Raw genomic sequence first — 69,866 nt, 5'->3', positions numbered from 1 at the left:
TGGCCGTGGGAAGATGTTTTGGGTGCTGTCGACAGTTGATTAGTATTTTTCTCGACACATACAGGAGTAATAAAGGCCTAGTGCACTAATTTGGTGTGATTGGTTTAATTGTATTATTTATTTGTTATATACAGTACCAGTCAAAAGATTGGACACCTACTTATTCACAGGTTTTTCTTTATTTTTACTATTTTCTACATTGTAGAATAACACATATGGAATCATGTAGTAACCAAAAAAGTGTTAAACAAATAAAAATAGATTTTATATTTTAGAATCTTCAAAGTAGCCACCCTTTGCCATGATGACAGCTTTGCATACTCTTGGAATTCTCTCAACCAGCTTCACCTGGAATGCTTTACCAACAGTCTTGAAGGAGTTCCCACATATGCTGAGCAAACCAGATAGGATGGTGTATCGCTGCAGAATGCTGTGGTAGACATGCTGGTTAAGTGTGCCTTGAATTCTAAATAAATCACAGACAGTGTCACCAGCAAAGCACCCCCACACCATCACACCTCTTCCTCCATGCATCACAGTGGGATCCACACATGTTGAGTTCATCCATTCACCTACTCTGTGTCTAACAAAGACACGGTGGATGGAACCAAAAATCTCCAACTTGGACTCATCAGACCAAAGGACAGATTTCCACCGGTCTAATGTAAATTGCTCGTGTTTCTTGGCCCAAGCAAGTCTCTTCTTATTTTTGGTGTCCTTTAGTAGTGATTTCTTTGCAACAATTCGACCATGAAGACCTGATTGATGCAGTCTCTGAACAGTTGATGTTGAGATGTGTCTGTTACTTGAACTCTATGAAGCATTTATTTGGGCTGCAATTTCTTCCCTTCCAGTGGTGGTCCTCATGAGAGCCTGTTTCATCATAGCGCTAGATGGTTTTTGTGACTGCACTTTCAAAGTTCTTGAAATTGTCCGGATTGACTGACCTTAATGTCTTAAAGTAATGATGGACTGTTGTTTCTCTTTGCTTATTTGAGCTGTTCTTGCCATGATATGGACTTGTTCTTTTACCAAATAGGCCTATCTTCTGTATACCACCCCTACCTTGTCACAACACAACTGATTGGCTCAAACACATTAAGAAGGAAAGAAATTCCACAAATTAACTTTTAAGAAGGCACACCTGTTTACTGAAATGAATTCCAGGTGACTACCTCATGAAGCTGGTTGAGAGAATGCCAAGAGTGTGCAAAGCTGTCATCAAGGCAAAGGGTGGCTACTTTGAAGAATCTCAAATATAAAATATATTTTGATTTGTTTAACACTTTTTTGGTTACTACATGATTCCATGTGTTATTTCAGAGTTTTGATGTCTTTACTATTATTCTACAATGTAGAAAATAGTAAAATAAAGAAAAACCCTGGAATGAGTAGGTGTGTCCAAACTTTTGACTGGTACTGTATATTAATTATATTTTAATTGTAATTTATCAGGGGGTGCTGCAGTAACCTCAGGTAAATAGATTGATTTCTGACTTGTCAGCTTTGAGCAAGGTTTAGCAAAATGCTGTCTCCTAGATGTGAGGAGTTGGGGGTTGTAATCTGCAAAGAATGAATCAAACATACACTTTAGTTTCCTGTTTTGTTTATTTACCATGCTGTCCCTAGGAGGGGTGCGTCACTTGAGTGGGTTGAGTCACTGACATGATCTTCCTGTCTGGGTTGGCGCCCCCCTCGGGTTCGTGCCGTGGTGGAGATCTTTGTGGGCTATACTCGGCCTTGTCTCAGGGTAGTAAGTTGGTGGTTTGAAGATATCCCTCTAGTGGTGTGGGGACTGTGCTTTGGCAAAGTGGGTGGGGTTATATCATGCCTGGTTGGCCCTGTCCGGGGGTATCGTCGGACGGGGCCAAAGTGTCTCCCGACCCCTCCTGTCTCAGCCTTCAGTATTATGCTGCAATAGTTTATGTGTCGGGGGGCTAGGGTCTATGTTTATGTGTTGGGGGGCTAGGGTCTATGTTTATGTGTCGGGGGCTAGGGTCTATGTTTATGTGTTGGGGGGCTAGGGTCTATGTTTATGTGTTGGGGGCTAGGGTCTATGTTTATGTGTCGGGGGCTAGGGTCTATGTTTATGTGTTGGGGGCTAGGGTCTATGTTTATGTGTCGGGGGCTAGGGTCTATGTTTATGTGTTGGGGGCTAGGGTCTATGTTTATGTGTCGGGGTTCTAGGGTCTATGTTTGTGTTGGGGGGCAAGGGTTTATGTTTATGTGTCGGGGGGCTAGGGTCTATGTTTATGTGTCGGGAGGCTAGGGTTTATGTTTATGTGTCGGGGGGCTAGGGTTTATGTTTATGTGTTGGGGGCTAGGGTCTATGTTTATGTGTCGGGGGGCTAGGGTCAATCTGTTATATCTGTATTTCTCCTGTCTTATCCGGTGTCCTGTGTGAATTTAAGTATGCTCCCTCTGATTCTCTCTCTTTCTCTCTTTCTCTCTTCTCTCAGAGGACCTGAGCCCTAGGACCATGCCTCAGGACTACCTGACCTGATGACTCCTTGCTGTCCCCAGTCCACCTGGTCGTGCTGCTGCTCCAGTTTCAACTGTTCTGACTGCAGCTATGGAACTCTGACCTGTTCAACAGATGTGCTACCTTGTCCCGGACCTGTTGTTTTCGACTCTCTCTCTCTACCGCACCTGCTGTCTCTAACTCTGAATGATCGGCTATGAAAAGCCAACTGAAATATACTCCTGAGGTGCTGAACTGTTACACCCTCTACAACCACTGTGAGTAGTATTATTTGACCCTGCTGGCCATCTATGACAATTTGAACATCTTGGCCATGTTCTGTTATAATCTCCACCCGGCACAGCCAGAAGAGAACTGGCCACCCCTCAGAGCCTGGTTCCTCTCTAGGTTTCTTCCTAGGTTTCTGCCTTTCTAGGGAGTTTTTCCTAGCCACCGTGCTTCTACATCTGCATTGCTTACTGTTTGGGGTTTTAGGCTGGGTTTCTGTATAGCACTTTGTGACATCGGCTGATGTAAAAAGGGCTTTATAAATACATTTGGTTGATTGATTGATTGATTGATTGATTGATTGATTGATTGATTGATTGACAATATAGACCACTATATGGATAAATGCCTCAGAAAAACAAAAGTAGTGACAGGTCTAGATAAATCCATAGCAAACTAGTAGAAACCCCTGCCTTTGGAACCCCTGTAACTCACCCTCTGACTCCCAGAGGTGTTGAGTAGAGTATGGGAGAGATGGCTGTTGTGCTCGACTGGGCTGGAGTGTTTTCTTGGGACAAGCTGAGTATTGCTGATGAAACTGGCTTCATTCTTTTTGAGGAAAGAGTTGAATAACAATTGAAGATACTGGTACATTATGTAGGTACTGTTTTTATCATTACACATACCTGCCAAGAGGAATGGAGTATCTGTTCAGTGTTTAATTCATAATGTCACGGATGTCACAATAACTACACTGAACAAAAATATAAATGCAACATGTTTTATGAGCAGAAATAAAAGATCCCAGAAATGTTCCATATGCACAAAAAGCTTATTTCTCTCAAATGTTGTGCAAAAATGTGTTTACATCCCTGTTAGTGAGCATTTCTCCTTTGCCAAGATAATCCATCCAGCTGACAGGTGTGGCATTAAACAGCATCATCATTACAGGTGCACCTTGTGCTGGGGACAATAAAAGGCCACTCTAAAATGTGCAGTTTTGTCACACAACACAATGCCACAGATGTGTCAAGTTGAGGGACCATTCAATTGGAATGCTGACTACAGAATGTCCATCAGAGGTGTAGCCAGAGAATTTGGCCTGGTACAATTGGGACAATCTGCCGTTTTTTTGTGGATAAAAGATGGGATGCCGAACCTTTTTTGTCCTCTGGTCCTTTTGCGAGTCACCCCTTCAGTTTTTCAGGTAGCTATCAGGTTTTTGAATTGTTTTTTTGTGGGCATGCAGCAAACCCCCAATTTGAGCTAGCATTATTCCCAATCTTTATCCTTGCAGTTCACAGCAGAAATGTTTTGTCGGTGTCTTACCTAATATTAGACCTCTGAATTAATCCGAGGTCCTATATTGGGCTATCCCATCTGGACAAGAGGAATATCTATGTAAGAATGCTGTTTATTGACTATAGCCCAGCATTCAACACCATAGTACCCTCCAAGCTCATCATTAAGCTCGAAGCCCTGGGTCTGAACCCCACCCTGTGCAACTGGGTCCTGGACTTCCTGATGGGCTGCCCCCAGGTGGTGAAGGTAGGAAACATCACCCACTCCGCTGATCCTCAACACTGGGGCCCCACAAGGGTGTGTGCTCAGCCCCCTCCTGTACTCCCTGTTCACCCATGACTTCGTGGTCAAGCATGCCTCCAACTCAATCATCAAGTTTGCAGACAACACAACAGTAGTAGGCTTGATTACCAATGATGACAAGACAGCCTACAGGGAGGAGGTGAGGGCTCTGGGAGTGTGGTGCCTGCAAAACAACCTCTCACTCAACGTCAACAAAATAAAAGAGATGATCGTGGACTTCAGGAAACAGCAGAGGGTGCACCCCCCTATCTACATCGATGGGACCGCAGTGGAGAAGGTGGAAAGCTTCAAGTTCCTTGGCGTACACATCACTGACAAACTGAAATGGACCACCCACACAGACAGTGTGGTGAAGAAGGTGCAACAGAGCCTCTTCAACCTCAGGAGGCTAAAGACATTTGGCTTGTCACCTAAAACCCTCACAAACTTTTACAGATGCACAATTGAAAGCATCCTGTCGGGCTGTATCACCGCCTGGTACGGCATCTGCACCGCCCGCAACCGCAATGCTCTCCAGAGGGTAGTGCACAACGCATTACCAGGGGCAAACTACCCGCCCTCCAGGATACCTACAGCACCCGATGTCACAGGAAGGCCAAAAGGATCATCAAGGGCATCAACCACCCGAGCCACTGCCTGTTCACCCTGCTATCATCCAGAAGGCGAGGTCAATACAGGTGCATCAAAGCTGGGATCGATAGACTGAAAAACAGCTTCTATATCAAGGCCATCAGACTGTTAAATAACTAGTACACTAGAGGCTGCTGCCTATAGGCATAGACTAGAAATAACTGGCCACTTTAAGGAATGGAACACTAGTCACTTTAATAATGTTTGCATATCTTGCATTACTCATCTCATATGTATATACTGTATTCTATACTATTCTAAGGTATCTTAGTCACTTAACGTTTACATATCTGGCATTACTCATCTCATATTTATATACTGTTTTCTGTACTATTCTACGGTATCTCATTCACTTAATGTTTACATATCTTGCATTACTCATCTCATATGTATATACTGTATTCTATACTATTCTACTGTATCTTAGTCCGTTCCGCTCTGACATCGCTCATCCATATGTATATAGTCTTAATTCATTCGTACATAGATTTGTGAATATTGGGTATATGTTGTGTAATTTGTTAGATATTACTTGTTAGATATTACTGCATTGTCGGAGTTAGAAGCACAAGAACTTCGCCACACCCGCAATAACATCTGCTAATCACGTGTATGTGACCAATAAAATAACATTTGATTTGATTTTATTTGTATCTCTTGTAGCAGGTCCAATCGCCATTGCCACCTAGTGCATGTTCCATTGCCACTGCCAACAACTCACGGTATTCGGTCTTGGGGGAATGGACGTTCTTATCAAGCAAGACAACCATCTCAGATGATGTTCTGGTTAGCCAGGACGTGAAGCCACAGAGGATTGGTACTCTGTCTGCCCAAACAATGTACATTAGACCTACATTCATTCGAATTAATAACAATTGCAAAAATGCCCATATAGTGCCTTGCAAAAGTATTCATCCCCTTGGCATTTTTCCTATTTTGTTGTATTACAACCTGTATTTTTAATTTATTTTTATTTGGATTTCATATAATGGGCATACACAAAATAGTCCAAATTGGTGAAGTGAAATCGAAAAAATAACTTAATAAAAAACAGACAAGTGGTGCGTACATATGTATTCACCCCCTTAAATAAGATCTGGTGCAACCAATTACCTTCAGAAGTCACATAATCAGTTAAATAAAGTCCACCTGTGAGCAATGTAAGTGTCACATTATCTCAGTATATATACACCTGTTCTGAAAGGCCCCAGAGTCTGCAACACCACTAAGCAAGCGGCACCATGAAGACCAAGGAGCGCTCCAAACAGGTCAGGGACAAAGTTGTGGAGAAGTACAGATCAGGGTTGGGTTATAAAAAAATATCCGAAACTTTGAACATCCCACGGAGCACCATTAAATCCATTATTACATTTTTTTAAGAATATGGCACCACAACAAACCTGTCCATAGGACCACTTTAAGCCGTACACTCCACAGAGCGGTGCTTATGGAAGAGTGGCCAGAAAAAAGCCATTGCTTAAAGAAAAAAATAAGCAAACAAGTTTGGTGTTCGCCCAAAGGCAGAGACCCCCCAAACATATGGAAGAGGGTACTCTGATCAGATGAGACTAAAAAACATTTTGATCATCAAGGAAAATGCTATGTCTGGCGCAAACCCAACACCTCTCATCAGCCCGAGAACACCATCCCCACAATGAAGCATGGTGGTGGCAACATCATGCTGTGGCGATGTTTTTCATCGGCAGGGACTGGGAAACTGGTCAGAATTGAAGGAATGATGGATGGCGCTAAATACAGGGAAGTTCTTGAGGGAAACCTGTTTCAGTCTTCCAGACATTTGAGACTGGGACGGAGGTTCACCTTCCAGCAAGACAATGACCCTAAGCATACTGCTAAAGCAACACTCGAGTGGTTTAAGGGGAAACATTTAAATGTCTTGGAATGGCCTAGTCAAAGCCCAGACCTCAATCAAGCTCCATTTTTATGGAATGGTCTGCCTACCAATGTGAGAGACGCAGACTCAGTCTCAACCTTTAAGTCTTTACTGAAGACTTATCTCTTCAGTAGGTCCTATGATTAAGTATAGTCTGGCCCGGGAGTGTGAAGGTGAACGGAAAGGCTGGAGCAACGAACCGCCCTTGCTGTCTCTGCCTTGCCGGTTCCCCTCTTTCCACTGGGATTCTCTGCCTCTAACCCTTTTACAGGGGCTGAGTCACTGGCTTACTGGTGTTCTTCCATGCCGTCCATGGGAGGGGTGCGTCACTTGAGTGGGTTGAGTCACTGACGTGGTCTTCCTGTCTGAGTTGGCGCCCCCCCCTTGGGTTGTGCCATGGCGGAGATCGCTGTGGGCTATACTCGGCCTTGTCTTAGGACGGTAAGTTGGTGGTTGGAGACATCCCTCTAGTGGTGTGGGGGCTGTGCTTTGGCAAAGTGGGTGGGGTTATATCCTGCCTGTTTGGCCCTGTCCGGGGTATCATCGGATGGGGCCACAGTGTCTTCTGATCCCTCCTGTCTCAGCCTCCAGTATTTATGCTGCAGTAGTTTATGTGTCGGGGGGGCTAGGGTCAGTCTGTTACATCTGGAGTATTTCTCTTGTCTTATCCGGTGTCCTGTGTGAATTTAAATATGCTCTCTCTAATTCTCTCTTCTCTCTTTCTGTCTTTCTCTCGGAGGACCTGAGCCCTAGGACCATGCCTCAGGACTACCTGGTATGATGACTCCTTGCTGTCCCCAGTCCACCTGGCCGTGCTGCTGCTCCAGTTTCAACTGTTCTGCCTGCGGCTATGGAACCCTGACCTGTTCACCGGACGTGCTTGTTGCACCCGCGACAACTACTATGATTATTATTATTTGACCATGCTGGTCATTTATGAACATTTTAACATCTTGACCATGTTCTGTTATAATATCCACCCTGCACAGCCAGAAGAGGACTGGCCACCCCTCATAGCCTGGTTCCTCTCTAGGTTTCTTCCTAGGTTTTTGGCTTTTCTAGGGAGTTTTTCCTAGGGAGTTTTTCCTAGCCACCGTGCTTCTTTCACATGCTTTGCTTGCTGTTTGGGGTTTTAGGCTGGGTTTCTGTACAGCACTTTGAGATATCAGCTGATGTACGAAGGGCTATATAAAAATAAATTTGATTTGATTTGAATCCAATTGAGAATCTGTGGTATGACTTAAAGATTGCTGTACACCAGCGGAACCCATCCAACTTGAAGGAGCTGTAGCAGTTTTAACTTGAAGGAGCTAGGGCAGTTTTGCCTTGAAGAATGGGTAAAAATCCCAGTGGCTAGATGTGCCAAGCTTATAGAGACATACCCCAAGAGACTTGCAGCTGTAATTGTTGCAAAAGGTGGCTCTACAAAGTATTGACTTTGGGGAGGGATGAATAGTTATGCATGCTCAAGTTCTCAGTTTTTTTGTCTTATTCCTTGTTTGTTTCACAATAAAACATATTTTGCATCTTCAAAGTGGTAGGCATGTTGTGTAAATCAAATGATACAAACCCCCCAAAAATCAATTTTAATTCCGGGTTGTAAGGCAACAAAATAGGAAAAATTCCAAGGGGGGTGAATACTTTTGCAAGCCACTGAATATAAGGTCTATATTGCCTGTTTTGAAGGTGCATTACTTGGGAGGGAGATTGGAATGCTGACCTTTTCCAAGAGGCAACAGAGAAATGGAGGAGAGGAGTGTATGGGAAGATTTTGCTCACTGTTTGTGAGGTATGGTCTCCAGCTTGTCATTCTATACATTTTCAATATATACTGAACAAAATAAAAGTAACATGCAACAATTTCAAAGATTTTACTGAGTCACAGTTCCTATGAGGAAAACAGAGAATTTAAATAAATTCATTAGGCCCTAATCTATGGATTTTGCATGACTGGGAATACAGATATGCATCCGTTGGTCACAGATACCTTTAAAAAAAATGGTCCTCACAATGGGCCTCAGGATCTCACCATGGTATTTCTGTGTATTCAAATTGCCTTTGATAAAATGCAATTGTGTTTATCTGTAGCTTATGCCTGCATGCTGACCATACCGCTCGCGTCGCAAAATAAATTTACACATAAATCATTGCACCCATACTGCTTGCGCGTTTCAATGAGGGTCTGGGTAGCCAGGTTCTAAAATAGAACTTGGGTCTATTTGTGACACATGATGTGCTGCAAGTCCTGCCTCTCCCATCTCCTCGTTGGTTTTGAAGAGCATATACCCATGTGGGTGATTGAAAGATGAACTGAGGTCCACACTCCACTCCAGTTGGCAGTGGTAATGCACCTTAACGTTAGTTGCCAACCTCCATATAAAGTCCAAAGCAGAAGCCTGAAGGTGAGGTTACTAGAAAGAAACTCAGTTTACACTTTTATCTGTGGATTAATTGTCAGAGTAGAGGACCTTGTGCATTTCAGGTAAAATAACAACCCAATGTTTATATCCCAGGACAAATTAGCTAGCAGCAGCAAGCTAGCTAGCAAAATTGCCATAAATGTTTAATGCTTTTCGACCTGTCCCCAAATGAATACAGTTGGTTCAGAGTTTGTTTTGATATTTCAACCTGCGTGTCCTGATCAAGTCTGGTGTGGGTGGACAAAATCAACATGCGCACGGTCTGGTCAGCATGTACACCGCTCGCGTCGCGTGCACGAGCGTTGCAAAATAAATGTACACATACATGTTATTCAATCATTGTACCCACACTGCTCGCACGCGTCAACGAGCATCTGCGTAGCCAGGCGCTAAAATAGAACTTTGTTCTATTTGTGATGCTCTCCCATCTCCTCGTTGGTTTTTAGGAGCGAGGTCCATACAGAAAGGGTTTGTCGAGATTGGTATGGAAGAACTTGACTGGCCTGCACAGAGCTATGACCTCAACCCAATCGAACACCTTTGGGATGAATTGGAACGCCGACTGCAAGCAAGGCCTAATCACCCAAAAATCAGTGCCCAACCTCACTAATGCTCTTGTGGCTGAATGGAAGCAAGTTCCCGCAGCAATGTTCCAACATCTAGTGGAAAGCCTTCACAGAAGAGTGGAGGTTGTTATAGCAGCAAAGGGGGGGGGACCAACTCCATATTAATGCCGATATTTTTGGAATGAGATGTCCGAAGAGTGGCCACATACTTTTGGTCATGTAGTGTATATGCTTTCAGTTCAGAGGGTTATGTTGCACTTAGGTTAACACCAATGCTTTCACATAGAGCCAGCCATTACTCTAACAAGCATATGCACCGCAAAAGCTTTGATCAAGATATTAATTGGCTGAGACCAAGCTCTCTATACTTGGCTACTTCATAGTACCATGACACAAATGAGGCAGAGCTGTAGAAATGTAACATACCGTAACGCAAATGAGACTCTTTATTGTGAAAACTTTTCAGGAAAGCTTATAACAAACAGAAATACATACTGTATAGTACAAAGCTGAAACTTATTTTCAGTTGCCTTATATTTTAGCAGCACAATTCATGATCTTTGGAAACATGCACAACACAGACGGATGAGGTACAAACATTTTTTGGAAATTACGTGTGGGCGGCTATAACCAAATATAGAACATGATTAGGTGCATATAGAGCTACAGAACACAGAAACGACACACACTCAAAATGATTTTCTCTCTCTTCTTTACAGAGATTGGTGCATAACATTTTACTTTAAAAAGGGACAATCCAAGTCACACATACTAACAGATTCAAAATATTTCTGTATCTACAATAGTCTCATGTGATTGTCCACCAAGGTCAACCCATCGCCTGACAACTAAATAGGGATTTGGAAATGTAAATATTGAACCGAATTTAAGATAATAAAGAGCTTTTTGTGCTAGGGATGGCTTTTATTTGTCAATAAGACAGGCGGTGACCATTTGCTTTAGGATTGGACTGAGAAACATCCAATACACTTTCATCAACATAATTACTCATTCCAATCACAATATGGAGAAAAATAATGGAGTTGTTGTACGGGAATATTGTTTAAGATACTGCATTGGGATCATCATAGAATTCAAGTTGACGTTTCCAAAAAAATATTTGGCAAAATAATTGACATACATGAAGTACACACAAACATTATATGATATCAAACAATGTGAAGACACAAAAAGAAAATCTCCCAGTTCTATGGAGCACCTCTCCTGTTTAAGCTTTTGACCAAGCAAATCATCTTTCTATCAGTGTTCCCTGATTGCTGCCACCACTGAAATTGTGTCTGAATACAATCTATACTATATATAGAATTATATATCTTGAAAATATGGGCAATTTGCCTTAACTCACTGCACAGAACTTTTAAACACACCAAAACATGGCACAAACACAAAGCTTCGTAAAATCTTGCTCTATAAACACAGTAAAACACATGAAAAAAAAAATAAAGAATTCGCTCCATAATTCTCTGGTCCTCTCACATTTTAAATGGAGCCTCAGAGCGAGTAACACCAGCTGATTGTGATAAAAAATATATGCACCTATAATTAACCCTAAATTATTCTATGGAATCAAAAATAGATATCATAATTATTTGAAGCGAAGTCATACATTCATTTGAAATAGTGGACTGGATCCTCAGGCACTGTAATACACCCTGTAGTACAGAGTCTTATTTCGCCATAGTGAGTAGGAGTTATCAAACTTCAGAAGGTAAGTGCCCTCGCCTGGATACTCATGACTGCCACCTTGCACTGCCATGTGACTGTCCTGACGATACACAGGTAAGATTTCTCCTAGGTTGGAGTTGGCCAATGATTTGGACCCCTTCTCAACATCCCCTGTGTTGACAGGTCCTGCAGGAGACAACAAATAGTCTTCAAGACAACAACCTCAACTAGATGAATACCAGATCTGAGATCAGTTATCAAAGACATTCCAAGCTTTAATCAAACCAAAAGAGATGCTTACTGACCTTCTAGCTCATCTTCCTCATCTTCATCATCACTGGATTCGCTGATGTGGACCGTGATGGCCCGGCTGGTAACAGGGGTCCAGTCAAAGTAGATTCCAAAGCCTATGTCATAGCTATCTGTGGCAAACTCCCAGCACACCCGCTTTCCCTCAGGCACAGTGGGCACATGTACTGTCATAATGTCTCCTCTGTACACAGCCACCACACTGTCCTTCTCCAGTCGCAGCTTGGCCTTGAGCTCCTTCATTGCCATGGACGTCCATGTGGAAGGAGGCTTTAGTGGGGGCATTTGGACTAGAGCACAACCATAGACTATATGTGAGGACAACATGGGAACCAAAACCTGAGCAGAGTGTTCAAAATGTGTGTGATAGTGGAGTATCACACAATTAGAGATGCTTTGTCAAATGTACATTTTCAGCATGAGCATTATTTTATCAGTAAGTTGCGATACAAACATCAGACTCCAGAACATGGATGAAAGATATGAGTTATCTTAAGTGTCAGGAGTTGTGAAACACTAGTCTGTCACCTTTTCTCTCTCCAGGGTTTTGACTATTCCCACTTCGGCTGTTCTCCTCAACATCTCCCCCCATGGCCTGCTGCCCACCAGGAGCCTCCTGATTAACATGAAAACACACACATGCAACAAGTCTATAGGTGCTTGCAGTATATTCATTATTGCCAATTAATTTTATTGCCATATAAAAAAAAATGTAGGCAGACATGATGTTTACCTCAGCTGGCTGGTTGGACCCCTCTGTGTCATTCCTTACATCCATATCAGGGTTGCTTATTGGGTGGTTGGAGTTATTTGAGAGATCTGTGCTCTGGAGCCTGTACACAGACAGATGACCATTCTAATCAAACTTTTAATCACAATTCAACATACAATGAAATTGTGCTTTGTGAGGCATACATTAAAAAAATAAACTGGCAATGCATTACAAATATTCAACATTTTTGTAATGTATTTAAATTGTATTTAGTTATATCACATGTTTTAGGAATGAAGTACAGTAGCTAAAAAGCTAAATATCAGAGTAGGTATATCAGCAACAGGTGAGTTACCTGTCTAGAGGATTGGTCTCCCAGTTTTTCGACGTTATCCCAGGGAAGGAGGAAACCGACAACGCTGTCAATCTGGATTGAAGCTCCGATGTAGCCTCTAATTTCTCCATCGCTAAAATGAATGCATAAACACTTTTCAGTCTCGCTCTAGGGGTGCATTCGTAAATTCACTCTGGCTATCTTCACTTTTCAGAGCACTCTCGTCTGTGTGCCAGAGCGCAGAATAACTGACGAATTTACGAATGCTCAACATCCGTTGAATATGTCCGGTGTCAGTAAACATTGGCAAAACATTTTTTTTAATTTTTTTTATTACATAGAATTTAGGAACGCACCCTAAATCGCGTACTGTATTCCCTCCTCCCTATTGCACATACCCGTCTTCGGCACTAAAATGCAGGTTACCATCATATTAAAGGAGAATGTCTGGAAGGCATTCAGATCATGCATCAAAGAAAAACAAATACAGAAGGATTTTTTTTTTTTAAATGCTGTATAGCATTGGAAACCAAGACTGTTCTCTGGGCGTGTCTGCCGGTTTTGACCAGCAGAAGTGACTTTTCATAACAGGATAGGATAACATACACAGCAGGTTATGATAATTAGGTTAAGGTTAGGAAAAGCGTTAGCTAAAATTGTCCCCGACGCGACTCGGAACATATAGCTACAACCAGCTCTGCCCTGAGAACGGGTTCCACTAATACGATGCTGCCTAGCTAACGTCAAAATCCGACTGATGCGCGCGCGGTTACAAAGTTACATTGCTAGCTATCTTTTTGGTCACATAATTTCAACATTTGTAACCAATTTGGTTGCTAGTAGCAAACTGCGGAGCAATGACTGCACCCTGCTGAGCTGGACGTATGCTAGCTAGCTAGTATAGCTTTCGTGAAAATTGCTAGCTAGCTGGTCGGATGATCTTCTGACATTCTTTGACACATTGTCACTTGTCAACAAGTTGTAAATGAAAAAAAATAAAAAACCTACCTCAGATAATCATGTGATAATGATTTGTTGGATTCCTGCTTGGCTAGTTTCAAGTTTTTCTCCGGAAATGTAGCTAACGTTATCTGTCAACTCCGTTCAGACTGCGCAGAAAAATCCCCGTAGGAAAAATAACAGATTTTGGTACTTCCGTAATTTAACGAGTGTGGGCGGAATTTGACGATGTTAATCACGTGATTAACATCATGTGATTAACATCGCACCTAAGGCTACAGTAATATTACCGTGACTGACACGTCAAAATGTTCATTACTGAATGAACACTGAATAAAGCAGTGGCGAAATGATTGCCTGGTGTTGGTTGATGATGGATGGATGGTCCCCATCCTTATTCCTATGCCCTGATGATAACCTGAGATTGTTATACATTTTGAAGGGTACATTAATTTCTCTGATAAAAAATATACTCAATCCCTTTATTTTATTCTGTTACAGTTTGAGAGTAAATCAACATCACACAAAATCAGATTTTTTACAATGACTTGGTGTTATGACAGACAGAGTTCCGTCTTTGGGTTTTCCAGTCTCTTTCTTTCCTTTCAGTGGATCCACCATTACTGAATTGTATAGAGCAGAGAGACAACCCTGCATACTGTTATTTCTTGATATGAAGCATGATAATGGTGTCTCCTTAGCCTGAACATCAACTAAATTAATCCAGGGGAAAGACCTTGACATGGGAGACAAATTAAAAAGTATGGTTAGTTAGCCTAATCATTCATTTGTGTTTTTTTTTTAAAGTATATGTTTGTCTTTCTATTCCTGTGTGTTTGAGTTTCAACACAGGTTACATTAAATATGCAAGTTAACTTTTCTCATAAGAAAAACCCTTTGTACAAAATGTGTGCAAAATGAAAACTCACTCATCTGGTGTCAGGGAAGATGCATAGGAGGAATTGACAAAATTATTCAGGATGAATGCCACAGTGCCTGGACCTTTTAACTGGAACAGCTCATTGATCAGCCCAAGAGCTTCAGTGGATCCCACATTTGCCGCGGTGCACATGTTCAAGAGACTGTACAACAACCCAAACAGCCACTTTGGATCCAGACAGAGGCCACCTAAATATGAAAATGTATCAGATATCCTATCTTGTATGTCTCAATATACCATCAGACATTTACATTTCATACAGTAAATATGCAGTAAGTGTTCACACCAATAATTATCTACCTCTCATGGCAAGAGGACAGGATGCATCTATAACTTTTGGGTCTTTCAAAGCCACGGTCACATGACCTCGGGAAAGCCACATGTTGACAGAGTCACAAGCCACAAACTCATACTGTGGTTTGAGAATGAAGCTGTGACCAAGGAGCTGTGCCAATCTTTAAAAAAACACAACATAATATAGAATCCAGCAGGTGTGGATGAAGTAATACAAAGATATGAGTTTTTGAGGACATTTTTTGGGGACAATGATTTGAACAGCAGGTAATATTTCTTGCCAATAACACAAGGGTTTTGGGGATTTTTAAAATGTGTTTTTACCTGTTTAAAGGTACGGCAGAGAGGAAGCTGTACACCAGGCAGTGCTTTGGTATGTGGGATTGGAGCTCTGCACACACCTTGGGTAGGTGAGAGGGAAGGCAACAGAGGAACAGCACATCTGCCCAGGCAACCAATCGCTGGTTGTCAAAGTAACACATGATACCCCTCTTCACAAATTCCTCTGTTATTTACAAAATGAAAATATATTACATTCACTACATTGTTATATTTGTAGTTCATGCCATTTGTTCCTTTCATTTTATTTTTCAATTACCTAGAGTTTCAGGCCTCCTTGAGGAAATGTTGATTTGTGACGGTTTTAGGCCATTCTTTTCAAGAAGCACTTGGACCAACTGTTTTCCAATGTGTCCCCCTCCAAGCACACCAACAGTCAGACCTTTTCCTTTTTTAGATACATTTGATGGCAGTAAAACCATATCTATATCTTCAATTTGTCTTGGTAGGCCAATGCTTTCTCAACAAAAAAGAAATTGTGTTTTACTGTTAGAATTTTTCATATATACAGTACCAGACAAAAGTTTGGACACACCTACTCATTCAAAGGTTTTTCTTCATTTTTACTATTTTCTACATTTAGAATAATAGTGAAGACATCAAAACTATGAAATTACACATATGGAATCAAGTAGTAACCAAAAAAGTGTTAAACTGATTTTTAGAAGTAGCCACCCTTTGTCTTGATGACAGCTTTACAAACTCTTCGCATTCTCTCAACCAGCTTCATGAGGAATGCTTTTCCAACAGTCTTGAAGGAATTCCCACATATGCTGAGCACTTGTTGGCTGCTTTTCCTTCACTCTGCGGTCCAACTCATCCCAAACCATCTCAATTGGGTTGAGGTCGGGTGATTGTGTATGCCAGGTCATCTGATGCAGCACTTCATCGCTCTCCTTCTTGGACAAATATCCCTTACATAGCCTGGGGGTGTGTTGGGTCATTATCCTGTTGAAAAACTAAAGATAGTCCCACTAAACGCAAAGCAGATGGGATGGCGTATTGCTGCAGAATTCTGTGGTAGCCATGCTGATTAAGTGTACCTTGAATTCTAAATAAATCACTGACAGTGTCACCAACAAAGCACCACCACAACATCACACCTCTTCCTCTATGCTTCATGGTGGGAACGACATATGTGGAGATCATCCGTTCACCTGCTCTGTCTCTCACGAAGACACAGCGGTTGGAATAAAAAATGTCCAATTTGGACTCATCAGAGCAAAGGACAGATTTCCACTGGTCTAATGTCCATTGCTTGGGTTTCTTGGCCCAAGCAAGTCTCTTCTTATTATTGGTGTCCTTTAGTAGTGATTTCTTTGCAGCAATTCGACCATGAAGGCCTGATTCACGCAGTCTCCTCTGAACAGTTGATGTTGAGGTGTGTCTATTACCTGAACTCTGTGAAGCATTTATTTGGGCTGCAATTTCTGAGGCTGGTAACTCTAATGAACTTATCCTCTGCAGTAGAGGTAACTCTGGGTCTTCCTTTCCTGTAGCGGTCTTCATGAGAGCCAGTTTCATCATTGCGCTTGATGGTTTTTGTGACTGCACTTGAAGAAACTTTAAAAGTTCTTGAAATTTTCCAGATTGACTGACCTTCATGTGTTAAAGTAATGATGGACTGTCATTTCGTTTTAATTATTTGAGGTTTTCTTGCCATAATATGGACTTGGTCTTTTACCAAATAGGGCTATCTTCTGTATACCACACATACCTTGTCACAATTCAACTGACTGGCTCAAAACACATTAAGGAAATAAATTCCACAAAATGAACTTTTAACAATGCACACTTGTTAATTGAAATGCATTCCAAGTGACTACCTCATGAAGCTGGTTGAGAATGCCAAGAGTGTGCAAAGCTGTCATCAAGGCAAAGGCTGGCTATTTGAAGAATCTCAAATATAAATATTTAGAATTGTTTAACACTTTTGCAGGTTTTCCTACTTACAAAGCATGTAAGAGGTCTGTAATTTTTTATCATAGGTACACTTCAACTGTGAGCGACGGAATCTAAAACAAAAATCCAGAAAATCACATTGAATGATTTTTAAGTAATTAATTTGCATTGTATTGCATGACATAAGTATTTGATACATCAGAAAAGCAGAACTTAATATTTGGTACAGAAACCTTTGTTTGCAATTACAGAGATCATACGTTTCCTGTAGTTCTTGACCAGATTTGCACACACTGCAGCAGGGATTTTGGCCCACTCCTCCATACAGACCTTCTCCAGATCCTTCAGGTTTCGGGGCTGTCGCTGGGCAATACGGACTTTCAGCTCCCTCCAAAGATTTTCAACTGGGTTCAGGTCTGGAGACTGGCTAGGCCACTCCAGGACCTTGAGATGCTTCTTACGGAGCCACTCCTTAGTTGCCCTGGTTGTGTGTTTCGGGTTGTTGTCATGCTGGAAGACCCAGCCACGACCCATCTTCAATGCTCTTACTGAGGGAAGGAGGTTGTTGACCAAGATCTCGCGATACATGGCCCCATCCATCCTCCCCTCAATATGGTGCAGTCGTCCTATCCCCTTTGCAGAAAAGCATCCCCAAAGAATGATGATGTTTCCACCTCCATGCTTGACGGTTGGGATGGTAATTCTTGGGGTTGTACTCATCCTTCTTCTTCCTGAAAACACGGCGAGTGGAGTTTAGACCAAAAAGCTCTATTTTTGTCTCATCAGACCACATGACCTTCTCCCATTTCTCCTCTGGATCATCCAGATGGTCATTGGCAAACTTCAGACGGGCCTGGACATGCGCTGGCTTGAGCAGGGGGACCTTGCGTGCACTGCAGGATTTTAATCCATGACGGCATAGTGTGTTACTAATGGTTTTCTTTGAGACTGTGGTCCCAGCTCTCTTCAGGTCATTGACCAGGTCCTGCCGTGTAGTTCTGGGCTGATCCCTCACCTTCCTCATGATCATTGATGCCCCACGAGGTGCGATCTTGCATGGAGCCCCAGACCGAGGGTGATTGACCGTCATCTTGAACTTCTTCAATTTTCTAATAATTGCGCCAACAGTTGTTGCCTTCTCACCAAGCTGCTTGCCTATTGTCCTGTAGCCCATCCCAGCCTTGTGCAGGTCTACAATTTTATCCCTGATGTCCTTACACAGCTCTCTGGTCTTGGCCATTGTGGGGAGGTTGGCGTCTGTTTGATTGAGTGTGTGGACAGGTGTCTTTTATACAGGTAACGAGTTCAAACAGGTGCAGTTAATGCAGGTAATGAGTGGAGAACAGGAGGGCTTCTTAAAGAAAAACTAACAGGTCTGTGAGAGCCGGAATTCTTACTGGTTGGTAGGTGATCAAATACTTATGTCATGCAATAAAATACAAATTAATTACTTAAAAATCATACAATGTGATTTTCTGGATTTCTGTTTTAGATTCCGTCTCTCACAGTTGAAGTGTACCTATGATAAAAATTACAGACCTCTACATGCTTTGTAAGTAGTAAAACCTGAAAAATCGGCAGTGTATCAAATACTTGTTCTCCCCACTGTATATATACTGTTGAAGTCGGAAGTTTACATACACCTTAGCCAAATACATTTAAACTCAGTTTTTCACAATTCCTGACATTTAATCCATGTAAAAATGTCCTGTCTTAGGTCAGTTAGAATCACCACTTTATTTTAAGAATGTGAAATGTCAGAATAATAGTAGAGAGAATGATTTATTTCAGCTTTTATTTCTGTCATCACATTCCCAGTGGGTCAGAAGTTTACATACACTCATTTAATATTTGGTAGTATTGCCTTTAAATTGTTTAACTTGGGTCAAACATTTCGGGTAGCCTTCCACAACCTTCCCACAGTAAGTTGGATAAATGTTGGCATATTCCTCCTGACAGAGCTGGTGTAACTGAGTCAGGTTTGTAGGCATCCTTGCTTGCACACACTTTTTCAGTTCTGCCCACACATTTTCTATAGGATTGAGGTCAGGGCTTTGTGATAGCCACTCCGATACCTTGACTTTGTTGTCCTTAAGCCATTTTGCCACAACTTTGAAAGTATGCTTGGGGTCATTGTCCATTTGGAAGACCCATTTGGGACCAAGCTTTAACTTCCTGACTGATGTCTTGAGATGTTGCTTCAATATATCCACATAATTTTCCACCCTCATGATGCCATCTATTTTGTGAAGTGCACCAGTCCCTCCTGCAGCAAAGCACCCCCAAAACATGATGCTGCCACCCCTGTGCTTCACGGTTGGGATGGTGTTCTTCGGCTAGCAAGCCTCCCCCTCTTTCCTCCAAACATAACGATGGTCATTATGGCCAAACAGTTCTATTTTTGTTTCATCAGACCAGAGGACATTTCTCCAAAATGTACAATTTTTGTCCCCATGTGCAGTTGCAAACCATAGCCTGGCTTTTTTATGGTGGTTTTGGAGCAGTGGCTTCTTCCTTGCTGAGCGGCCTTTCAGGTTATGTCGATATAGGACTCGTTTTACTGTTGATATAGATACTTTTATGCCTGTTTCCTCCAGCAGCTTCACAAGGTCCTTTGCTGTTGTTCTGGGATTGATTTGCACTTTTCACACCAAAGTATGTTCATCTCTAGGAGACAGAATGCATCTCCTTCCTGAGCGGTATGACGGCTGCGTGGTCCCATGGTGTTTATACTTGCGTACTATTGTTTGTACAGATGAACGTGGTACCTTCAGGCATTTGGAAATTGCTCCCAAGGATGAACCAGACTTGGTCTTGGCTGATTTCTTTTGATTTTCCCATGATGTCAAGCAAAGAGGCACTGAGTTTGAAGGTAGGCCTTGAAATACATCCACAGGTTCACCTCCAATTGACTCAGATGATGTCAATTAGCCTATCAGAAGCTTCTAAAGCCATGACATCATTTTCTGTAATTTTCCAAGCTGTTTAAAGGCACAGTCAACTTAATGTATGTAAACTTCTGACCCACTGGAATTGTGATACAGTGAATTATAAGTGATATAATCTGTCTGCAAACAATTGTTGGAAAAATGACTTGTGTCATGCACAAAGTAGATGTCCTAACCGACTTGCCAAAAATATAGTTTGTTAACAAGAAATTTGTGGAGTGGTAGAAAAACTAGTTTTAATGACTCCAACCTAAGTGTATGTAAACTTCCGACTTCAACTGTGTATATATATATATTTATATATATATATTATTATTATTTTTTAAGTAGGCCTAACAAAATGATTGCCTAGACATAGTGGTCGCCAACTTGTCGATCTTCAAGGCATTCATAGTCAATCGCCAAATATTTCTGTAGAAAAGCCAACGAACGATAAAGGCTTGCGCTCCTTTTTTTAAATCGTGCTGAGCTGTTGTGGTAGGTGCACTTGATTCAAAAGTCCTGCGCACCGGGTAGAAAAGTGTTCCCATGAAACAAACTCCACCTACCCGACAGACTAAATCGAGTGCACCTATGCACTGCCCAATCGGATAGCTCAAATCACAGTGGCCACAGAGCTTCCATGGCCCTGGCCACAGCGAAGTTTAATAGGCTACTAACCTACGTAAGATTGAATAACTTTTAAAACCATGACCACAGAGCGACTGTCAACGAATACAGCAAAGAGCTGCCGTTTTTATGAGTGAGTTCATATTCAGCACTGTCACTGTTTTTATTCAACACTATTACAAAACGCCATTCTCCGTACTTCCGCTCGGGCTGCAATGAATGAGTAGCCAAGTTTCTATAGCCCAGCGTTTTATTATTATTAGCAGCTCGTCGTGTCGATTTTAATATTAAGGAATATTTAACTTTCTCTGGTCATATGAACAACATGAATTTGTGCATGAGGCAGATGCGGTGTGACTCGAGTTTCACCATCAGGTGGAAGACGGTGTCCTCTCTCTCTGGTCAGTCTCACCGGAGGAAAGGAGAGAGCAGGGACGGTGAGAGGCGGTTGGGAAAAAAACGTTTTGAACGGTCATCCAACTCGGAATTCCAACTCGGACACCTTTCTAGAGCTCTGACTTTTCGACCTGAAGATCACTGACCTCGTGATTTGATGTCGTTGACTATCAGATGCAGGTACCATAAGTCCAGTAAAATTATAAAAGCTAATAATTTACATTCACGCTTCACAGTGCCTCACTGTGCTAAACTTATATATTTTGTTATCAAAGCTCGAGTTTTGAAATATAATATGGTCTGAATAACAATATTGGCAGGCCAATCATATAGCCAATATGCTGTGTTAATGTATTAGGCCTACTACCCAAACCTCATTCTTACAAAACTGTTTGTGTGAGGTTAATGTAAAAACAAAAATTAAAATCTGAGCAGTAGAGCTCAGTTTGCTTTTTGACTGCGAAGGTGATCTTGACTCAGACAAGGTTGGTGACCACTGGCCTAGAGTGTTGTACTGTATTGTGTGGGATATTGTGTTGTGAGTTTCCAAGCATACCTCAATGAATATGCAAGTTTGCATAAGAATGCTGCATGTACACATCCACATACAGTCAATCCAGTAGCGCGTGCACGAAGGAATATGAATTCTTTTTCATATTCACTTAATCCACACTCGAAGCCAAGGCTGTTAAGATTTACAGTGAAGTCCATCTGAAAAGTTCTGCAGAGTGGAGGATAAAATCAATGTTTCAGTGTTTACTTGACACATTGTATGACAGTGCAATGTTACAATATTGTATCATTATTTACATAAGAATGGTATGCGAGTGCAACAAACTTACCAACTCTGTCCCGTTTGTTGCTTCCCCACTGTTTCTATGGTAACCAACCTGTGGGTGTGTCCTATTTTTTTGCCTCCACTGATGACCATTATTATGAAGGGAATAACTTTGGCTTCTCAAGAGGCAAGATATTTCAGTGGACATTAAATAGTTTATTTCCCTTTTAAAGAATATATGATTTTAATACAACTTGTGAAGATCAACTGTACAATAAACAATATTATCTTATCACATACATTACAATTCCCATTACATTAACAGTTATTTACATTTTTGTATTGAACCGTTGTCCAAAACAACTCAGGGATGTAGAGCATATTTAAAGGCTGCATCACAATTATCATATCAGCCATCTCCAAAATAAGCATAGATGCCTACAAACAATATTGCAAACATGGGCATGATATTTAAGACTAAGTGGCAGACAGCACAAGACTAAGTAGCAGACAGCACAAAACTAAGTACCAGACAGCACAAGCGGATTTAGGGAAAAGTATAGTGACATTTAAGTGAAATGTGTAATCTAGATGGACACAGACTGCTTCTCAATTTCATATTTATAAAATGTCAATTTAAACATGACCACAAAAAAAAAATGCTACATAGACAATTGTACCACAAGACTGTAGCCTGCAATGCTCTTATAATGTATTTCAGAGTCACTAAACAGCCATAATCAGAAAAACATCTAGCACCCCCATTTTACTGGTCACAGTTACAACATCAGTTGTAATTGACAATGCTGATCTATACAACACACTACACAATGCTGAGAATGTCTTTTAGGATGCTGTCTGCAAGAAATGTTACATAGAATAGTTAGTTATAAAGCCCACACATATACATGGTACACAGCTTACAGCATCTCGTTGAGATATTAGTGTTATTTGACACAAATTAGGATAAGCGAATATTGAATATGACAAACTACAGACGTGCTGTACTCATCTCTTTCTGACACCACTCCTCATCTCTGTCCCATGTTAGGATATGATGCACTACTGTTACCATTATGGAAAGATTCTCAACATTCAAAACAAGCCAGTCCTATCCTATAGCAATCCTATAGCCAAGGTGATCAATTATGATCTACAGTATGGCACAGTGACCTCTGACTCTGCACACTAGCTGCTCTTCCAAGTCCCTCTGTCTAACATATGGTAGTACAACAGCATAATATTACCATGAAGGCACTGCAAGAGAAAATGTGATATAAAAGGTAACACAAGCTGATTCACACTAGTCCAACCGCCACAAGTCTAATTGTGTTTCATTTACACCGGTGCTGACTTTTCAGCGACACTCCATTTTACCTCAAAAAGTAATTACATCTGCAGAGCCAGATCCTTCCAGCTTGTAATACTCATCAGGCCTTGCAACAGTTGAGGGAGTGTTTTCTTTGAGGGAAAATACACTTCCCTCTGATTCTGAACAACCATCAGTTCAGTCATTGGAAAGCGGTCGGCCATCACTCCTCCCCTTGCCGCCATTTCTGGGATTCTTCCTGGCGTGCGTCTGGGTGAATCTGGTTCCTCATGCCCCCCAGCACGTTGGAGGTAGCCTCGGTGGCCATGATGAGAGGCTTGACCACAGATGGGGGGAGCTGTCGAACGACCCCACCCACTGCCCCGGTCATCCCACGCTGCTCGTGCTCACGCGTGGCCGTGTCATAGATGGTCAGAGCAGTGTCCGTGATTCCCTGTGGGGAATACGAATATTGAGCATGATTTATTACAGTCCTGACAGGTAACTTCATCCTGTATTCAATCTTGTAGTGTGTAACACTTTAAGCAGCACTACAAGCAGATGAGATGCAAAATGTTAGCATCATGGAAGTTACCTCTTTTACAACACTGTAAGCATTGGCTACACCTTCCCGGAGATCAACTGGCTGATGAGACAATCTGTAATGAGAGAACCGTTTTATTCTCTTTGTCTCCCTCTCATCGGATCCTGTAGATACCATGTCATAGGCCGTTTCTGCTGCTGCCTGAAGAGCACAAATCAAACAAATAGTTTTGCATTACATGGAGCCTGATAAACTTGTAACACAGAAGTTGAAAAGAGATGCAGGACAGTTACAACCTATATATGTATTTCTGGACTGGGGTGATTTTTCTTTACTTGGATAGTCCGCACCATGCGGTTGGTAAGTTCCAGAGCAGCCATAGCTGTGGAGGTTCCAAAGGAGGCAGTACCACGCTGCAATCCCCGTACAACCCGACCATCCTTCCGGTACTGCTCTATCGGGAGCCACACCAGGTCCCTAAATCCCTGGACTGAACACAAGGAGGAGGAAAAGGAAACGTGTTATTTGGTTAATGCAAAAAAGGCTGATTAGATCAGGATTTCTGATTTGACTTTGGTTTATTAAGACATCTACACATTAACATACTCTGATATACACTGAGTGTACAAAACATTCGACCAATGGTCGAAAATGGGTCATTGATGAAAGAGTACTAAGGAGACTGCCACGAATTGTGCAGAGCAACTGATGGACTACAGTTAGTCAACTGACAGGCCAGTACAAAATTGTTGCTTAAAGACCCATAAAAGAATGCACAACTCGTCATACCTTGACACGAATGGGGTATGGCAGCCGACGACCTTACAGAGTTCCACTTCTTTCAGCAAAAAACAAGAAACTGCAGTTGGAGTGGGCTAAGGAACGAAAACACTGGACACTGGAGAATGTGAAAAACATTGCCTGGTCTGATGAATCCTGGTTCCTGCTGGTTCACGCTGATGGGAGGACTAGGGTATGGAGAATGAGTACATGCATCCTTCATGCCACATGTGAACATTGCAGGCTGATGGTAATGGTGTGAGGTTTGTTTTCATGGCACACATTGGGCCCCGTGATAAAAGTGGAGCAACGTTTGAATGCCACGGGATATTTGAACATCATTGCCAATCAGGTGCATCCCTTCATGGCAGCAGTGTATCCACCTGCAAATAGTTTTTATCAGAAGAATAATGCCCCATGCCACAAGGCTAGGATTGTCAAGGAATGGTTCCACAAACATGACAGTGAATTCAGCTTACTGCAGTGGCCTTCCCAGTCACCAGATCTCAATCCAGTTGAGCTGTGGGATGAGACAGAACAAGCAAGTCGGAGTGGAGATCCGCTACCAGCCAACTTGACAACTGTGGGAAGCATTGGAGTCAACATGGGCCAGCATCCCTGTGGAACTCTTTCAACACCTTGTAGAGTCCATGTCCCAACAAATTGAGGCTGTTCTGAGGGCAAAAGGTGGTGCAACTCAATATCAGGAAGGTGTTCCTAATATTCTGTACACTCAGTGCATGTATAACAATAGTCTTTAGGTTGAACCAAAAGCTTAGACTCATTTCCATTGTGGACAAAATGACCTTAGTCATAATATATTGTGTGGTTCTGAGAGGCTTAGACAGAATCTTCTTACAAAAAAACAGTTAGTAGTTTCAGGAACAAGCAAAATACTGTCTGATTAATAGGTAAATACATTAGTGCTTCAACACCAGTTTATCAACTTACACATGTCCTACTTACCCAACTGTACCAGCGAGTGGATCGGTCCCACTCCACCCAACAGTCCTGGCAGCTGGTTCTTCTTGATGTCGTTCAGCCATTCATTTATTGCATAGGAAAATAGCTTATCCACTCCCAACAGTCTGGAAGAAAACCAAGAATGTTCTTATGGTTTCTGCATACTGTATTTTTTATACTAGACATAATAGATTGTGTGTCATCATTTAACATCAGGAATAACCCAATTAAGTGTTGGTACATCCTGTCATAACAAATCATACAAATATGAAGGTACTGATTAAACCTACCCTTGTCTGTAGCATAATCGCCTTAGTTTCAGCTCAGAGCAATTCAGCTGTGTCAACCCAATCACAATCCCAGCAAACGTTCCCTGAAACAGAGGAGCAGTGCAAGAAACATGTGCAAAATGTGCTACTGTGAGTAAGAAATGCTCCATTTATAAATAATGTGCTTCTGCATTTGAATACTGTCCATCATCAGCGCTTGTTAACCAAAATATTGCACAATATGTAGGCTGCACAACACAAGTTGTCAAGTCTGTCAACACTGGAATCCCTGATCACAAAACTGAATGTGTTTGTATACAGTATGTTTTTAGAGATTGTTAAAACAACATACTTGCTCCATTGAAACGTGTTTTCCATGGTAATCCAGACGAATAGGAACTTCAGAGGTAAACCAAAACTCTCTGAGGGAAATCAAACAAATATTTCATAATTTGCTAGCAAAGCTCAAACACTTCATTATTTGTGTGTAGAACACATATAGTAAGATGAAGATAAGTTATGCCTTAACCCAAATGACATCAGGTGCCTGTCCACCTCTACAGAGTAAGGGACACCTACCTGAAGAAGATGGGCTGGTCAGTGAAGGATGATGCAGTGGCAGCCTCAGCCTCCCCAGTGTCGCTGTTACTGGATAAGGTGAGGCCGTTGATGCTGCAGCTGGAGCGGCTCTGGGCAGGCACAGAGATGATGGGGCCAGGGTCCTGGCTCCCACCTCCATGCTTAGTGAAGCTGCAGGACACCTCTGGGGCAGATGGCTTCTTCATTGAAACACACAGGGCTGCAGACCAACAAATGCATCATTGAGGGTCAACATTTTGCTCGGAGACAAATCATGAAATAACCTATGCCTAAAATCTACTCAATAGGCTACATTGTTCATAATGTACAAGCCTCTAGCCAAGGATATTTTACCTTCTTGATCAGGTGGAGAAAATATTTCAACTTCAGCAGCAAGGTTGGAAAAGAAGTCTTTCAAGAAAAACAATGCATCCTACAAGAAAATAAAAAAGCCAGGGTAATTTCAACGGGATCAATAGTATAACTGAAAATGTGTTAAATGAGAGCATGTGAAAGCATTACATTTCCATGGCTTGACATTTTTGGAAACCTCAGAAGGAGGTATGATTAACTGGATAAAACCAGCACGTTTATCTCTGGCTCACCTGATCGATGTTGAGACGAAGGGGCATGAGTGAGACTCGCAGACAGCATTCCAGGGGTGCTTGACCTGTCTCTGCACACATGTGCAGAGCCCGAACTGTTAGCTGCAAGAAAACAAACAAACAAAAATGTAATATTTAGCAAACGTTTTTATCCAAAGTGACTTACAGTCACGCGGGCATACATTTTAAAGTATGAGTGGTTCTGGGATTAAAACCCACTATCCTGGCGTTGCTGGCACCATGCTCTACCAACTGAGCTACAGAGAACCACAAACAAACACATTCAGCATAAACATGCCTTAACCACTATCATGTCTTTAATGTGACCACAATCACATGGACATTACTGTACATGCACAATGTCTCTCACCATGTTGGAGTGGGCAGTGCGGGGCATCTCCTTGCTGGAGTAGAGGTACAGGAACTTGTTCATATGGGAGGAGGCCAGTCTGTCTCTGATCTCCAGGTCCTGGACGATGAACACCTGCCGGGACTTAGGCTGGTCCGCCGCCGACCCAGAGGCCATTGGGGCCTGGGGGTAGACTTCATGCTGGAACCTCACCTGGAAAAAGAGCAAGAGGTCCTCAACTCTAGCTTCATACTAAAGGATGCACTTATCATCCCATTTGGCATACATAGCCTACATGTTGTATTGTTACAGGAGAGGGCTTGTGAAGTCCTCTTACCTTGCTGAGCTGGATCTCCATCAGGACGTCAAGGTTCCTGCCCCGCCCTCCTCCGGCCCATCCTCCACCCCTGCTCTGTCTGACTGGGGTCTGGGAGGGGGAGCTGTGTGGGGTACACCTTCAACATAACCCAAACATTAACAGAGGACACTTGATCATCTTATGCACCTTTCACCATTACTCTACATCCTTTTCTTTCTTTATCCATCCTGTCATTTGACACAATCTCAGTTCAATCACATCTCCTAGTATTGTTGTTGTAATAAAGAACAGTTGAACAGTCCAAAGCACAAACACACTCACCCCCGACTTCTAGCAGGAGAGGAGGTGAATGTGGCGCTCCCAAAGTCCTTCCCTCCGTAGAGGTGCCAGATGACAGAGATCTCCCTGATGAGGTAGCGCACCTCTGGGACAGGGAAGTTCAGGGCTCCCCTGCTGGAGTCGCTGCTGTCCAGGGGCTGGCCAAAGTGGTTGTCTTTGATCTCAATGGAGTCTGGGATCAACTTATTCACCACTGGCTCCTCATCCCGATCCTGAGACAATAAACACACCCTTCACACCAATGCAATAGACAGACTAAATGTACTAGTTATCCAACATGCTGAGTAAATAACTGTATAAGATGCATACTCTTACGTCTGTTCTGGAGCCCGGGGTCTCTAGAATACAGAAGTCGTCGTTCTCTGAGGCCAGGTTAGGGGCAGCGGTGATGAGGGGGGAGCGGAGGGTGAGGTATGTGGGGCTCGGCTCCTGTGGCAGATTCCCACTCTCGTCTGGGAAAAGGAAGAGGTCAGAGCGAGGCAGGTCGAGGTCCTGATTCTGCTCCTCGTGTATTCCTGTAGCGGTTGAGGAGGGAGTGGGACCAGTTGAGTCAAGTCAAATTAACTTCTATGCATTAAGGGAATGTTATATAGTTGTGGTTGTATGTAGTCTCACCGTTGCGCTGCAGTGCCAGGATGTGCTGACTGTCTGCCTCCTCCATGGCCTCACTCATCAGGTCCTGCAGCATCTGCTGCTCAGCCTCAGGGAGAAGAGGAGCCTGGGAAGGGGGCCGGCTTGGAGCCTCCGGCTGGCCAGACATGAACAACATTTTAACTCAGCAGACAGCAGAGTCCATATCCTCACTACAGAATTTAGAATCACACTTGTATCTATCTACACAGTCCAGACTGTTCTACTCTCTCAGCAAAATAGTTTGATATACTGTAATTGTAATGGCTTTGTTGTGTTATAAATGTGCCTCACAATATACAGATAAACCAAATTCTCCACTGACCATTCACTGCTCATCACTCTCAAGGCAACAGTTTGATATAGTGTAATGGCTATGATAAATGTACCTGAGGGGTATAAAAGCTGACCTTTGCGCTCTGCTTGGAGCTGGTGCTCTTGGCCTCCGGCCCAGGAGGGGGCAGTAGGTCTCCATAGCTGGCCACGTACTGGATGAGGTTCATCAGAGCAGCACAGGAGTCTGAACACGTTCTGATGTGGATGACATCACTGGAACAGCGCAGCTCAAATCTGGGCTCAGTCTGTCAAAAGACAGTGAGAAGATTGGCTCAACGGTGCCGTCTTGTTGTTGGAAACAGGTTTCTCATAGATCAACAGAGTTTGTCAGCTCTTACCAATTCTCTGTCCACTCCAGGTTTGACCGCAGTGATCCTCAGCTCTAATGTTCCCATGTCTACCACCTGCACATAGTCTGGGCGATAACGCAAATGGCTTACTGGTCAGAGCGTCTAAAGGATCTTTGACATTCAAATTGAAAATGTAACAGAAATCAGCTCACCTCGCAATAGATTTACAGAGACGGCATTGCCCTTGTCAGAGAGGAACAAAGCTGCTTCATCCAAAATAATCCTAGAAACAACACAAAATACAGAAACATCCAGTGATACGCCCCTGCTGATTTTATTTCAATGACATGACCAGTGCTGCAACAGTACCTGAGAGAGGAGGATGAGTGGTCTAAGGACACACTGCTGGAGATGCTGAATGTCTCCACTACCATCAGAGACCTCAGTGGTAGATACAGGGGTCTGCAGAGGGAATACAGCATGTTAAAATACAAACACTGAATACACAGAAAATACAGATGAATTAGGTCATGAACATGACACAGTACATTCGGTAAGTATTTCAGACCCCTTGACTTTTTCCACATTGTTACATTACAGCCTTATTCTAAAAATAATAAAATTGTTTTCCCCCTCAATCTACACACAATACCCCATAACAACAAAGCAAAAACAGACTTGTTTTAAATATTAGCACATTTATTAGAAATAAAAAACTGAAATATGACAATCCCATAAGGATTCAGACCCTTTACTCAGTATTTTGTTGAAGCACCTTTGGCAGTGATTATTGCCGCGAGTCTTCTTGGGTATGACACTACAAGCTTGGCACACCTGTATTTGGGCAGTTTCTCCCATTCTTCTCTGCAGATCCTCTCAAGCTCTGTCAGGTTGGATGGGGAGCGTCGTTGCACAAATAATTTCAGGTCTCTCCAGAGATGTTCGATCGTGTTCAAGTCCGTGCTCTGGCTGGGCCACTCAAGGACATTCAGAGACTTGTCCCGAAGCCACTCCTGCGTTGTCTTGGTTGTGTGCGTAGGGTCGTTGTCCTGTTGGAAGGTGCTCTGGAGCAGGTTTTCATCAAGGATCTCTTTGTACTTTGCTCCATTCATCTTTCCCTTGATCCTGACTAGTGTCCCAGTCCCTAACGCTGACAAACATCCCCACAGCATGATGCTGCCACCACCATGCTGCCATCACCGTAGGGATGGTGCCTGGTTTCCTCGAGACGTGACGCTTGGCACTCAGGCCAAAGAGTTCAATCTTGGTTTCATCAGACCAGAGAATCTTGTTCCTCAGGGTCTGAGAGTCCTTTAGGTGACTTTTGGCAAACTCAAGCAGGCTGTCATGTGCTTTTTACTGAAGAGAAAGGCCTGATTGGAAGAATGCTGCAGAGATGGTTGTCCTTATGGAAAGTTCTCCCATTTCCACAGAGGAACTCTGGAGCTCCGTCAGAATGACCATTGGGTTCTTGGTCACCTCCCTGACCAATGCCCTTCTCCCCAGATTGCTCAGTTCAGTCCGGCGGCCAGCTCTAGGAAGAGTCTTGGTGGTTCCAAACTTCTCACATTTAAGAATGACGGAGGCCACTGTGTTGTTGGGGACATTCAATGCTGCAGAAATATTTTGCTACCCATCCCCAGATCTGTACCGACACAATCCTGTATTGGAACTCTACGGACAATACCTTCGACCTCGTGGCTTGGTTTTTGCTCTGACATGCACTGTCAACTGTGGGACCTTATATAGACAGGTGTGTGCCTTTCCAAACCATGTCCAATCAATTGAATTTACCACAGGTGGACTCCAATCAAGTTGTAGAAACATCTCAAGGATGATAAATGGAAACAGGATGCACCTGAGCTCATTTTGAGTGTTAAAGCAAAGTGTCTTAATACTTATATAAATAAAGTATTTCTGCTTTTTATTGTTAATATATTTACAACTTTTTTTACTTTCGCTTTGTCATTATGGGGTACTGTATGTAGATTGATGAGGAAAAAATATGGCTGTAACGTAACAAAACTAGGAAAAAGTCAAGGGTTCTGAATACTTTCCGAATTTACTGTAGTCAGTCAACAGCACCTGTAGTCTAGTGAGCAGCTCCACAGGTGGAGATGAAGGGTGGTGACTGAGGCAGGGGGGTTGTAACCCAACACAGGCTCATCAGACACATTCAGGAAGTCTACGATCTGTTACACACAACCAAGAAACACTGATCAGTCAGGAGTATGGTTCATCTGTTCCAAGGGATGCTTAAGATATGATTAAGATAAGTTGTGGCGTTGAACTGTACACAAACAACACCTTGGATTAACAGGTGCTGAGTTTACCTGGTCATACCAGCCCAGTTTGAGGGGAACCACTCGGTGCTGGAGTGTGGCCCCTTTCATTCCCACTGCAATCAGGAACTCCTGCAGAGGAAACCCAGACAGTGAGCAAATACAGTTGAAGTCGGAAGTTTACATACACTTAGGTTGGAGTCATTAAAACTAGTTTTTCTACCACTCCACAAATTTCTTGTTAACAAACTATAGTTTTGGCAAGTCGGTTAGGACATCTGCTTTGTGCATGACACAAGTAATTTTTCCAACAATTGTTTACAGACAGATTATTTCACTTATAATTCACTGTATCACAATTCCAGTGGGTCAGAAGTCGACATACAATAAGTTGACTGCACCTTTAAAGAGCTTGGAAAATTCCCGAAAATGATGTAATGGCTTTAGAAGCTTCTGATAGGCTAATTGACATAATTTGAGTCAATTGGAGGTGTACCTGTGGATGTATTTCAAGGCCTACCTTCAAACTCAGTGCCTCTTTGCTTGACATCACTGGAAAATCAAAAGAAATCAGCCAAGACCTCAGAAAAAAAAATTGTAGACCTCCACAAGTCTGGTTCATCCTTGGGAGCAATTTCCAAATGCCTGAAGGTACCACGTTCATCTGTACAAACAATAGTACGCAAGTATAAACACCATGGTACCACGCAGCCATCATACCGCTCAGGAAGGAGACGTGTTCTGTCTCCTAGAGATGAACATACTTTGTTCCAAAAAGTGCAAATCAATCCCAGAACAACAGCAAAGGACCTTGTGAAGATGCTGGAGGAAACAGGTACAAAAGTATCTATATCCACAGTAAAACGAGTCCTATATGGACATAACCTGAAAGGCCGCTCAGCAAGGAAGAAGCCACTGCTCCAAAACCGCCATAAAAAAGCCAGACTACAGTTTGCAACTGCACATGGGGACAAAGATCGTACTTTTTGGAGAAATGTCCTCTGGTCTGATGAAACAAATATAGAACTGTTTGGCCATATTGACCATCGTTATGTTTGGAGGAAAAAGGGGGAGGCTTGCAAGCCGAAGAACACCATCCCAACCATGAAGCACGGGGTGGAAGCATCATGTTTGCTGCAGGAGGGACTGGTGCACTTCATAAAATAGATGGCATCATGAGGATGGAAAATTATGTGAATATATTGAAGCAACATCTCAAGACATCAGTCAGGAAGTTAAAGCTTGGCCGCAAATTGGTCTTCCAAATGGACAATGACCCCAGGCATACTTCCAAAGTTGTGGCAAAATGGCTTAAGGACAACAAAGTCAAGGTATTGGAGTGGCCATCACAAAGCCCCGACCTCAATCCTATAGAAAATTTGTTAGGCAGAACTGTAGAACTGAAAAAGCGTGTGCGAGCAAGGAGGCCTACAAACCTGACTCAGTTACACCAGCTCTGTCAGGAGGAATGGGCCAAAATTCACCCAACTTATTGTGGGAAGGTTGTGGAAGGCTTCACGAAACGTTTGACCCAAGTTAAACAATTTAAAGGCAATACTACCAAATACTAATTGAGTGTATGTAAACTTCTGACCCACTGGGAATGTGATGAAAGAATTAAAAGCTGAAATAAATCAATCAATCATTCTCTCTACTATTATTCTGACATTTCACATTCTTAAAATAAAGTGCTCATCGTAACTGACCTAAGACAGGGATTTTTACTAGGATTAAATGTCAGGAATTGTGAAAAACTGAGTATAAATGTATTTGGCTAAGGTGTATGTAAACTTCCGACATCAACTGCATCCCCGTGTCTGTTCAAAAACAACCTGGCTTTTCTTTCTCAAGCAACTGACTAGTGTTAGAAAACCTGGCACAAGTTATTGTACACTAATAGTAGAATTGTAAGCGGGTTGTACCTACCTTGACATTGCGCTCCATGTTCTGGGAGGAGATCTTGACGGCGACAGACAGCATGCTGTGGTCATCCAGGCCGATGCCCTCCGAGGGGGACGGCCTATCAGGAGCTGCCTCAGAGAGGTAGATGGCCGGCTCCAGCCAATGAGGACGCGTCCTGCAGGGCAGCTTGATGTCGGACACTGGGGTGTCTCCCTCCACCATACCTGGATATAAACCCACAACATGTAACATACACACAGTGGCATCACCATGAACAATGGCATATTTACTCATTTGGAGAGGGGATCTATGAAGTTCCACCAAAAATTTTGATAAAAACGTCAGTGTGACCTGGCATAGCCCTTCACTATCGTACCCGTATACAGGTTGAAAATGGCAGATTTGGACACTGATAAGCGCCTAAATTGGAACACAGTGGTTGTACAGTAACATGCTATACATGACGTCATATCTTACGGTCGGTCTCAGCTTCACGGCTCTGTATGGGGTTTTGACTGACAGCCGTTCTGAACTTGACACCTGCGCCTGACAAGAAGTTGCCCCAAATCCTTCCCGCTAATTGGGCAACGTTTGCAAATGATTTGTTGTCCGAGTGAGGGAAATTATGTAAATTACGAGGACTCTGTATTTTCAAAGATGAGATGTTGAGGATTATAATAAATAGTGCTTTGATGTCATACAAGCAAGCTAAACACTATAAGATCATATTTTATAATTTACCTAGACATGTTGGCAATAGAACAAGCTTTCAAATTATGCCCACTTTACCAGATTGCAATTTATAATGGACTGTTTTTTGGATTGCGTAAACAACAGTAATTGTGTAAAGGCAGGATGGAGGGCTGTGTTTAATATTATTATTTTTTTAAATAACTACAAGTGTGCTTGCTCTAGTTCCTTAACGGCACAGCTAGGAGACCTCAAAAAAAGCACCTTATAGTAGAAGACTAAACTTAGAGTGCATTGAAATTACTTAGGAACTGGGCACACTTGAGAACCAGTTAGACCTCTCACTCAAACCAATGTCATTTTTTTGTCTTATGTTGCACCTACCCCAAATTTTCCAGGAATATTCTGTCGTGGATGAATCAGAATTAGTTGGGTAACATAGATAATTAAGATGTTTTATTAGTATAATATGCTTATGTGAGATACTTGTCATTAGAAAGTGTCCTTTGGACTCTGGTGTCTTTCATTTGCACGTTTCCCTTAGCTGGGGCTCAGACACTTGGGGCCCAGAGAGGGGAGAGGTCAGACTTGTCTTCATATGTGAATGTCTCTTTACCTATTCTTAAACCATGTGAAGGGATGGCGTGATTAATGGGGAACCAATTATTTGTCTCCACAATGTCTGTGCGCCGGTCACCCCCCTCAGTGAGCTTGTCCAGGAGTGGGAACAAGAGGTGTTTTACTGAGGATGGGCCACTATGAGATAGCACTGACAAAGGAGATTTATGATGTATTTTGATATGAACGCCTAAAAAGCATTCCAGAGGACATGAGCTAATGGTTCTGTTCAATACCGTACCAGGGAGGGACAGTTCTAAGGGGACCAGATACTGGTCTATATAATGAACCCTGTTGACATAGCAGTTACTGCCTGCTGTGTTTTATGGATATCTGTCACACAAAACTTAACCTTTGTGACCCATTCTATGTATCTGTGGTTTGTCAATGTACGTTGAAGGGGGTGTATCTTTGCTATAAAATATCTCTGTAGCCATTGTGTAATCACCTTCCTGGTTCATTCGAGAGAGTGCATTATTGAAGGTCAAAGAGGCTTTTGCAAAAGTATCTTAAGTATTAAAGATGTAGTTAACTCGGACTGGTGTGTTTAACTCTCCTCATTTGGTAATGCAGAAATTAGCCACCACAATTCTTACCATGTTACTGAATGTATCCAGAGTATTTTCAGATTTTGTTATCAACCAACGCAGAGAAAAGTACAGTTTGTTTGATTCAGTCTTGTCAGGTGAGCTGTTGTGTCCTCAACTTCAGTCTAATAATTTGCCCATAATCTCCAAACTATTCCCTTTTAATTACTACCATGGTTATGCATATGCTTTCCATATTTCTCCTGTAAGCAACATTTACATTTAGCATGATCCATATAGGCCAATTTCCACACGTGTAAAGGGTTAATGTCTCCATTCTTACCTTGGTGATAGAGACAAATGTTACTGTTGTGGAAGCAGATGTAGTGCTGGTCTTTGTAGCCTTCATACTGTGTCACACTGAACAGGACACCATTCTTCACCTCCAACCAGAACTCTCCATGTTGGTTATTCAAAACTGTCCCATCCTGCTGCTGGAAAGAAAAACTAAGATTATTTTCTCATACCAGTTAGCTGGGTATTCTCTGAGGCTGTTTAAATGCAATGTAATTGAGAAATGACAGATCATTGTGACTGTAACTCAGTGTTACCTTTGCATTGGTCTGCAGGGACACTAGGCCAAGGTTGACAGTGAGGATTACAGAGAACAGGCTCTGGGAGGTCTTGCTCTGGGCCTTGGGCTTCTTCTTCCTGCGAGATCTGAAGCACTGCTCAGAGGCAGGGGAGTAGTAGTGCATGGTCTCCTCCTCCGATCCACTGTCCTCCTCTACAGGCACAAAGCACAGGACACCACAGCCATACGAGTAGGCAAGTTGTGGTTTGTTTGAAATGACAGAATAACATTTTACAATGAATATTAGTTATAGGTAAGTGCATCTATATAATACTATTGTACTGAAGAGTGTCCTGCAGACTTGCAGCAGCAGCATATGAAAACCATGAATGAGGTTGAGATGTAGCAGATTTTGGTTGTACTATGTGGAGACAGTCTCACCCTCAGGGCCAGTGGAGCAGAATGTGCTGAAGCTGTCTTTGGTGTAGTGTGCAGTGTTGATCAGCTGGCTGGCTACAGACAGCCCTACTCCATACGGAATGTTCTCCACTGTCTCCACAGGCAAGGGAGCGTTGGGCTCCCATAACAGCAGGTCATTGTTTATCCTGCCAGAAGGGGATGGGAGGGTGATTAGTGATATAATAAAATGAATACCATTCACTACAACATTGTAAAGATTTCATTTAGAACATCATCCCAGCCACTGCCAATCACTCATGTTCCCTGTGCACATTACCTGTTGTGCAGTTTCTCATAAAAGGCCTTGTTGGGTAATGATAATTGCACATTTGGCAAGCACAGCTCTAGGATGAAGCGGGAATTGCTCATGGTTTTCTCTTGGAACTCTGTCATCTCAGCCACATCACCAGGAATGACCATCTGAGGAGAGGGGAAGAAATGTTGATCATTAATGTTGCCTTAATTGACCATCATTCCATCCTCCTGATTACAAGCAAAAACTAAAGCAGGAAGTACCAGTGACTCGCTCAATACAGAAGTGGTCAGATGACACGGATGCTACGCTACAGGACTGTTTTGCTAGCACAGACTGGAATATGTTCCGGGATTCATTCAATGGTACTCCCACACATTTACTCGGTATCGGTACCCCCTGTATACAGTTGAAGTCGGAGGTTTACATACACTTAGGTTGGAGTCATTAAAACTCGTTTTTCAACCACTCCACAAATTTCTTGTTAACAAACTATAGTTTTGGCAAGTCGGTTAGGACATCTACTTTGTGCATGACACAAGTCATTTTTCCAACAACTGTTTACAGACAGATTATTTCACTTATAATTCACTGTATCACAATTTCAGTGGGTCAGAAGTTTACATACACTAAGTTGACTGTGCCTTTAAACAGCTTGGAAAACTCCAGAAAATGTTATGGCTTTAGAAGCTTCTGATAGGCTAATTGACATAATTTGAGTCAATTGGAGGTGTACCTGTGTGTCATGACCTTGGCCTCTTTGAGTACAGGGAGGACAGTTGACCCCCTCCCCCCTTGCACCATCCCCCAACCTACCTTCCCCCACCCAGTCCCTGTGTGAAGGAGTGGTAACATTCCAGGAGAATCTCTTGCCACATGGCCCATAGAGAGACACAGGAAATTCTTCCAACTCACAGAATTGGGGAGCCAAGCGACATTTGTGTTCTGGAGAAGGTATGAAAGATTGGTGAAGAATCCAGCTACGAACTGGTCCGCTTGGTACAATTTTGTGATACTCAGAAGAGACAATATAGCCATATTACCATAAAACGGTTTATATAATAGCCTCAGCCTTGAGACTTGCATCCACATGGTTGTATAAAATGTATTAATAAGGATAAAGCTATTTGTAATACATTGAGATGCTATGTACTGATGTTAATGTGATAGAATTGTATTTCTGTACCAAGCTTAACTCAGTCATCGGCACGCCCCCAGGGACACAGACAGGACCAGGCGTCATGTGACATGTTCACTATAAAACTATACCCTGATCTACTTTCTTCAGACCCGGCCTCCACTCCATTGCGAGTTGGCCAATAGGTTTGACCATCCAAGTACTCTACTGAAAGTGAACTATACCACGTGGTTAACTTTTAGACTATCGATACCGACAGAATAAGAACAAGTCTTTGATATTAATTATTAGTCTGCAGCTAAGTAAATTATATCATTGAACGCGAAGACCAACGAAACATCCATTCTATGACGACATTAATGAATGTCGCTTTGAAAGATCCATTCTAACCGAGAGAGAGAGAGAGAGAGAGAGAGAGAGAGAGAGAGAACTCTCCAACAGAACGACGCTCCAACAAGGATCCCGACGACACACTGAGCGTAAATATATATTGATTGCAATTGTTCTCGAATGAGTGAGCGTTCATGTGCAAAGGATTAGCATATCAATTGTTAATATTAATGAACTCTGTAGGGTCTTCTCAGCTGCCCTTTATGACCCATTGTTCAACAAGACACCAGCCATGCCTGTTAGCCACTAGGGCACATTACTCTACCAATTCTTTGTGATGATAATTACTGTTTGTATACTTTCTGTGAATTACTTAGTTTAGTAAATAAATGATTTTAAGACAATTGATGTATGGATGACTCTTAGTAAAGGCTGGGTTCCTGCAGATACAACAATTTACGACGTTTGGAATGAGACTGGACGCGAGGTAAAATACACCATTAAAACCAGAAGATAAATCGGCCTATACTATAATAGAATATAATATATAATGTTATAATATAGGAAAGTTATATTAGGAAAATTATAACTTTGTAATCTGAATATTTTCCTTGGTGCCCCGATCTCCTAGTTAATTACAATTAAACGATTAATCAGTTTAATCGCGTGATAATAATTACAGGGAGTTAATTGATAAACATGTCTTCAGTTTAATGGTACCCCAAAGACACGACATGTGGATGTATTTCAAGGCTGGCCTTCAAACTCAGTGCCTCTTTGCTTGACATAATGGGAAAATCAAAAGAAATCAGCCAAGATCTCAGAAAAGAAAATGTAGACCTCCACAAGTCTGGTTCATTCAAGATGCTGGAAGAAAGAGGTACAAAAGTATCTATAGCCACAGTAAAACGAGTCCTATATTGACATAATCTGAAAGGCCGCTCAACAAGGAAGAAGCCACTGCTCCAAAACCGCCATAAAAAAGACAGACTACGGTTTGCAACTGCACATGGGGACAAAGATCGTACTTTTTGGAGAAATGTCCTCTGGTCTGATGAAACAAAAATAGAACTGTTTGGCCATATTGACCATCGTTATGTTTGGAGGAAAGAGGGGGAGGCTTGCAAGTTGAAGAACACCATCCCAACCAGGAAGCAGGGGGTGGCAGCATCATGTTGTGGGGGTGCTTTGCTGCAGGAGGGACTGGTGCACTTCACAAAATAGATGGCATCATGAGGATGGAAAATTATGTGGATATATTGACGCAACATCTCAAGACATCAGTCAGGAAGTTAAAGCTTGGTCACAAATGGGTCTTCCAAATGGACAATGACCCCAAGCATACTTCCAAAGTTGTGGAAAAATGGCTTAAGGACAACAAAGTCAAGGTATTGGAATGGCCATCACAAAGACCTGACCTCAATCCTATAGAAAGTTTGTCGGCAGAACTGAAAAAGCGTGTGCGAGCAAGTAGGCCTACAAACCTGACTCAGTTACACCAGCTCTGTCAGGAGGAATGGGCCAAAATGCACCCAACTTATTGTGGGAAGGTTGTGGAAGGCTTCACGAAACGTTTGACCCAAGTTAAACAATTTAAAGACAATGCTACCAAATATTAATTGAGTATATGTACATTTCTGACCCACTGGGAATGTGATGAAAGAAATAAAAGCTGAAATAAATCATTCTCTCTACTATTATTCTGACATTTAACATTCTTAAAATAAAGTGGTGATCCTAACTGACCTAAGACTGGGATTTTTACTAGGATTAAATGTCAGGAATTGTGAAAAACTGAGTTCATCTATACACCTTTTCACGTTTTTCACAATTCCTGACATTTTTTTTCTCTGAGGTCTTGGCTGATTTCTTTTGATTTTCCCATGATGTCAAGCAAAGAGGCACTGAGTTTGAAGGTAGGCGTTGAAATCTTAAAATACATCCACAGGTACACCTCCAATTGACGTTAATTAGCCTATCAGAAGCTTCTAATGCAATGACATAATTTTCGGGAATTTTCCAAGCTGTTTAGAAGCACAGTCAACTTAGTGTATGTAAACTTCTGACCCACTGGAATTGTGATACAGCGAATTATAAGTGAAATAATCTGTCTGTAAACAATTGTTGGAAAAATGACTTGTGTCATGCACAAAGTAGATGTCCTAACTGACTTGCCAAAACTATAGTTTGTTAACAAGAAATTTGTGGACTGGTTGAAAAACAAGTTAATGACTCCAACCTAAGTGTATGTAAACTTCCGACTTCAACTGTATATCCTCATTATTGTTATTTTATTGTGTTACAATATATATTTTTTTACTTTAGTTTATTTAGTAAATATTTTCTTTACTCCATTTTCTTAAAACTGCATTGTTGGTTACGGGCTTGTAAGTAAGCCTTTCACGGTAAGGTCTACACCGGATTTATTCAGCGCATGTGACAAATTTGGTTTGAATTGTCAGTCCTAGCTAAATGTTGATCAATAATTATGTTAAAATTAGTGTTTCAATAATGACGTGTTCCTACCTCCTCATTCTCATACATGACCCGGCGTGAGGAAAAGGGGGAGGGTTCAGCCTTCCCAAAGTCACAGACATCCTTCAGTGAGTGGGCTCCCCCTCCCACCTCCTCTTCCTCACCTGGGGATTGGTCTTCAGCCCCCTCGTCCTCCTCAGCAGTCACATGCTCCAGGATGGAGTGGACAGCGGTGGGGTTGACTTTCAGCACCACTCTGGAGGGGCAGGGGAGGGTTAGTAAGGAGTTTAACAACATCTAAGGAATAAAATGTAGGTATGACATGAAGCAGTACAGTACTACATGGACAGATGTACAGTACCTGGGCCAGTCAAACTTCCCACTGTCAGAGATGGTCATGTTTCCATCCATAGTGTGGGAGACCCTGAGGAACCTGCCTGCAGGCTGGTCCTCCTTTTCCTGAAACTTCCCTGTGAAAATGGATGAAAAATGTGTACATGAATGATGTGTATCAAAAATGGTTCTGGTTTTGAGGCTACTCTGTCCTTTAGCAGCTGGATGACACATACCGACTAGCTCCCTGAAGGTGAGCTCCATCTTGGTCTGCTCAGGGGAGCTTCCCCCTGTGAACTCTGTCTTCACCTCCAGGTCCTCCAGCTCCAGGTACAGAACCTCCTTCTGCAGGGACTTCTTAAACCAGGGGCCCCTCTCCTGGTCCGAGCGCAGGTCTGGGATAGGGAAGCGCACCACCAGGCTCAACACAGGGGCGTTGACTGTTATCAATAAGTGGGTGTTGGCCGGAGTACGGCTGTCATCAAGGAAGACCTCTGTAAAGGCCTTGTGCTGTGGGGTGGAAGCAGAAACCAGTATTTGATGTGATGTTGTTTTTCATATTTACTGCAACAACAGTCAGCTCCTTCACACACAAGTTTACAAAAATCTTTACAATGTAGAAATGCTGATATGACTGCTAAAAAGCACTAAAAGAGCCTTGAGACAAAGTAGTGTGAAGACAGTCCTCACCAAGCTGATGTGTTTATTATAGGAGGTGTACATATGAGAAGCCATCATCTCCGTGGTGACCAGTTTCTGTGGCTGCAGCAGAGAGTTGAGGCGGTCCACGATGCTGATATCCACTTCAGAGCGGACCGCCCCCAACTCCACCTGAAAGTCAGCCTTCCTGGGTATGGTACTCAGACGCACCTGTCCACCCTGGACATAGGAGTGTAAGGGAGTACTGTATCAGGCACTGTACAGAATTAGTTACATACATTGTGGGCCGAATCCTAACTTGAGATGTAATTTCAATTGCCACACAAATCTCCCTTTGACATTAATACATAAGTGATGCAAAATTAAGTTTCAGTTACTTGAGGGTCGCAAATTGGGTTGCGGAACTGGGAATCCAATCACAGTGCATTCATTTCAGCTTCTAATCTCACTAAGATGTGCTCTTACCTGCGGCCCTCTGCGTTCAGACAGTTTGTAGTGCAGGTGGAGGCAGGTGGCAGATGGTGCCTCAGCGGTGACAGGGGTGTCAAATGTCAGGAGCTGAGGTAGGACAGACAGAGCGAACATAAATGCATCTCTATAAGCACTGTGGGAGAAAAACTCATGACTCTGATTCCATTTCCATTATTAGCAGCATTTAGGCTGTCCACTTTGAAGAGCTGAGACAGAATGGCTATATAAGGAATGGAACATATAGGACCAGGGCCTGCTACCATTATAACCTATACAGCTGTCAGATGTGGGCGTTAACAAGCAAGAACTGAGATGGAGAGATAATGGTGAAGAACAAGGGAAGCTATTTTCATATAGCGTGAGGGGACTCTATACGTTAAGCAAAGACAGAATCCTATTAAGATAGGACTCTGTAATATGAGAATTTAGTCTTTTTCATGGAAGGGCTCGGCTCTGTTGCGTGTGTAATAGGGTCCTTCCATGGAAGGGCTCGACTTTGCTACTCTGTATTAAAGTCTATACTGAATTCAAAAGTTCTTGTAAGAGTGTTATATTTTTGAAGCAATATCCCACGACAGCACATGTATGCCTAGATCCCAAAATTGATTTGAACATCAGTTACGATATCAAATCCAATCAAATTGTATGTCACATGCTCTGAATACAACAGTGAAATGCTTACTTACAAGCCCTTAACCAACAACACAGTTTTAAGAAAATACCAACAACAAACAAAGTAAGAGATAAGAATAACTAATTATTAAAGAGCAGGAGTAAATAACAATAGCGGGGCTATATACAGGGTGTAACGGTACAGAGTCAATGTGTGGGGGCACCGGTGCCAAGGTAATATGTACATGTGGGTAGAGTTATTAAAGTGACTATGCATAGATAATAGCAGAGAGTAGCAGCAGCGTTCTGGGGGGGGCAAGGCAAATAGTCTGGGTAGCCATTTGATTAGCTGTTCAGGAGTCTTATGGCTTGGGGGTAGAAGCTATTTAGGAGCCTCTTACACCTAGACTTGGCGCTCCGGTACCGCTTGCCGTGCGGTAGCAGAAACAAGTCTATGACTAGGGTGGCAGGAGTCTTTGACAATTTTTAGGGCCTTCCCCTGACACCTCCTGGTATAGAGGTCCTGGATGACAGGAAGCTTGGCCCCGGTGATGTACTGGGCCGAACGCACTACCCTCTGTAGTGCTTTGCGGTCAGAGGCCGAGCAGTTGCCATACCAGGCAGTGATGCAACCCATCAGGATGCTCTCGATGGTTCAGCTGTAAAACCTTCTGAGAATCTGAGGACCTATGCCAAATCTTTTCAGTCTCCTGAGGCGGAATAGATATTTTGTTGTACCCTCTTCACGACTGTCTTGGTGTGCTTGGACCATGTCAGTTTGTTGGTGATGTGGACACCAAGGAACTTGAAACTCTCAATCTGCTCCACTGCAGCCCCGAGAATGGGGGTGTGCTCGGTCCTCCTTTTCCTATAGTCCACGATCATCTTCTTTGTCTTGATCACGTTGAGGGAGAGGTTGTTGTCCTTGCACCACATGGTCAGGTCTCTGACCTCCTCCCTATAGGCTGTCTCATCGTTGTCGGTGATCAGGCCTACCACTGTTGTGTCATCAGCAAACTTAATGATGGTGTTGGAGTCGTGCCTGGCCGTGCAGTCATGAGTGAACAGGGAGTACAGGAGGGGACTGAGCACGCACCCCTGAGGGGCCCCCGTGTTGAGGATCAGCGTGGCGGATGTGTTGTTACCTACCCTTACCACCTGGGGGCAGCCCGTCAGGAAGTCCAAGATCCAGTTGCAGAGGGAGGTGTTTATTCCCAGGGTCCATAGCTTAGTGATGAGCTTTGAGGGCACTATGATGTTGAATGCTGAGCTGTAGTCAATGAATAGCCTTCTCCTCTTGTCCAGGTGTGAAAGGGCAGTGTGGAGTGCAATAGAGATTGCATTATCTGTGGATCTGTTGATGCGGTATGCAAATTGGAGTGGGTCTAGGGTTTCTGGGATAATGGTGATGATGTGAGCCATGACCAGCCTTTCAAAGCATTTCATGGCTACAGACGTAAGTTCTACGGGTCGGTAGTCATTTAGGCAGGTTACCTTAGTGTTCTTTGGCACAGGGACTATGGTGGTCTGCTTGAAACATGTTGGTATTACAGACTCGGACAGGGAGAGGTTGAAAATGTCAGTGAATACACTTGCCAGTTGGTCAGCACATGCTCGGAGTACACGTCCAAGTAATTATTCTGGCCCTGCGGCCTTCTGAATGTTGACCTGTTTAAAGGTCTTACTCACATCGGCTGCGGAGAGCGCGATCACAGTGGTCTGGAACAGCTGATGCTCTCATGCATGTTTCAGCGTTACTTGCCTCAAAGCGTGCATAGAAGTAGTTTTGCTCATCTGGTAGGCTCATGTCCCTGGGCAGCTCTCGGCTGTGCTTCCCTTTGTAGTCTGTAATAGTTTGCAGGCCCTGCCACATCCAACGAGCGTCGGAGCCGGTGTAGTACGATTCGATATTAGTCCTGTATTGACGCTTTGCCCGTTTGATGGTTCGTCAGAAGGCATAGCGGGATTGCTTATAAGCTTCCGGGTTAGAGTCCCGCTCCTTGAAAGCGGGACTCTAGCTCAGTGCCAATGTTGCCTGGTTGGGGTATGTACGTACAGTCACTGCGGGGGTGACGTCCTCGATGCACTTATTGATAAAACCAGTGACTGATGTGGTGTACTCCTTAATGCCATCGGAAGAATCCCAGAACATATTCCAGTCTGTGCTAGCAAAACAGTCCTGTAGTTTAGAATCTGCTTCATCTGACCACTTTTTTATAGACTGAGTCACTGGTGCTTCCTGCTTTACATTTTGGCTTGTAAGCAGGAATCAGGAGGATAGAATTATGGTCAGATTTGCTAAATGGAGGGCAAAGGAGAGCTTTGTATGCATCTCTGTGTGTGGAGTAAAGGTGGTCTAGCTAGATTTTTTCCCCCCTCTGGTTGCACATTTAACATGCTGATAGAAATGAGGTAAAACGGATTAAAGTTTCCCTGCATTAACGTCCCCGGCCACTAGGAGCGCCGCCTCTGGATGAGCGTTTTCCTGTTTGCTTATGGCGGTATACAGCTCATTGAGTGCGGTTTTAGTGCCAGCATCGGTCTGTGGTGGTATGTAGACAGCTACGAAAAATACAGAAATTCTCTAGCTAGATAGAGTATCTCATGATAAGCTGTAGACCACACTACCTCAGGCGAGCAAAACCTTGAGACTTCCTTAGATATCGTGCACCAGCTGTTGTTTACAGAAATGCATAGGCCCCCGCCCCGTGTCTTACCAGAGGCTGCTGTTCTATCCTGCCGATAGAGTGTATAACCCGCCAGCTGTATGTTCTTAATGTCGTTGTTCAGCCACGACTCAGTGAATCATAAGATATTACAGTTTTTAATGTCCCGTTGGTAGGATATACGTACTTTCAGTTCATCCCATTTATTTTCCAGCGATTGAACGTTATCTAGCAGGACGGAAGGCATGGGCAGATTAGTCACTCGTCGCCTGATCCTCACAAGGCACCCTGATCTCTTTCCATGAAAACTGTGTTTCCTTCTCTAGCGAATAACGGGGATCTGGGCCTGGTCGGGTGTCTGAATTATATCCCTCCCGTCCGACTCATTGAAGAAAAACTCTTCGTCCAGTTTGAGATGAGCAATCGCAGTTCTGATGTCCAGAAGCTATTTTCGGTCATAAGAGATGGTAGCAGCAACATCATGTACAAAACAATTTACGAACAACGCAAAAAAAGAACAGCATGGTTAGCTAAGAGCCGATAAGACGGCAGCCTTCCCACCCAGGGCCATCATGGTCATGTGTTGTAATCGGAGTGCTTGGACACTCTGTGGATGTGAATGGGTGTTGTTGGTGCGGAGGCCTTTACCTCTGTGTACTGGACTCCTCTCGGAGACGCACCGCTTTGAGACTCAGAGGGGAAGAGACACTCCAGCAGCTCCATATGACGGAGAGACATGTCTGTGCTGAAGGTGCGCAGGCTGGAGCTCTGACAGTGCTCATAGGTCACCTTCATCCCCTGAGCCACACACCTGGAGAGATAGAGGACACATATGAGATCGAGAGCATCTTGACTGGTTGCATCACCGCCTGGTAGGGCAACTGCTTGGCCTCCGACCGCAAGGCACTACAGAGGGTAGTGCGAACGGCCCAGTACATCACTGGGGCCAAGCTTCTTGCCATCCAGGACCTCTATACCAGGCAGTGTCAGGGGAAGGCCCCCCTTCAAAGACTCCACATTGACTCTGTATCGGTACCCCCGTATATAGTCTCGCTATTCGGCCCCCTTGAACTTTGACCGTTTGCCACATTTCAGGCTTCAAACATAAAGATATAAAACTGTATTTTTTTGTGAAGAATCAACAACAAGTGGGACACAATTATGAAGTGGAACGAAATTTATTGGATATTTCAAACTTTTTTAACAAATAAAAAACGGAAAAATTGGCCGTGCAAAATTATTCAGCCCCTTTACTTTCAGTGCAGCAAACTCTCTCCAGAAGTTCAGTGAGGATCTCTGAATGATCCAATGTTGACCTAAATGACTAATGATGATAAATAGAATCCACCTGTGTGTAATCAAGTCTCCGTATAAATGCACCTGCTCTGTGATAGTCTCAGAGGTCCGTTTAAAGCGCAGAGAGCATCATGAAGAACAAGGAACACACCAGGCAGGTCCGAGATACTGTAAGCGATAATATTGAAATGGAAGGAGTATCAGACCACTGCAAATCTACGAAGACCCGGCCGTCCCTCTAAACTTTCAGCTCATTCAAGGAGAAGACTGATCAGAGATGCAGCCATGATCACTCTGGATGAACTGCAGAGATCTACAGCTGAGGTGGGAGACTCTGTCCATAGGACAACAATCAGTCGTATACTGCACAAATCTGGCCTTTATGGAAGAGTGGCAAGAAGAAAGCCATTTCTTAAAGATATCCATAAAAAGTGTCGTTTAAAGTTTGCCACTAGCCACCTGGGAGACACACCAAACATGTGGAAGAAGGTGCTCTGGTCAGATGAAACCAAAATCGAACTTTTTGGCAACAATGCAAAACGTTATGTTTGGCGTAAAAGCAACACAGCTCATCACCCTGAACACACCACTGTCAAACATGGTGGTGGCAGCATCATGGTTTGGGCCTGCTTTTCTTCAGCAGGGGCAGGGAAGATGGTTAAAATTGATGGGAAGATGGATGGAGCCAAATACAGGACCATTCTGGAAGAAAACCTGATGGAGTCTGCAAAAGACCTGAGACTGGGACGGAGATTTGTCTTCCAGCAAGTCAATGATCCAAAACATAAAGCAAAATCTACAATGGAATGGTTCACAAATAAACATATCCAGGTGTTAGAATGGCCAAGTCAAAGTCCAGACCTGAATCCAATCGAGAATCTGTGGAAAGAACTGAAAACTGCTGTTCACAAACGCTCTCCATCCAACCTCACTGAGCTCGAGCTGTTTTGCAAGGAGGAATGGGCAAAAATTTCAGTCTCTCGATGTGCAAAACTGATAGAGACATACCCCAAGCGACTTACAGCTGTAATCGCAGCAAAAGGTGGCGCTACAAAGTATTAACAATTTTTCAGCTTTTTATTCGTTAAAAAAGTTTGAAATATCCAATAAATTTCGTTCCACTTCATGATTGTGTCCCACTTGTTGTTGATTCTTCACAAAAAATTACAGTTTTATATCTTTATGTTTGAAGCCTGAAATGTGGCAAAAGGTCAAAAAGTTCAAGGGGGCCGAATACTTTCGCAAGGCACTGTATTTCACTGCTGCTCTTTAATTACTTGTTACTTTTTTTTAAACTGCATTGTTGGTTAGGGGCTCGTAAGTAAGCATTTCACTAAGGTCTACACCTGTTGTATTCAGCGCACGTGACTAATAACATTTGATTTGACATATGCAAAATGGAGTTGAGTCAGTCAAGTTACTAAGGAGGTAAAGGAGATTCAAAAATATTAACAGACAATGTCAATAAGATCACCTGAGGTGGTCGTAGGGGCAGGCTTCATCAAAAGCTGCCCTAAACTGGATGAATCCATCTGCGGGGAGCTGGTGAGAGCAGACCATCCTAAAGAAGTCAGCAGCCATGGGGGTCAGGGGGCTGGGGGCAGCATCCGGCAGGGGCAGGGGGTCAATGTGGAGAACACACACAGCTAGGTTCCCCAGTGTCAGCCTGAAGACCAGCTCTGGCCTGGACTCATCACTGTGGGCTTTGGTTGGGTGGGCTGACACACAGGACAAAATGTGTGAATTAATGACTTGTAAACATAAACACTACCATGACATTTCTGTTTTCTCCGGTGTCAAACAATGTTAGATTAAGAAGTTACTGTCTTAAGAACTGAATAGGAATACTGACTCAAACAGCTTTCTTCCTTTAAAAAATAATGTTTATCCATCTGCTGAATTTATTCTAAATGGTAGTGAGTGAGAGTGCATGATGCTGGTTCTTAGGCTACGTTCACACAGGCAGCCCAATTCTGATCTTTTTTCCACCGATTTTTCTTTTGACCAATCACATCAGATCTTTTCACATCAGCTCTTTTTCAGAGCTGATCTGATTGGTCAAAACACCAATTAGCGAGGAAAAAATATCACAATTGGGCTGCCTGTGTGAATGCAGTATTACAGGTCTGTCTCAGCAGTTTGTGTTGGAGTTGTGAGTCCCGTGTCAGGAATGGGCTTTCCTGGGACTGCTTCTCCCTCTGTCTGGGCACATCCAGGTAATCGTCCCAGAGGATCTTAGAGGACAAAAGAACAAAGAAATGTACTATGTTACAATCCCCATACCGTTAGGTTAAGCTGCTAAACAATACAATGGACAATAAATACTGTATATTGAGGCATACCGTGGTATTGCCAGTAGACTCTCCTAGGGAGGGGGAGTAGTTACTGTTGAGTGACAGATCCACAGTGGGCGGTTCCCCCAGGGGAGGGAGGGATGACAGGCTATGAGACATGTCCATGTCAGCCATGGAGAAGAAGACATCCTCTGTGCCAACAACAAAGAAGCTAGATCAAACAATTGTTAATGATATCAAGATATGGGCCTACAAAAACAAAAAGCGCAATCCAAATCACCAGGTTATTAAATATAGTAGGTGCGGGTAACAGTTCATCCGAACCTCGGCTGGACACAGTTCTGGTGGTCTGGCTCACGAAGAGGTCAGGGTCGGACTCCTTCTTCAGGCAGCGGTTTAGCTCCATATGGAGCCGATACTCATCCTCATGCTGCATGGGACGGTTCCTCTTGTCCTTCCCCCACTCCGGCCCAGCTTCGCACACAAAAGCAGAGGATTTTAGTGTTTCACTCACCAACGTCTGACACAGCTCCTTTTAAGAAGCCTCTCCTTCCAGTTCTCTTTTCAGTTCTCTGCTGCCAATGACTGGAACGAACCACAAAAATCTCTGAAACTGGAAACACTTATCTCCCTCACTAGCTTTAAGCACCAGCTGTCAGAGCAGCTCACAGATCACTGCACCTGTACATAGCCCATCTATAAATAGCCCCAACAACTACCGCTTCCCCTACTGTATTTATTTATTTTGCTCCTTTGCACCCCAGTATTTCAACTTTGCACACTCATCTACCATTCCAGTGTTTTAATTGCGATATTGTATTTACCTCGTCACCATGGCCTATTTATTGCCGTTACCTCCCTTATCTCACCTCATTTGCTGACATTGTATATAGACTTATTTTTCTACTGTATTTTTGACTGTATGTTTGTTTTACTCCATGTGTAACTCTGTGTTGTTATATGTGTCGAACTGCTTTGCTTTATCTTGGCCAGGTCGTAGTTGTAAATGAGAACTTGTTCTCAACTTGCCTACCTGGTTAAATAAAGTTGAAATGTAAAATTATAAAAATATATATATATATTCAATTACCATAATTAAACCAACCTGAGCCTGAAAAAACTCCAAACATGTCCAAGAGTAGGTGAACGTGCCGTGGAGATAGCAGCACGATCATTGTGCTAATCTGTCCATCAACATCCAACTGAAAAACAAAAATACTGTTGTAAAGACCAAGACAATAGACATTTTGTGCATTTCAGCGTGTCCAAGTTTCACAGTTGCTGTGCCATTTCAATCATGTGAGAATGCTGTACCAACCTTTGCTCCAGGCATGGTTTGATTCTGTTTCAGGACAAGGGACAGTTCAATTCTGCCGCTAAGGTGACCAATCTGCATGGGTTCAAAGAGTGTTGCTGAGGAAACAGGCTCTGTGAACTGGGGGTGTGGCTCACAGATGATTCTAGGGTTCCAGCTGGGGGATAGCTTGGCCTCTGTCTCCTGGGGGGGTGCAAAAAGGGGGTGCATTAGTATATGTTCTCTATACTTACAAAGTACACAGAGGATTATTTTAATGTAGACTCACTGTTGGGGTGGGTGAGGACTTGAAGCCGGCTCTGGCCGCCTCTGAGAACTCGTCCCAGAAGACGGTGACTCCCTCCAGCTGCAAGTTTTTATGTGCAAATGTGGTGGGTTGGTGCACATTTACGCTGGAGCTCTCCTCACCAGTCTCATCACAGTAAACAATCCTGAACAACACAACACAGATAAGGATGTAAGAGCTCATGTAGAGTGTAAATGTATCGAAAATGCTAAATAAAATCAGAAATACCTAAGTTAAAGGTATTGGGCACTACTTGAAGATAAATGTGCAAGTAGTTCCCTACTTGTAACCTCAACTTACTTGTTGATGCGCAACTCAAGAGCGATTCCTGTTTTGGAATTTTCCGTAAAATGTTCGATTCTGAGAACAGTGTCCAAAAAAGTCACCTTGACCCTTCTCAGAACTAAAGAAATGACAAAGAAGACATTGTTATCAATCCTCTGATGCTTGGAAAGAAAGCCCACTCAAGTGTTGTTGTATGGTAATGATCTACCACACCCGTCTCTATGGTCTCTGCAAACTTCTCCAATCCCTCCAATGGCTGGAAGCTCTCCCCCAAGTCATCTGTTAGTCTCTGGCTCAGACACTCTTTGGCAAGCTGCATGCTACTCGTCATGAAGCTGGACCAATACATGGGTTCCATACCTGAGGCTAGAGGCACACAAGGGTCAACATTGTCAACATGGTTTATTTATCTGTAGTTGATGTGGAATCGCTAGCTAGTTAGATGTGTGTGCACTAGTAGCAGCCATAATGCAATGATGATGATGAAGAGACAAACAGAGATGGAGGTGATTGAGGTGTCCCCTCACCCATACGTGGTATGGGTCTGAACACCATCTCCAACCCCTTGACCTCCAGGGCACAGTTCTCCTGCAGCAGGGACGCCCATGGTACGGTCAGAGAGATGGTCTGGATGAAGCCCTCTATTACCTCGAAGGGGGCATCCACTGACTCAAGGATCTCATTTAAAGACTGAGGGGGGAGAAAAAGCTCTCAGGCAAAGGTACACTGTCAGTATGTATGTCAATACAAATCCCATTATTAATATTTGCTTAGCTACATTACAAAGGTTGAACTTACCCACTTGTCCAACGGCACTTGTGCCAGTGATCCAGTGCCTTGATAGAGGTCTAAGCTAAGCTGATCTAAGCTCAGCTTCTCTTGTAGGAAATTGCCCAAATACCGATGCAAAAGGTATCTGCATGCCCGCTTCTTTAAAGATTCAGAAAATGGCCAAGGCATGTTGGTCTGATAATTGTGGTGGCTTCCAAATGGCTGTTGAATTCAGTATTCAACAAATATGTTGTATGGAGAAAAAGGATGTTGGATAACTATATATTTATCTTCAAATAATTTAGCATTGGTAGTATCAGACTTGTCATTCTGATGACTTCCAAAAGACAGGAAAACATCCTTTACACCCAGGGAGAAGGAGATCTGTAGTAATAATTTCAACTTCAGTTTGCCGTACCTGCCAATGAGATGGAACATAACATTGAAACTCTCAACTATACATTTGATCACCACATTAGATGACAAGTTACTCAGTACCAGTACCATGTACAGAAGCAATATTATTGTCACTCCCAGGAGGAGAGGTAGACAGCATTACTGTTAGTAGCTGCATGTTATTTACACCACCCTCACCCTTAATTCTAAGCTTCGGGCTAAAATCTAAACCGAATGGGTGGCATTATCAGCTAGCTTGCCAAAACTGACTCTGGCATCACGTCATTACTTACTAACGCCGGGTGTCTGCTCATTTGATAATCCTGTCCATAACGCTAACTGAAAAAATCCGACATCTAGGGTTCTTTTAATGGTTTGACAATACTGCTAGCCCCAAAATAATCTTACAGTTTGATATCAAGGATGTAGTTAGTACGACAAGTTTGGAGGGTATGTCGATGGCTATCAAATTAAATCCCCACAGCATCGACTTGTTGTTTCTCGTCTGGGATTGTTTATTAGTTAGCACCGAGCTAGCATGAACCTCTTTAACGTCTTGAATATAGCTCAACTGACATGGTAAGGCAGTATGTTACATGTCATATAATGGGTTCTATATAGCAATTTAATCACAGAATAGCTTTCATTTCTCACCTTCTGTATGAATTGTTTACAAACAGTTTCATGACTCCGCACCGTTGACGCTTTCCACGTTCCGCTCTACGTAAAAATACAGGCGGAAGTACACATTCAAACTCCACCCCCTTTCTGCGTAAATCAACTAAAAGTGTTTACTGCGCATATGCTTTTAGCAAAGCCTTTTCATGCACAAGCCATTCCACTTTAACTTTTTCGCATGACTTCTGAATAATTGCAATGTTGAAAGAGAAGGTATTATCACAATGTTTAACTACGGTGGTGTTAAAACAGAACAACTGGCATTGATCAGAAGATTTTGATATCTGAAATTGTGAGTCGTTATTGATTTTCCTGTTTGTGACAATCTTGATTATTATTATTTTAAATTATTTTGTTATTGATATTGTTAATTAATAATTTACAAAGTACGCTTTGGCAATATCTACATTGTTACGTCATGCTGATAAAGCAATAGAAATCAAAATCTTCATGAACAAAAATCTTTGTTGATCACCCGGAAGTACAGTAAAAACAACCACGGAGGAGGTGAGTAACGCAGCTAGAAAAACTAATTTGACAAAAAGGACAATATTTCCTGATACTGTTGAAGTTTACATATATTCATGATTATATCATTGTAAAAACAATTCCTACTATAAAGAGAACCCATAGCCACGGATATTGGCTGCTATTGGCCGTAAGCTAGCTAGCAAGCTAACATGGTGATGATGGTGGACTGTCTTGTCACTGAATGATAAGTGGTAAACAGTAATAACTATGTTATTGGATACTAGCGCTAGTCATACTCTAACTCGTCACAATAGTTTTCACATTATTAATTAATTAATTAATTCAAAACCATCACAACACACCAGCCTTTAAAGCCCTACTAATATTTGTTAGCCATCACAGACTGGGCCCAGCCACCAAAAAAAGTAAACCCTTGAGCTAACGTTAGGTGGATTCCATGATGGTGGAACTTGCTTGTGTCATCTACCTCCTTGGATATAGTGCGAGGAACGTTCATTTAAAGCTTTACATCTTAGTTTACAATGTATCCGATGACCACAAAAACACATGTATTATTGTATGGTAAAACACTTGTAGTTAAAACAGTTGTACTTAGCTAGGATAAATAAAGGTGGGAAAAAAAGGATTTAGCTACTATACTTCATTTTCTGATTGTACCTTTAACCTCACAATTGTGTCTGGTGTTTTTGTGTGTGTCTGGTGAAGAAGATGGAGATAGACTACCAACCAGAGGACTCACCTGTCTCCTTATTCGATGAAGACTGTATTGATCACGTGAAGGACATGAGGTTGGAAGCAGAGGCAGTGGTCAACGATGTGTTATTCGCCGTGGCCAAAATGTATGTGTCCTCAAATTTGGACAGTGCTTTGGCTGTGGCCTACATAAACGTGGAAACAAGAGAGGGCAATCGCTATTGCCTTGAGCTCAATGAAGCTGGACTAAGGGTGAGGGATATCAACAGTATTTAATTTGTGCCATTATTTAATTTGTGATGTTCAGCTGTTATTCTATGTAGGCCTACTGGTATATGATTGACCACTCTCTATTTTACCTTACAGGTGGTTGGCTACGCCTTTGACCAGGTGGATGAGAGCTTGAGCACCCAATACTTTGAGACTATTTATTCACTGCTGGATACCCTCAGCCCAGGCTACAGAGAAGCCTTTGGGAATGCCCTGCTACAGCGATTGGAGAGGCTGCAGCAAAATGGACAATGAAAGACAAAATGGAGCTAATGATGTGGAAGTAAAACAAGGGTTGTAGGGACATCAATTGTACTATGTGAATACAAACATAGCAACCTTTCTCATCAGGTTATTGACCAGACATCTAGCTACTACTACAGAACTAATGTACTACTAAAAGGCTCTGTAAGGTCAATCCGACGTCTGCAGTGACCATACTGCATTTATTGCGATACGGCCTCTGCAGAAGTCAGGGCATTTATACTTCTTGCGCTTAGCGGAGTAAAGCAGAGCTGTTATGAAGGAAGTGAGTTTGTGTATACACAGTACCTCCCGCCCCCACCTACCATCAACCAATTATGTCAATGTGGAGCTATACGGAGCCCTCCGCATTGGGTTTCATATTCATGTTATTCACAACAATGATTTAGACCTGCTGTGTCAGTCTGTGACCAGGATTATCTTCTGTCATCATTCACATTCAGGTTTCGTGGCCTTTGTAAAGAACTGTCTGTCAAGTTTGACAATATGTCGCAGTGTTTAACCCCCCCCGGAACTCTCACACTTCATTAACCCTGCTTTACCTCTACATAGGTAGATTATAATTTAACTATGTTACTTAAGGGCCTCCTGAGTGGCGCAAATGTCTAAGGCACTTCATCACAGTGCTAGAGGCGTCACTATAGACCCGGGTTCGATCCCAGGCTGTGACGCAGCCGGCCAGGCACATGCACGCTGACTTCCATCGCCAGTTGTACGGTGCGGCTGGCTTCCAGGTTAAGCGAGCAGTCCGGCTTGGCAGGTTCGTGTTTTGGAGGATGCATGCTCTCGGCCTTTGCCTCTCCTGAGTCCTCATGGGAGTTGCAGCGATGGGACAAGACTGTAACTACCAATTGGATATCACAAAATTGGGGAGAAAAAGTACCTAAAATATATTCAAATTCAAAATGTATGTTACTTAATGAAGTTGTCCTCTGCCATCCACTGAAATAAGTATATTTGGCCTTCTATGTACATCAGCGAGTGCATGTCTCATTGAAACAGCCAAAGAGAGAGAAGATGTGGGGATTGTTTTCAAAATCCATCAACTCTGATGTTATGACTCATAAACTGCCTTAACGATTGACCACGGTATGCTCTTTGGCAAAATAATGTAAAGTACAAAAATGTACATAACCCATGTCTTAGTTACTGAAGTGTTCATTGTTGTCATGGTAGTTAAACATTTATTGTTTGGCACTTTTCATTTAACACTCCTGAGTTTTGAATAACATTGAGAAGGGTCAAATATTATTCAAAACAGTCAAGTGGCCATTATTAGAAGGATTTTAAGGTCTGCTTTTGTTATTTGGGCAAATATAATTTATGCATTTCAAACAAGGAAATGCATTTTCATTTACTATTCACATTATTTTTATGAATACTAAATACAGATGTTGGTATTGACCTGATAGTTTGAGAAGAGGTCAGATGAGGGAGACATTTTTATGAAAAATATGTGAGCTACAGTTTCGTGTGGTTGAATTGAGGACTTCCTGGTGTCTGTCATATTATAGTATATTCTCATTTATGTTTCTCTGTTAAGTACCCCAAGCTATCATACTTTTTAGGCAAACAATTAAAGCACCTGAAGATGAGTTGAAGAGGATGTATCATTGATAAACAAACTGCTTTTAGTTCCTCAGTAAAAAGCACAGAAGATATGAGCGTTTACTACTGATTCCACAACTGAGAGTCAACAGTATTTTAATTCATTCAGATTTTGTGAAGACGCTTGATGATGTTGGCTTCAAGTCCTATCAGTTTTACAGTTCTGGTAATTTTCCACAGTTATTGTAATTTGTGTTGAGAATTTAGTTGTGTGTGAAATAAATGATTGTCCACTGTAGTGTCATTTAAATTGACTTAGTATCAAATCAGTTTACCCTGTAAAGGTAATTAGAATTTTTACTGTCATTGTTTGATGCTTACATTTGTGCAGACCAACAAAAGCTAGTTAAATACGTTTAATTTCCTTGTAATCTGCAATTTTGTTGCACTTATTGCTTTTGAAATGAGTGGTGTGTGTGCATCGGTTTTACCAAGGTGAATGAGTAAACCCTGTTATCCCATGTAATAAATTCTTAGGATCTTGAAAATGCTGAGGCATGTGTTATGTTCTTTTATTTGGTTATGGGCTTTGAAAGTTCAACAGCACACAACAGCATTTTATTTTGAGACATCTGCTTGTCCTTAATGTTAATCAGATGCGAAGGCAAATTACCAAAAAGGTAAAACTATAATACTACAAAATGTACGATTAAATAAAGACTATAAGATGTAACTATTAAGACATCTTGATTTTAATATCTAACCATTGCTGTTTGACAGTACAGAAGAATAAAAAATCCCCTCCCAAATTACTGAGTTACAACATATTTAGCAGTCAAAAGGAAATACAGTACATGCCAAATAGCTTTTCAGACCACACAGCAGCCTGTAAAAAATAAGCAAATATCTAGAAAGTTGCACTGCAATGTAAATAAAGTCTAGGAATTGATTGTTCACAGGAACATTAACAGACTCATTCTGATCAATCATTGACACTATTTGGCAGATGACTGAGTAGAATTTAGCAATACTTGGGTCATTCCATCAAATCAGTACCTTTTGGGTAGCGTAACTTGGTCAATATTTTTTATTTTATTTCACCTAATTTTAACATTCTGTCATGAAGAGCACATGTTCAACTTAATAAAACAAGTTTTTCCCCATCTCAAAAGGTTAAATAAAGTATATGACTATAGTAAGTACCTAATAAGTGTCAAATAAATTAACAGGGTTGACGATTTCATCTTAAATCAGCCATAAATCCGGTTGTAACGGGGAATGGAAGCTTGTGTGCAACAGGGAGGAAATTGTCAAAGACTCCAGCCACCCAAGTCATAGACTGTTCTCTCTGCTACTGCACGGTAAGCTGTATCGGAGTGCCAAAGACTGAAGAGCTCCTTAACAGCTTCTACCCCCAAGCCATAAGACTGCTGATCAGTTCTCAAATGGCTACCCAGACTATTTACATTGACCCCCTTATCTTATTCTAATCTATTCTTATTTTTTTGCACTGACTCTCTTGCACAAGCTCCATGTACACTCACTGGACTCTAACCACATACTCACACATACTACACTGACACTCCAACAACACACACACAGACACAAAACACGCACACACACACACACACACACACACATATATTGACGCCACACACACATACATTCACATTCCTTCACATATGTTGCTGCTACTCTCTGTTTATTATCTATGCATAGTCAATTTTCCCCTACCTACATGTACACATTAACTCGACTAACCTGTACCCCAGCACATTGAGTCGGTAGCAGTACCCCTTGTGTATAGCCTCGTTATTTTGATCTTATTGTGTTACTATCTTTCCTTTAGTTTATTTAGCAACATTTTGAATCTTTTTCTCTTTTTTTACTCTGCATTGTTGGTTAAGGGCTCGTAAAGTAAGCATTTCATGTTAAGGTCTACTACACCTGTTTTTATTGGGCACATGTAATACAATTTGATTTGATACATTTGAATGCAAGCTTCACAAGAAAAGTAATTGTTAAAACATTTCTAGCCTGTCTATCTATGGGCAACAGGGTTGATGTGTTATGCCCGACCTGCTCTGTTTTCCACCACAAAACACCAGAAAAATGTCCAGAAAGAGTAGAACCAGCTCTGGTTTTGCGCACACTCGGGCTTGTGCGGTGGAGGAGATCTTCGTGGGCTATACTCAGCCATGTCTCAGGGTAGTAAGTTGGTGGTCTGTTGATATCCCTCTAGTGGTGTGGGGGCTGTGCTTTGGCAAAGTGGGTGGGGTTATATCCTGCCTGGTTAGCCCTGTCCAGGGGTATTGTCGGACAGGGCCAAAGTGTCCCCCGACCCACCCCTGTCTCAGTCTCCAGTATCTATGCTGCAATAGTCTATGTGCTGGGGGCTAGGGTCAGTCTGTCCTATCTGGTGTAATTGTCCTGTCTTATCTTGTTTCCTGTGTGAATTTAAGTATATACGGCAACAAAAATTGGCAAAGAAATTAATACTGAATACAAAGCTTTATGTTTGGGACAAATCGAACAACACATCACTGAGTACCACTTCATATTTTCAAGCATGGTGGTGGCTGCATCATGTTATGGGTATGCTATCGGCAAGGACTAGGGTATATTATTTTTCTTAAATAAAAAAATGAATACAGCTAAGCACAGGCAGGCAAAATCCTAGAAGAAAACCTGCTTCAGTGTTCTTTCCAACAGACACTGAGAGAGGAATTCACCTTTCAGCAGGACAATAATCTAAAACACAAGGCCAAATCTACACAAGTTGCATCAAGACGGCATTGAATGTTCGAGTGGCCTAGTTAGTTTTAACTTGAAAATGGCTTTCTAGCAATAATCAACAACCAACCAGACAGAGCTTGAAGAATTTTTATAATAACTAGATGGTAATTTTCCATGAACAAAAATTGGTGGGACTTGCTTCAACTCTACAAGTATTTTTGTAGTAGTGGAAGCCAAGCACTTAAATATAGTCAAAGTTCAATTTAGTAAAATAATTGGTCTGATTACTTTGATAGACTACACTATCAATCTTATTACTTTGGATTATGGGGTAGTTAGATCACATATTTCATCACAAATAACTACACTCAGACTAGCCTACTACACTTTTATACACTCTCCTAGTAGAATACCACAGTATATGCAAACTGTAATAATAGAGTACAGAAGACAAGGAGGCGTTGTTGAAGTACAGTATATGTAAACTGTAATAAGTGTACAAAAAGCTAGCGTTGTTTAAAATAAATTAAAATCTTTAATTGTATCCCGAGGGGGGAAGGTAGTGATTGGTAGTAGTTATTACTATTCTGATTTCAGATTTGAATATCAGAGAAGTAGACCAAGGTGCCATGCCCTTTATGTTATCTACGATGCGTTGTTGGGAAAAGTCACATGTGACAAAAGTCACAATGTTTACTCATTATCTCATGCTTAGAATGTGCTCCCCCATTGTTATAATTAGAACGTTCTGAAAAGTTCCATGGTGGGAAGTTAGCTAAATGAGTTGATGTGGTTACAAAAACTGCTATACCTTGTTATTGGTAGTAGATATCTGTTCTTATTACCAGATTTGAAAAGCAGAGAAGTAGACCAAGATGTCATACCCTCTAGCTGTTTGTCTAACTTGTCTAACTCAAAATCTGAGACCCTAAGCTGCAAATATAGAAAACGTGCTGTAGCCTACCTTCAGAGATGGTGTAATTATTTTTGGACAGGGGGTAGAGGATTTTTCTTTCCTAATTTAAATATGTTTTTGCTTGTAATTTTCTAAACGTTTATAGGCTATTTGTTAGTCATCTTGTCTATTATTAGACACACGCAGACTCTATTCTGTCATTATATGTTGCCCTAGAAGACTAAATAAACCCTTACTCACCAGAATGTCAAATTATAGTTGACATCGTTAAAGTTCTCTGTCATATCTGCTTCTTTCCCGGAGCAAAGACGTTTAGAGACCAGGGAGAAAATGCAATAACAACCAAAACTGGGAATGATTTTCTGTGCAGTCTGAACTGTCTGAACTGTTGAAAGAAAATGTGAAAATGACCCAACATGTTTCGGGTAAGATTTCAGTTCAGCTTGGTTGCGCAGATAATGTGGTTGAAATACTATAATCTTTTATGATAAAGATAGCACCTCTAGTCCCTAACTGAGCATTCGTATTCTCTCAAGGAAAAAAATAAATCATATTTCTCCACTCCTGTTCTCTCAGCCTGGTCTCAGACTAGACATAACATTGTAAACATAAATTCGGGACACTCAAATTAGAATGATATGTTACCTTTGGTATGGTTACATTAGACAGAAGGTTACTTGAGGTGAACGTCTAGCAACCTTAAGGTTGCGTGTTTGAATCTCATCATCTCCAGCATTTTAGAATCTCATCAACTTTAGCAACTACTTACTACCTTTTAGCGACTTTGCATGTTAGCCAGTGGCGACCCATCATTCAGGGCAGGTGGGGCTGAGCCCCGCCTGTTTTGAGCACCACCTGTTTAGCTAAAAAATATATATCAATATTTGTTGTTGTTTTTGTTGCCTGTATTGCATGTTATTTTGGCATTAATACGTGTCACATATCAGTTTGCATACAATGTAAAAATATATAAATAATGTAGTTAATAAAACACGGTCTGTTTTTTGCTTTCTTGAGTAAGGCAGCTCCAAAATGCAGGTGTTTCAGCCAAGCTCAGTGCTTTCTGTGGTGGTGGGGCAGCCAGCAGAAAACATGGAGCGTAGAGGTTGGTAATGTTCTCTAGTTGCACTGTGATTGGCTCAGTGTTCTGTCACTCATGGGGACACTGCGTCACCGCAACATCTACGGGGAGAGCTCGAAAATTCAAGCCCCTTGGGTACTGCCATAGAGTTACAGTACATTAGAAGTGCCCATCCAAGAAGACTCAAGGTCATTGCCACAGATATAATGACGTCAAATCACGTTATATCTACCGTAGCTTTGATTGGACTGATCATGTCAACATCATACTTTCAAAATATTAGCTAGCAAGCTAGACAAGTAGTCATCATCATGAATCACATCGACAATCTACTGGCAAATCCTTTTCAAGCCTTGTCATATGAGGAGAAGTTATAGATAAAAATCTATCGGTGCTCATCGGTCATTGGGCATAAACATTACACAACAAGTTGGATATTGCAAATTCAACAATGAGTGGTTTGGAAGGAATCAGTGGCTAACTGCAAGCCTTGCAAAGGCACTCACTAGCCTACTATTCAGTGGAGTGGGTGTGTGGTCCAAGTCTGGGTTTAAGGGTCTCTTTTCCAAGCTTAAAAGGATAAACATTCAACACCAAGAGCCAGAGAAGGTTGAATACATTGGCCATGCTGTCAATCCAGCATGCCTTCTGCCGCATTCAAAACAGTGAGTTCAAGACAACTGAGAACTTGGGAAAAAAAGAGGGTCTCTTTCTAGAGCTCTGACCTGAAAATCACTGACGTCATGATTCAACATTGTTTATTTCAGTGTTCCCAGTTGTCTTGAAAGCACCATAAATCCAGAGAATGCCACATTTTGATTACAAAGTTTGATGACAAAATTTGCCCACAAGGACCGTCGCGCCACCTTCCTGTTCAAGTGAGCACAGAATAACAAGGTGAGTCCAAAAATGTCTTGTATGCTGCTGTATAAATTATGTAATATGCCAGGGAAATATGTACATTGTAGCTAAGAAAGTAATAGTAAGGGTATGTTGTGTAGTAAGCTGTTAGTAGCCCATGTGCCTCACCCTAATAATTTGGTCCCTTTCCCCCTCATAACTTAGCCTACTGTTCTGACTTGTTGGTGCACAAGTAGCGTATAGCCTGTTTTAGGGAAATGTAATCATCGAATATTGTAAGCGCTTTCATTGTCTGCTTATATCCCCTTTTATTTATCCTATGGTTCTGACTTTGTGTACAGGGAGAATACTGTAAGAATGGCCAATTTTTTTAAATTCTGTTGCTGTACAGCAAAAGTGCTGAACAAATAGTTATATTGACTATGTCCATCCTATCTCGCTCATTAATGTCTTAATTGAAATTACGGATTGCCTCTTATCTGCTCGTCATTCGCTTACATGCTGATGACACCGCTTGCATCACGTGCGCTCGCGTTGCAAAATAAATGTACACATACATGTTATTCCATTGTTGCACCCACACTGCTTGTGCGCATCTGCGTAGTCAGACGCTAAAATAGAACTTGATTCTATTTGTGACACTTGACGCACTGCAAGTCCTGCCTCTCCCATCTCCTCATTGGTTTTTAGGAGCATATATGATTGAAAGATTAACTGAGGTCCACACTCCAGTCCAGTTGGTTGTGGTAATGCACCTTAAAGTTGGTTGCCAATCGTCATATAAAGTCTAAAGAAGAAGAAGCCTGGAGGAGAGATTACTAGAAACAAACTCAGTTTACCGTTTTATCTGTGGATTAATTGTCAGAGGACCTTGTGCATTTCAGGTAAAATAACAACCCAATATTTATATCCCAGGACAAATTAGCTAGCAATCCGTAATTTCAAGCTAACGAGCTAAATTGCCATAAATGTTTAATGCTTTTCGCCTGTCTCCAAATTAATATAATTGGTTCAGAGTTTGTTTTGATATTTCAACCTGCGTGTCCTGGTCACGTCTGGTGTGGGTGGACAAAATCAACTTGCGCTTGATGGCGCGTGCGGTCTGGTCAGCATGTTATGCCATAGTTTGTACTTCTCAATTTTCAGTAGAAACCACATTTGTTTAAGCAAGTCAGCCATATCAGCTATGCTTTTTTAAAAGGCAGTAAATGAGTCTGAATTAACTGTTTCGCTGCCAGACAAGGCTCCGCCAGGTGTAGCAGTGGTAGGGATTCACTCTATGATTCTGAAAAGAAAGCCCTGCTGTTAGGACAGCTTTATGTAGGCCCTAACAGTTTGTGGGCACCGTTTGTCACCGTTATAGTGCAACTAATGTATCGTTTAGTGTTGTGTAGTGGGTTTGCTGGCATGCATCTAAAAATGTTTTGGGGAGTTTGCTCCACCAAGACTGGCATGCTAAAATCGCCACTGATGTTAGCTAACCCTTCCCCTAATCATAACCCTTTTAGCTAACCATTCCCTTAACCTTAATCCTTTAACCTAACCTTAACACTAGCTAATGTTATCATTAGCCAACTAGCCACCTTTCGCAACAACAAATTGGAATACTTAACATTTTGTATGTATTTCAATTAACATGTTGTGTATGAAATGTATGCATTCACTACTGTAAGTCGCTCTGGATAAGAGCGTCTGCTAAATGACTAAAATGTAAATGTAAATGTAAATGAAATGGATGATGGACATCCACCAATTAATACATACCATACGAAATATAAAATGTAGTGTATCAGATTTACGTACAGGATAATCTGAAATGCGCTGAGATCAGGTTGGTTCCCCAGTCAAAATTTACATTTGGTGTATCATTTTACAGCAAGAAATGCTTAATTCAAAATGTGGAAAAAGTCAAAAGGGGTGTGAATACTTTCTGAAAGCACTGTATACACACACACACCCACTGCTGCTTCTGTGCTTTATTTTTTACTCTTATTATCTATCCTGATGCCTAGTCAGTTTACCCTGCCTTTATGTAAATATCTACCTCAAATATCTTGTACTCCCTGTATATAGCTTAATTATGGTGTATTTTATTCCTCGTGTTACTATTTAACTCTGCATCGCTGGGAAAGGCTTGTAAGCAGGCATTTCTACACCTGTTGTAGTCGGTGCATGTGACAAATAAAATGTTCAATGTTTCTTTTGAAAACATTTTTTAAAGGAATAGTTTCACAATATTAAAAATGAGAGTTCAGTTCAAGTATGATGAATCACAAATCACATTAAATAATCATCTTCAGAAATTACTTTGTCAAAGCAACAAAATAGCAAGAGCTTTACAATGATGGTGAAAACTTGGAGAAATGTTGGGTTTAAGTGGGTTAAAATCTTCCTAAAAGTCACAGATGGTACACAGAGGGACATGACAAATGCTGAATTGTCACTTTAGCAACTCTTTATTCATATTAAAAATCAGATTTATTGAATTTTCAATTTAGTTTATTTTAAAAAGGGCACTTCATTTATAACAGGCTTTCACAAATCAACATTGGTGCACAATTTCTACTTAAAATATATAAAGGGATGCAAAAGGTAGGCAGGTAGCCTAGTGGTTAGAGAGTTGGGCCAGTAACCAAAAGGTTGCTAGTTTGAATCCCTTAGCTGACAAGGTGAAAAAAACTCAGGAGGAGTTTGGATATGCAAAAAACACATTTCCAATTCACACATGCGTATAATACACACGTGTACATGTATGGAATTGGAAAAATATAAGCACCCACAGTTATTAGGTACTCATTTGGTGGAATGACCCACTTATGCAGTTATGAGTAAACAGTTGGCCACAACATTTCAAAATGCCTGTATGAGAAGTTAAGTTTTAAAACGACTGAAAAAGCTACAGTATACATTTAAAACCTACAGAATCAATACTTAAAATCAGAATTCTTAAATTATAGAATAATTCATGAAATGTGTATGTGGGTTATTCTCAGTTTAAGCAGTTCACATTAGAATCCCTTTTTTTAAATTCCCTTCAGCTGGTACTGCAGACAAATCTCAGCTTACGATCTGGACTGGGAACTTTATGCAGAACAAGTCTTTGCCAGTGTCATCTCTCAGCTCCCATTCAACAACCAGCTTGATCTAGAAATTAAGACAAATTGAGATTTTGTCCAGTATTGGGAGACATTGGATCAGTAATGCACACAAATGCTTCCCTTTTAAATCGACATCTTTGAGGCTATCTTTTTATACTTTAGGGTCACATTGAGGAAATGAAAAGAGGAACATCTTGTTTTCAGCATTCTCAAGAGCATTAAAATGGTGTGTTCAATTATTTCAGGCATACTTACAGAGGGGTACTCAGACTTCACTGGAAGCTGAGTCACATAGTGATAGCTCTGTGCCTTCTGAATGGGGCACTCAATCCCAGACTTGCAGCCGTCTTCAATGGGGATGGGGAATGGAATGGGAACGCCAGCGATCACACCGTGGACAATTGCTTTACTCGTCTGGCTCTCAACCGCTAAAAAAAAAAGAGGCACAGGAGGGATTAACAAAAATGGCACATTTACTTTCAATGAACAAACATCTGTTGATGATATACTTACCACTGTTGAATGTCACATTGACAGCATAGGCCTGTCCTTTATGGAGCTCACATGGTTGTTTAGGACAAGGTTGGATGTCAACAATCACCACCTTACCAACATCAGAGCCTGGAGAGAACAGAAGACAGATTCCATTGTCACTCATTCTAGTAATGAAACCAAGCCAAAGATTCACACATTATAAAATCTGTAATTTTGGTACACTACCCTTGTAACTAATAGGTTATACATCATCACCTGACAAGATGACCAATTTTTTATCAAAGCGCCAACACCTCAATCAAAACTTACCACAATCTACAAATTTCACAGGTTCTGCACAGGTGAGAGCAATAAGGGAGAACAGAACAATGATGGAAGCAGCGTGAAAATCCATAACTGCAATCTGGCCCTGAAAGATGTTAGAGAAAGATTCTTACAGCTGCGGTTTCAAAAACTTCAATGACTACAAGTTAGGAAAGCACAGAGACCAGAGCTATATATAGCCATACAGACTGTCTCAACAAGCAAATTCAGTGAGCAAAAGTATTCTCAGTTCATTCAATCATATGACTCGTGTGACTAGTACTAGATGTCTACTTAGCTAGCTAACTCCTCCCAGGAAAAACAGCCCGGATTAGTACATTGTGTAGTCCAGAGGGATATACTACAAAGCAGGATTAATGAGTTAACCAATTTACTTTGATAAACAACCAGAAATAACTATTCATTTTCTGGTATATTAAGAAAGCAACGTTTAGATATGCGTTTTTGGTTGTTGAGTCAATTAGAGCGTGCCCATTTTTATGCTCATCTTCCTAAAAAAGAAAGTTATTTCAGAATATTTTGGCAAAATTAGTTGGCTAAATCATTGATCTTGCTTTTTAGTGTTGTTGTGATGTCTACAGTAACAAATAAACATTCACTAGCTAACTACCTTTCCATCTTCGTATGGTGAATATACACCGATCTAATATTTAGTGATAAATATATATTAGGCGAACAAAACTTTTAGATACAGACCTCTCTTCTATGCTTCAGGTGCGAGCTCACAGACACTCCTTACTTCCTTGTCACGAGAAAATGACGTGTATTTACAGTGGCGGAATATTCAAGATCCGCTGACTGGCATGGAAAGTAACGAATCAGATGTTTTATATATTTCAAAAGTAGGCGATTCTTATGACGTTATAAGACACACGATTTTCCTAACCAATCGTTTTGCGTCTCTTGATCTGACACCGCAGTTTCCATTGGGGGCGGCTTTTGTAGAATGTTATGGAAGATGTTATTCGTACTACGACGAGGAGCAATGTTGAGTGCAACAAAGACAATGTCATGGACCCTTACTAGGTATACAATGGGTATTGGAATATAAAGTAATTGCTTAAGAAGGCATATAAACAACTTAATTGTATCGACAAGACCACTGTCTTCATATTGCAAAGAAGAACAGCGTAGCTAGCTAACGTTAACGATTAGCTTTACATTGGCTATCACTGTGGGGTCAAGCTTAGCTTACGTCAGCTAGTTGAATATAATTTTGATTTCTGTTTTTAATAAATTATGTCATATTATCTAATCAGACAAATTTGTTGGACTTAAGTCAACACTGTATGTATATTGCTCTAACGTTAGTTACAATTGGGTCTATTCAGCTGCCATGGATCGCTGAGCCTTTACATGACCCATTCCTTCTACCAAAGTAGTAGTAGCCAATAACGTTACCTGTCAGTGTGAAGTTAGGCCTTTATAAATCAATATTGTAGGCATAGAGTTGCATTACTTTGTTATTAGCTGGTTAACATTAACTAGTTGATTCGTTTTTATTTAAATGAAGAAATTGTAAGTGTGAAAGTGATGTGAATGCCTTGAGGCTCTTTGGTGTTGTGTTTTGACAAGGCTTTTTTTCTTTCAGGGCCTCATTTCCCCTTTTCACCAATGGGGTCCAACCAATATTGCTGAGATGTCCCCAAAGGTCTCAACCCCTCTACACAAGTCTCTCACGCTTGAGCAGCAAATCAGCCCAGGAGAAAACAGCAGAGTCCAGTCCAGTTGAAGAGAAAGTATACCTCAGTGCATCATGTGTTAAGGTTAGGGTAATTATTCACACACAAAATTATAATATTGTACTCTATAAACAGTATAATGTAACTTATTTAAATCCATCCCCATATGTGTGGGCTATAAAGCTCTAGTGTCTTTCTCTCAGCATTCACTTCCTCAACAGTGGTGGATGATCAAGGGATACTTGGATACTCCACATGTCAAGTACTGACCTAATTACCCTTTTCTCTGTCTGTGTCTTCAGAGGCTAAGAGAGATCATGGATAAGGGACAGTACCTGAGAATACAGGTGGAAGGGGGAGGCTGCTCTGGGTTCCAGTACAAGTTTATCATTGACAGTACCAGGAACGAGGAGGACAGGTAGTTGTCATTGATTAATCTGTCGCTCTGTTGTCATTCAAGAGTGAACTCATTATTGATGAACTGAATGAATGGCATGCAGCAGTAACACAATTATTTGTAGTAACACAATCATTGTTATCTGATCATATCTGTTTATCTCTTTGTCCTCGATCCCTTCCAACACCCTTTTTTTATCCATTCTAAACTCTTTCTCTCCCTCTCTCTCTCAGCGTGTTTGAGCAGGGAGGGGTAGGGGTCATTGTGGACGAAGACAGCCTGGAGTTTGTGAAAGGCTCTACACTGGACTATACTCAGGAGCTGATTCGCTCCTCCTTCCAGATGCTGAAAAACCCTCAGGCAGACCATGGCTGCTCCTGCGGAACCTCCTTCTCAGTCAAGTTATGAGACTGTGGGTCTGAGACTTGCAGCTTTCAACCCCTCCATCCCTCACTAAGTCATAATGTAGGCATTTTATTTGAAATTATATATTCAGAAACCGTGTGTTCACAGGTGCATAAGTTATTCCACAATTCACAGATGATCCTCATAACAACTCTGCAACTGACAACATTTAAAGAATGCTGTAGCCTATTTTTTGGGAAAGTATGCTTGGTTACAAATTTAACAAAGTGGATGAGAATCAGACGTGCTTGGATGTATTTACAAATTGATGCATTGGTTTTCAGCGTTCTGTTTCACTACGATATTAAAAACGATGTTATATTGATTATATATTTATACTGAATGAAGATTATGCTTTGGAGTAGTTTGAATGTAAAAGAGTGCATCCCATAAAGAATGTAGGTCATGTCTCTATGAATAAAAGTGTCAAAATGACAGCAAATGTATTTGTCTTGGAATCAAATTAATACAGTTCAAAATTTAGGTCATGATGTATTTACCAAGTAAATTGGGAGCTTTCTGATTACATCATAATGATGAAAGAGCAGCTACTGTGGGAAGTGTGGCCAGTCACAGATAGTTGGTACCTATCATAAGGCATTACCATTTCAAAATAGTTTTGGAACATCAAAATGTTAGTGAATGATTAGTGAATTTCTCATTCTTAATAGGTGTGTCCAGTGTAGACGGGCTATCATGTCAACATAGTTTGATTATCAAGCTCATTAAACACTCAAATTCACAGAGCTTAGATCGCTGGCTGTATGCAAATAGGATTGATATAGGTTGTTGACTGAGTTAGTACCCCATGAGTGATAAAGAACTTATGTTGTCAATCTTTTTTATTTTTTATTAAAATTTCATTTAAGAAACATTTCACAAAAAAATATACAAAACAATATCTTTACAAATTATATTTACATTGATGTAATGTAAATCAAAATATGCTGTAAACACATTTAATCAATTTAACAGAATTATCATAAAACGAGGGAAAACATTTTGCATGTTTCATATTTTCTATTTACCTAGTTACATTCCAGTTGAACAATATCATATCTGGTTACGAGAAACATAAACCTATATCCTTGTAAAAATAGCCACTCCCTTTTAAACGTATATCAATATGTATGCTCTTAATAATGTTACGCCATAGCAGCACACTGAAAAGTGATCAAAAGGAGAAATGCAACAGTGCATTGAAACATTTTCAGCTTTTTTCCTTTGTTTTTTTTTGAGGAATTTGGTTGGACAGGGAATCAGGGATTGTCTTTTGATAAGCCATGCATTCCCATTACACACATACACAAAACCTCAAACAAGTATACACACACATTGTATGTTACGGAGGGTTACTGCACAAGCTAAAATATCACTACATTTGAATCAATATGGTCACACACTGCTAGGGGTTTGAGGTTCAACCAGTGGACAACACGTTCACATACACAAACCATCAGGGTAACACAGTGACCAGGTCGGGTATACAGTGCATAGTATGCTTTGGCATGCTGACATCCAGAACATAACTGCGGATGTTACATTCATGAGGAAGGCCACAGGAGTTTAAATCATTTGTAAAAAATTATTAAGAAAACAAAAACTTGTATTAGTCAAAAGAAAAAACAATGGAATTATATAAAACAAACATCAAACCACTCCAAACCTCATCAGTCACTCAGAAGGAGATTAAGGCTAAATTAGTTCGCTACAAGTTTTAAAAATGGCATTTTCATCAGTCACACTAACTCCTGCCAACTGGCAAAACTGCCATTTAGAACATTGACACAAACACTCATACTAAAAATAATCACCATCAAAATCATGTGCAGATGATATGAAAGGAAGTTTTACAACTGTGATGTGATGTTTTGGAGGGATATTTTGCAACGGTAGTGGTATGACGTCTTCCACCTCGTGGACGAACAATCGGGGCTTATGCTGTAGTGTAGATGAGGCTCACGCTGATG

The 69,866-nt window shown here is 41.8% G+C and overlaps 7 protein-coding genes across 26 annotated transcripts in view; 2 read left to right on the top strand and 5 right to left on the bottom strand.

The window, feature by feature from the left end:
- Positions 1-10,222: 10,222 nt before the first annotated feature.
- On the bottom strand, positions 10,223-14,021 carry LOC106592592 (transmembrane p24 trafficking protein 8). The gene is made up of 6 exons (XM_014183957.2): positions 13,854-14,021; positions 12,867-12,978; positions 12,533-12,632; positions 12,328-12,415; positions 11,796-12,089; positions 10,223-11,676 (listed from the first exon to the last, which is right to left on the bottom strand). Exons 2-6 carry the CDS (start codon positions 12,974-12,976, stop codon positions 11,459-11,461), a joined length of 810 nt encoding a protein of 269 aa, XP_014039432.1. The 5' UTR covers positions 12,977-12,978; positions 13,854-14,021; the 3' UTR covers positions 10,223-11,458.
- A 252-nt stretch (positions 14,022-14,273) lies between these two features.
- Positions 14,274-22,176, bottom strand: noxred1 (NADP-dependent oxidoreductase domain containing 1). Of its 2 annotated transcripts, XM_014183830.2 has the most exons (7): positions 22,076-22,176; positions 21,790-21,954; positions 15,638-15,834; positions 15,364-15,544; positions 15,046-15,200; positions 14,735-14,933; positions 14,274-14,541 (listed from the first exon to the last, which is right to left on the bottom strand). In XM_014183830.2, exons 2-7 carry the CDS (start codon positions 21,942-21,944, stop codon positions 14,325-14,327), a joined length of 1,104 nt encoding a protein of 367 aa, XP_014039305.1. In that variant the 5' UTR covers positions 21,945-21,954; positions 22,076-22,176; the 3' UTR covers positions 14,274-14,324. The 2 variants fall into 2 exon arrangements, with proteins under 2 accessions (XP_014039305.1, XP_014039350.1); XM_014183875.2 differs by lacking the exon at positions 22,076-22,176 and having other exon boundaries at positions 15,638-15,838.
- A 30-nt stretch (positions 22,177-22,206) lies between these two features.
- On the bottom strand, positions 22,207-52,692 carry LOC106591759 (autophagy-related protein 2 homolog B). 16 transcript variants are annotated; one of them, XR_006769432.1, is made up of 44 exons: positions 52,611-52,692; positions 51,588-51,978; positions 51,317-51,479; positions 51,003-51,155; positions 50,805-50,907; positions 50,487-50,649; positions 50,222-50,401; positions 49,994-50,105; positions 49,228-49,377; positions 48,952-49,094; positions 48,732-48,843; positions 48,084-48,327; positions 45,962-46,124; positions 42,030-42,122; positions 41,595-41,783; positions 41,141-41,414; positions 40,933-41,041; positions 40,623-40,827; positions 36,653-36,795; positions 36,358-36,521; positions 35,954-36,129; positions 35,686-35,836; positions 33,532-33,731; positions 31,657-31,737; positions 31,409-31,515; positions 29,693-29,785; positions 29,536-29,606; positions 29,372-29,448; positions 29,087-29,278; positions 28,683-28,815; positions 28,377-28,582; positions 28,050-28,279; positions 27,747-27,864; positions 27,431-27,622; positions 27,061-27,162; positions 26,810-26,888; positions 26,456-26,675; positions 26,229-26,298; positions 25,898-25,980; positions 25,611-25,732; positions 24,654-24,702; positions 24,215-24,354; positions 23,916-24,065; positions 23,658-23,774 (listed from the first exon to the last, which is right to left on the bottom strand). XR_006769432.1 is itself a non-coding variant. In XM_045716186.1 (43 exons), the coding sequence occupies exons 2-42, from the start codon at positions 51,747-51,749 to the stop codon at positions 23,959-23,961; spliced, it is 5,904 nt and encodes a 1,967-aa protein (XP_045572142.1). In that variant the 5' UTR covers positions 51,750-51,978; positions 52,611-52,692; the 3' UTR covers positions 22,207-23,774; positions 23,916-23,958. The 16 variants fall into 16 exon arrangements, 10 of the variants coding, with proteins under 10 accessions (XP_045572142.1, XP_045572135.1, XP_045572128.1 ...); XM_045716186.1 differs by lacking the exon at positions 24,654-24,702 and having other exon boundaries at positions 22,207-23,774; positions 23,916-23,979; positions 24,200-24,354; XM_045716179.1 differs by lacking the exon at positions 24,654-24,702 and having other exon boundaries at positions 22,207-23,774; positions 52,611-52,691.
- A 90-nt stretch (positions 52,693-52,782) lies between these two features.
- On the top strand, positions 52,783-56,455 carry gskip (gsk3b interacting protein). Of its 3 annotated transcripts, none has more exons than XM_014183756.2 (3): positions 52,783-52,926; positions 53,832-54,071; positions 54,186-56,455. In XM_014183756.2, exons 2-3 carry the CDS (start codon positions 53,835-53,837, stop codon positions 54,342-54,344), a joined length of 396 nt encoding a protein of 131 aa, XP_014039231.1. In that variant the 5' UTR covers positions 52,783-52,926; positions 53,832-53,834; the 3' UTR covers positions 54,345-56,455. The 3 variants fall into 3 exon arrangements, with proteins under 3 accessions (XP_014039231.1, XP_014039103.1, XP_014039167.1); XM_014183628.2 differs by having other exon boundaries at positions 52,789-53,141; XM_014183692.2 differs by lacking the exon at positions 52,783-52,926 and adding an exon at positions 52,953-53,141 and having other exon boundaries at positions 53,835-54,071.
- A 7,244-nt stretch (positions 56,456-63,699) lies between these two features.
- Positions 63,700-66,155, bottom strand: npc2.1 (NPC intracellular cholesterol transporter 2, tandem duplicate 1). The gene is given in 5 exon segments (NM_001140590.1): positions 63,700-64,639; positions 64,849-65,021; positions 65,107-65,214; positions 65,398-65,497; positions 66,109-66,155. Coding segments are annotated over 4 exon segments (453 nt in total). The 5' UTR covers positions 65,483-65,497; positions 66,109-66,155; the 3' UTR covers positions 63,700-64,552.
- A 69-nt stretch (positions 66,156-66,224) lies between these two features.
- On the top strand, positions 66,225-68,342 carry LOC106591720 (iron-sulfur cluster assembly 2 homolog, mitochondrial). The gene is made up of 4 exons (XM_014182946.2): positions 66,225-66,438; positions 67,004-67,178; positions 67,397-67,512; positions 67,725-68,342. Exons 1-4 carry the CDS (start codon positions 66,359-66,361, stop codon positions 67,897-67,899), a joined length of 546 nt encoding a protein of 181 aa, XP_014038421.1. The 5' UTR covers positions 66,225-66,358; the 3' UTR covers positions 67,900-68,342.
- Positions 68,343-68,723: 381 nt separating this feature from the next.
- The window catches only part of LOC106591625 (echinoderm microtubule-associated protein-like 5), a 69,017-nt gene continuing 67,874 nt past the window's right edge, over positions 68,724-69,866 (bottom strand). For both annotated transcript variants that reach the window (XM_014182907.2, XM_045716166.1), the window contains one exon: positions 68,724-69,866. This exon is cut by the window's right edge and continues 201 nt beyond it. The gene's annotated coding sequence lies outside the window, so the exon portion shown is untranslated.

This window comes from Salmo salar, chromosome ssa01 (assembly GCF_905237065.1).
Source record: "Salmo salar chromosome ssa01, Ssal_v3.1, whole genome shotgun sequence".
Taxonomy (NCBI): Eukaryota; Metazoa; Chordata; class Actinopteri; order Salmoniformes; family Salmonidae; genus Salmo; species Salmo salar.
This window is presented reverse-complemented; position numbering and strand designations above follow the sequence as displayed.

Bases quoted from the DNA above. Each gene is read 5' to 3' on its own strand.
- LOC106591759 (XM_045716172.1), bottom strand. From the start codon at position 51,749: ATGCCTTGGCCATTTTCTGAATCTTTAAAGAAGCGGGCATGCAGATAC. The intron at 33,732-35,685 runs GTAAGAATGGAG...GTTTATATCCAG, and splicing joins CATTTGTCTCTATCACCAAG to GTATGGTGGAGGGAGACACC. The intron at 29,449-29,535 runs GTGAGCTGATTT...GTTATCGCCCAG, and splicing joins CTCTGTAAATCTATTGCGAG to ACTATGTGCAGGTGGTAGAC.
- gskip (XM_014183756.2), top strand. From the start codon at position 53,835: ATGGAGATAGACTACCAACCAGAGGACTCACCTGTCTCCTTATTCGAT. The intron at 54,072-54,185 runs GTGAGGGATATC...TTTACCTTACAG, and splicing joins TCAATGAAGCTGGACTAAGG to GTGGTTGGCTACGCCTTTGA.
- noxred1 (XM_014183830.2), bottom strand. From the start codon at position 21,944: ATGGACTTCACTGTAAATCTTAACAGCCTTGGCTTCGAGTGTGGATTA. The intron at 15,201-15,363 runs GTAAAAACACAT...GTTTTTTTAAAG, and splicing joins TCTGCCGTACCTTTAAACAG to ATTGGCACAGCTCCTTGGTC. The intron at 14,934-15,045 runs GTAGATAATTAT...TTTCATATTTAG, and splicing joins CTGTCCTCTTGCCATGAGAG to GTGGCCTCTGTCTGGATCCA.
- LOC106591720 (XM_014182946.2), top strand. From the start codon at position 66,359: ATGTTATGGAAGATGTTATTCGTACTACGACGAGGAGCAATGTTGAGT. The intron at 67,179-67,396 runs GTTAGGGTAATT...CTGTGTCTTCAG, and splicing joins TCAGTGCATCATGTGTTAAG to AGGCTAAGAGAGATCATGGA. The intron at 67,513-67,724 runs GTAGTTGTCATT...TCTCTCTCTCAG, and splicing joins ACCAGGAACGAGGAGGACAG to CGTGTTTGAGCAGGGAGGGG.
- LOC106592592 (XM_014183957.2), bottom strand. From the start codon at position 12,976: ATGGAGAAATTAGAGGCTACATCGGAGCTTCAATCCAGATTGACAGCG. The intron at 12,090-12,327 runs GTGACAGACTAG...GTTGTGCTCTAG, and splicing joins AAACCCTGGAGAGAGAAAAG to TCCAAATGCCCCCACTAAAG. The intron at 11,677-11,795 runs GTCAGTAAGCAT...TGTCTCCTGCAG, and splicing joins TGAGGAAGATGAGCTAGAAG to GACCTGTCAACACAGGGGAT.